The sequence below is a fragment of the Dipodomys spectabilis genome, unplaced genomic scaffold (genome assembly GCF_019054845.1).
Source record: "Dipodomys spectabilis isolate Male_0828 unplaced genomic scaffold, ASM1905484v1 ptg000227l, whole genome shotgun sequence".
In the NCBI taxonomy this organism is placed as follows: Eukaryota; Metazoa; Chordata; class Mammalia; order Rodentia; family Heteromyidae; genus Dipodomys; species Dipodomys spectabilis.
In genome coordinates this window covers 4,344,929-4,417,017 of record NW_024870904.1, presented here as the reverse complement: position 1 = coordinate 4,417,017, position 72,089 = coordinate 4,344,929, and the positions used below count along the sequence as shown (strand labels likewise).

At 39.4% G+C, this 72,089-nt stretch overlaps 1 long non-coding RNA gene and 1 pseudogene across 1 annotated transcript; both read left to right on the top strand.

Moving 5' to 3' along the window:
* Positions 1-327: 327 nt before the first annotated feature.
* On the top strand, positions 328-2,325 carry LOC122123247. Its single transcript, XR_006150358.1, has 3 exons — positions 328-418; positions 1,580-1,669; positions 2,301-2,325. It is a non-coding gene; the product is annotated as an uncharacterized LOC122123247 (long non-coding RNA).
* Positions 2,326-11,973: 9,648 nt separating this feature from the next.
* LOC122123334 lies at positions 11,974-40,304 on the top strand (annotated as a pseudogene).
* Positions 40,305-72,089: the final 31,785 nt, after the last annotated feature.

Here is a 72,089-nt window from a genome sequence, read left to right as displayed (position 1 = left end):
ACTTTTCTACCTGGGCTGGTCTTGAACCTTGATCCTCAGACCTCAGCCTCCTGAATAGCTAGGATTACAGGCATAAGCCACCAGTGCCCTGCCAATCTGTGTATTTTAATGACCAGGTTTATATATTGTCAAATATTTTTAATTTGCTATTTAATTCTTCTAGTGAATAGATAACACAGCAAGCTGCAAACATTTTATGTAAGATAAAAGCATACCTGCAGTATAATGAAATTCCAGATTGGAATTCTCATGACCCACGTCTGATTTCTTGATGGCAATGTGCCATTGCAGAAGCTGATGTCATTTGATGATGTGGCTGTGTACTTCACCTGGAAGGAGTGGCAGGATCTGGATCCTGGTCAGAGGACCCTTCACAGAGATGTAATGCTGGAGACCTATAGCAACCTCATGTCCTTTGGTGAGCAAAGATCACTTTTACATGGAAGTTCAAGTCCTTTTATTTTAGTAAACATTTGACTGTTTATGTTATTTAGGTACAAGATTCCAGTCCATTCCCAGGTAAAAAAAAACTGCTAGTATAAAAGCCAGCCAAATTCAGGTCTGGGAGCTTGGTGTTCTTTGCCTTTCACACTACTGCATGAGCCACAACTCCATTTTGGCTTTTGTTCTGGGGTATATTCTGGGTTTCAGTGCCCAGGTTGGTTTCAAGCCTGCCTCTTCTGATCTCATCTCCTCAATGAAGGGTTACAGGTGTAAGCCTTTGGACCATTACATTTTCTTTAAAAAAAAAAAGATTCTAGTACTAGGGAAGTGTCATTTTTTTTATAAGGGAAACTTCACATTTATTATATGTAACTCAAGAGCTAATTGTGTTCTCATTCTTTAAGAAGCCTAATCAGTAGTTGGATAAAAGTTCTAAACTATGATCCACTAATAGGAGACTGACTTCCCAACCTTGGGGTGATTATTATAGGTAGATCTACAGTCTAGATAGCATATACATTACTACTGCCAGTATGATCTGGAAATCAGTAGTTAAAAGTGTGTATTTGTAAGCCAAACTTGACAGGGTTTAGTGCTTCAAGCTTTGAATCCTAGAATCTCTGGAGGCAGAAATCTGAAGATTTTGGCTTGAAGCCAGAAACTGTAGAAAAATGACCATGAGGCTCTTATCTCTAATTAACCATTCAAAAACTAGAAATGTAGCCAGGACTCAAACTAGTAGAATGCTAGCTTTGAGCAAAAGAGCTGAGTTCAAGCCACACAACTGGCACAATAAACTCAATGCTGGGGGAAACTCCACCATTTAGCTATTAAGAATTGAGAGACCTGGGGCTGGTAAGGTGGCTCAGTGGTAGAGTGCTTGCCTTGCATGCCTGAGGCCCTGGGTTCGATTCCTCAGCACCACGTAAGCAAAAATTAAAAAGCCGGAAGTGGCGCTGTGGCTCAAGTGGTACAGCGTTAGCCTTGAGCTGAAGAGCTGAGGGACAGCGTCCAGGCCTCAGGACCGGACCCCCTCCCCCCAAAAAAGGAACAACCTTGTGAACAGGATGTCTGCGACCTTACGTTAATGATGACCCAGCAAGAGCAACTGTTCTCCACTCTTTCTTATTCACAGGGCACTGTGGTCCTAAACCTGAATTGATTGTGAAGCTGGAGCAAGGTGCAGAACCATGGATAAGAGAAGCCTCAGACAAGAATTTCACAGGTGAGTTAAAGCATCTACACTGGTCATAGTGGGTCCAGAGCCCAGTTGGTCTGTTTATCTTGAGCTGTACAGAGCGATAGTATTCCTAGTGCCCCTGAGTCATGTGTGGCAGAGAACTAGGTTATCCTTAGTCTCAAGAAATTGTCAATCCAGAACTCCCGTGGAAAAAAACTGAATTTGGTGCGCCAGTGCAGTTAATGTTAACAATTCTCTTTGTCTGTAGAGAAGTCATTCTTAAAGAGAAAAAGACAATAAGAAATGTGGAAGAGGAGATCTCATTTTCTTTTAAACTAATATTACGCAGGTAGGAGGAAAATAGGAGTATGCTAGGGCTGCTATCCTCTAATCGGGACAATTTCTTATCAGTGGTGCTCGGCAAAGAGGGCAATTCAGAATGGAAGCATTAAGAGTATGTAGATGAATAATTTGAGTAAATATTTCCTGTAGAAAAATACTAAATCAGAAATACAGAAAAACATTATTTTCCATTGTAAAATGTCAGTACTACTTTCTTAATTACTACATTGCTGCATAAAGCAATGCTTTGATATTTGAAAATCTAGTAACAGAATGTGAGGAAATATCGTTACAGTAAGGAATTTATGGATCTCATTTATGTTTTCCATTTTAGATGTCCCAGAATTGGAGGATGTGATTAGCACCTGTCAGGAAAGTCACAATAAATATCTCTCTGAAGTCACAGTCATGAATAATAACCAAGGGGAGGAAAAAGTGAGACTTATAAGAAGTTTTCATATGAGCTCCGTACAGAAGTCAGAACTGATTAAGAATAATAGGAACTCCTTAGGGATTAGGATAGAAAAGGTTACTGGGTGTCAGAACATGGGTGTTTTCAGTGAACCTGGTAAGATGTGTGCTGTATATAGTCCTCATCTGTCTTCTGTAGTTGAAGAATATAAACAATGTGAAAAGTCTTTCACTGAGAAGACACACCCTGTTGTCCCTCAGAGAACACACACAGGAGAGAAACCTTATGAATGTAACATGTGTCAAAAGTCTTTCACCCAGAAATCAATGCTAACTGTCCACCAGAGAACACACACAAAAGAGAAACCTTTTGAATGTAACATTTGTGGAAAATCTTTCATCTGCAAAGCATATCTTACTAGACACCAGAGAACACACGCAGGAGAGAAACCTCATGAATGTAACGTGTGTGAAAAGTCTTTCGCCAAAAAGACAAACCTTACTGCCCACCAGAGAACACATACTGGAGAGAAACCTTATGAATGTAACGTGTGGAAAATGTTTCACCCAGAAATCAAAGCTTACTGGCCACCAGAGAACGCACACAGGAGAGAAACCTCATGAATGTAACGTGTGTGGAAAGTCTTTCACCTGGAAGTCATGCCTTACTGGCCACCAGAGAACACACACAAGAGAGAAACCTTATGAATGTAACACAAGTGGAAAATGTTTCACCCAGAAATCAAAGCTTACTAGCCACCAGAAAATGCACACAGGAGAGAAACCTCATGAATGTAACATGTGTGGAAAGTCTTTCACCTGGAAGTCATGCCTTACTTGCCACCAGAGAACACACACAAGAGAGAAACCTTATGAATGTAACATGCGTGGAAAATCTTTCACCTGGAAGTCAAGCCTCACTGTCCATCAGAAAACACACAGGGAAGAAATCTTATGAATATCATATGTGTGGAAATAATTTTCATCCAGAAGCTACAACTTACTGTCCACAAGAGAGCACACACAGGAGAGAAATTTTATGAATGTAACCTATGTGGAAAATCTTTCACCCAGAACATACAACTTTCTGTCCATCAGAAAAAAACCCACCAGAGAGAAATGTTATGTATGTAGCAGGCATGGAAATTCTTTCACCTGGAAGGCACAGCTTAACATCCATCACAGAACACAAGGAGAGAAACCTTATGAATGCAACCAGTGTGGAAAGACCTGGAGGTCACAGCTTAACACACATAAGTTGATTCACACAAATGAAATAACTTAGGATTGTACCAAATGGGGAAAGTCTTTGATCTGTAAGAAAATTGAAATTGCAATACAGAACCAATACAGGAAGAGAAATCATATGTAGGAAAAATGGAAAGGTTTTCTAGAAAAGTCATAACTCAGTTTGCATCAGGGAACAGACACAGACGAGAAAATACAAATATCTCAAATGTGGAAAGTCCTTTACCAAGTATTCATGGATCCAAGTTCATAGAACACACAGCGGAGAAATCTTAAAAATATTACAAATGTGGAAAGCCTTTGATCTGAAAGGAATACCTCAGTGTTCATCAGAGAACTGACTCACATAGGAGAAATAAAGTAGTGAATAGAACATATTTGAAACGACTTTCAATCAGAAATGAGTCATCAGCATATGTGAGATCATACACAGGAGAGGAATTATGAGTATAGAAAACATTTTGTCAGAAGTTACATCTGTACAGGTATCAGAGACCTGGACACATGACAGAATCTCTGTAAATATAAACATGAGAGGAAGTCTTTCAACCATAAGGCAATCTTCAGCAATTATTAAAATATTCACCTGGGTTGGATTCCTCAGCACCACATAAGCAAAAAGAAAGAAGCCGGAAGTGGCACTGTGGCTCCAGTGGTAGAGCACTAGCCTTGAACTGAAGAGCTGAAGGACAGTGCCCAGGCCCAGAGTTCATGCTCCACGACCTTACCACCCCCTCAAAAAAAAATCACCCAGGAAAGAAACCCAATGTAGGAAAATCTTTGTCAGAAAACCTCTGTAAATTATACACAGAAATTCTTCATGGCATGGGTAAGTTAGGTGTGATTGGAAACCATTCTTCACTCTTCAGCTGTCTTTGAGCCAACATTTCTCATCCTCTCATAGTGTTGAGTCGGGGTGGTGTCGTTCAATATTATCCAAAGCATGTAGAAATAACCAGTCACGACAAGTAATTCAGAGATTGAAGTTATTAACTTGTGTCTTTTATACTAAGGAATGGTGTTTCAGGGTAATTTGATAAACTCTTCTTAGAAATATGAGTTCTGGGCCTTTGGGACTGGATTCAGATCATCTCCAACATGGTTATGGGAACAATAGATGAGTAAAGACTGTTATGATAGAAAGCAAGAACATGAGAACAACCGTTTTTCTACTGCTCCCTTAAGTCTCCCTCTGTATGTGTGATCCATGCCTTATAGTACAAATGACCTACTTATTCCAGTTCAGTTTTTGAATGGAAGATTTAATGGAAGATATTAGTCCTTATTGCAGTCCATACATAGCAATAAAGTCTTTATCGGAGGGGTAACAATGCTCAATAGGAAATGTATTCATTAGCTAACTCATATAATGGTATAACCAATCTTTACAGTATCTTTACAATAAAATATATATTTAAAAAAAATGATGGATAATAAAGACTAGAATTTCTGCATTTTGCCTTGGGGGAGAACCCCAAAGTGTCTTCAGTGCTTGCTCTTTTCTTTAATTAATCACTGGTGATGGGCAACTTATGATTGATTCACTCTTAGCCCATTTAGTTGTTCTGCTGTGTGAGCTATTACAAAAGACAAGTGTGGATGATGTGTCACACCTGTGTTATCTCATAGAGGGCCAAAGTGGATATGACATTAGCGGAAATAATCAAGCACACAAAAATATTAATCTCTTACAAAAATTGAAGTTAACAAAAAAATAAAACCATCTGCCACTTGAGCTACAGCATCACTTCTAGGACCTGAGAGGAAGGAAGGAAGGAAGGAAGGAGGGAAGTGAGAGTGGGAAAGAGGAAGGGAAAGAATGAGGAAGAAGGAAGAAATGAACTATTCAAAAGAAGAATGTTTAATTTTTGGTGAATGTGAGAATTATTCTTTCAGAGGTTGGGCTCAAGAAAAATGGCTTTTACAAAAAGCAATTTCTTGCTCTCTGCTCTTTTCTAGCTCTTTTCTAGCTCTTTTCTTTCTCTTTCCTCTCTCTTTCCCAGCTTTCTCTCTTTCCCAGGACTTTCCCACTATGTGTAGTGCCACCCTTGCCTGGTGCCAGCAGGTCTACTGAATAAACCTACCCCTTACCTGGGTACCATGTGTGTGAAGCTCTTACTCAGCTACCTCTTTTTAAAAACCTAACATAAATGATGCCATAACTTGGATAAAGGGCTTAAAGTCAGGATAGCTGGGATGCCTCTCTCTTTTTTTCCCTCGTTTTTCTTTTTCTGTTTGTTTTTCCCTTTGTCTTCTGAGGAAGACCCACAGTTCTGATGGCCTTTTGTGAACCCATCAGTCTGCTACAGACACAGCACATCGATACCATTGCTGGCCTTCACATCCACGTCCACACCACTTCTCTACTCTGGTGAGTGAAACTACTCTCTACTCTCTACTCTCTGTTGCTCAGTCTCTGTCCAGATGTGGCGCCATGCCAGAGAGAGCTAATACGGCCTTTAGCTGAAAGGCCAGTCACCTGTGAAGTCAAGGGCACTTGGTTTTGGGGGCTTGGCCATTTCTCTCTAGAGGGCTCTGGGGGAAGTCGGGACGCCGCTTCTGCCTGGTCATCTCTCCTTCACTCACCAGACTAACTCTCCTACTCATTTAATGGGGTGCTGCGAATCATGCCTGAGCCGTGAAACCCCTTTGAAATGCCTCCTGCACTCCCTGGAAAGCCAGAGTGCCTCATTTTTATGCCATTCTCTGATGTAGACAGTTTTTGCCACTGCAATTGTAAATGGTCAGAAGTCTGTTTACTTTCAGGCTCTCTTTGCTCTCTCTCTACCATTCATGTTCAACTTTCCCTATCTCTCCCTTTCTCTTTTCTACATTTTGCCTTGTGCCCTGAAGACTGGGTCCCGGGGACCCCCCTCTAGGTTCCCTCTCAAAGGCTAGCCAATGTAGGCTTCATCTATTTGTTCAGGGTTTCTTTGCATTTTTTTCAGAAATTCACCATCTTGAGTTCACCATCTTGGTCACATGGTGGGTTAAAGGTTTGGCCCCATCTGACCCTTAACCTTCCACCAAGCTTACTACTCCATCTATTCTAAGGTGCCTTGCTAACAAGTTGCTCTTTTCACAGGCCTTGGTAACTGAGGCCCAACCATCTGAAGTGCTTTGTTAGCAAAGATGTCTAAACGTTGTTGAAATTTTAGGTTTTGAGTTTTGCTTTTTTTGTTTTGTGTTGTGCATTCTGGTACTGACTACATGACTCTAAAATATTGGGCATATCTGTGCTAAGATTCTCACATCTAAGAAGTTTTGTCATTCCAGAATATTTGTCGGTCAATTCTTGATAAGAACCAGGTAAGCTATACTTATTCTACTTGATCTCCTTGTTGCTTTAATTGGAAATAATAAAGGGCTTTTGTGGCAAAGATTTCGGTTCAAAGCCAACCCGGGCTGAAAAATCCCTAAGACTCCATCTCCTAGCTAACCTACAAAGAGCCAGACTGGAAGCATGGCTCAAAACTCTTTATCTCTACCAGCCAAACTCTGCAAGTGGTACTATATCTCAAAGTGGTTCAGTGCTAGCCTTGAGCAGAAGTACTCAGGGACAGTGCCCAGGCCTTGAGTTGAAACCTCCTTGAATACCAACTGGGACAAGCCATCCCAGCAACAAGCACCTAGAGTCAGCCAGTCTGGGGAACAAGGGAACATGAAGAGGAGTAAGAGGAGATGATGTCACATCAGCCACTTTGCCTGCGCTTTCAAAATTAACCAGAGCCGGGAGGTCAGTGGAAGTAAGAAGCTTGCCCATCCAATGTCTATACCTGTCTACCTATTAACGGAACAGGAATTTATATTCTTGCCTTTGTCACCTGACTTCTCTACCTAGTCGCCAGATGTCAGAAGTAGCTAGGGACATTTCTACCAATATTTTCAGCCCCAAGTCCTTCCTCTTGCCATTTATTTGCTCTCTAGAATTTATTTTCTGGCCCCTCAATGCTCATGAGACTTCTCCAGGCTTTATCTAAGGACTCACACCACCAAGGGACAGCTGCTGCTCACTGCCTTCTCTGGCAGGAGACCAAATTCCAGCCTTTTACCTCTATGGTCCATGCCCCTTGTCAGCAGGAAGTAGCCAGAGAGAATCCCCGCCCTATTTCAGGATTATTAAAAGGCTGGAATGTAAGGTCTGCTCCTGGATGGCTAGCAGACTCCACTCTCCCCCAGCGAAGTCTCCACCCAGTACCTGCCTTACCTATGCAACTGGGACACCTGGAAGAGGGCACATCTGCATCCGCTGAGGTCACATCTGAATTTGATGTGGCCATACCTTTCTCCACCCATACCCTAGATAAGGCCTAGCCCGGACCCAGATGCACTCTCTCTGCTCTTTTCTAGCTCTTTTCTCTCTCTTTCCTCTCTATTTCCCAGCTCTCTCTCTTTCCCAGGCCTTTCCCAGCCATGTGGAGTGCCAACCTTGCCTGGTCCCAGCAGGTCTACTGAATAAACCTACCCCTTACCTGGAAAAAAAACCAAAAACATAAAGCAAATTCTTGAAGTGTTTACAAAATGATAAAGAGGCTGTAACATGTTATAAATTGATTTAATAATTCAGTAATATTAAGTAAGGAGGTCAGGTGTGGCTGGTTCCCTATTGGGCACATGGTGGATGGTGGAGTCTGGTATCTTTTTTTCATGCATGGGGAAGGAAATGCCCCCATCCATCACTTGCCACCCAACTGATGGGTATGGCTGGTTCCCTGGAAGGTAAGCATTTGGCTGATATGTTACTCAATCTGTTAGTCCAGTGCCTGGGACTGGAATTTCCTGTAGACCTGCCTCCTGCTTAGGCCCAATTTAGGCTGGACCAGCAGTGGCACTAGATGCCATGGTACATGTCTCTGTGATCATGTCCTGTGTCCTGTCTCCTGGCTTGTCTCTGGTCATCATAGTGTACCAATTCAGCATTCTCTTTGTGCTGATTGGTTTCTTGGTGTTGTATTTATTCTTTTTTTTCTTTCTGTCCTGTTTCCAAGCTGTCTAAGTGTATTTGTGGACTGCAAGTCTTTGTTACAACAGGCTGCTTGCAGACTGCTAGCTGTGCAATAAACACTGCAGTATTCCATCTTCCATAATGTGGCTTCCAACAAATATAGTGTCTTCTTTTACAGAAACACAAAGGTTGACCTAAATTTAGAATTTCTAGAGCCAAGATAGATGCCACTGTATAGTTTTGTAATTAAAGACATCCTGGAGGCATTTAGAAAAAATGTCTTTTACATCAGAAAGTGCTTAATTAGTAAACCAAGACCAAGACTCCAGATGCTATATAAGCCAGTCATTCTAGATATGTCCAGAGCTGCTTGGTTACATGAAGAGATTCAAAGTAGATTCTCTCATCTTGGCCTCCATAAAAGCTAGGAATCAAAGCATGAGCCCTGTGGGCTGTTCTGAAGAAATCTCTCTCTGTGAATAAGAGGTTTCATTCAGTGCTTCACTTCAGGCTTCCTGTGCCTTCAACAATTTCAGTATTTATTTTCATTGTTCAAAGAGAATCCTTAAATCCTGGCCAGGATTCCATCTACAAGATAAGAACAGTGGGCTTCACATTGCCAGATATAGCTAGGTTCCTAGCTTAACCCCTTCCCTCGCACTGTTCGCCCGCCCTTCTGTTTATCTACTGAGACCTAGTAAAGAAAAAAATAGGGGGATTAGGAGACCCTTGGCGTTCCTACTTGTACCCCCCACCACCCTGCACACACACTGGCCATTTGGATATAGCTCATTGTCCCATTTTTACAAACTGGATGCTTTCTGATAAAGGATGGTTCATGGACTGGAGTCCCTTCTACCTAGGCCTGTTGTATAGCTGAAATTAAAAGGCATGGACCAACATACCACATTCATTCAAAGTAGCCCTGATGATAACATTTTGTTTTTGATTTTATTATTTTTGTTATTATCATTTGGCCAACACTTTTGCTTGACCTCAAAAGTTAAGGGACTAATGCTCACTGAATTGGTAAAGTACCCTTTCCTTCTTTTAATTTAACCAGCAATTAAAAATGAGCAATTACACTCTCTCATATGTGGAATCTTAGCTACTCAGGAAGCTGAAATTAGAAAGGTAGTATTTGTAGGCCATCCCATGCAAAAGCTTCATGAAAATGGTATCTTAGCCAATAAAAGCATGGATCTGGTCATATGTGTGTATCTTGTTTGCTATTTGTGATATGTAATTATAAAATTAGTGTGTTGAAAGACCCAGACAAAGAAGCAAGACTCTAAGGTGAAAAATCAGTGACACAAAAGGTCATTTGGTATAGAAAGTAAAGGAAGCCTCACGAATTTTTGCCCCTGAATTCAACCTGAGGACCAATAATATGATCTGTGCAAAGAATGCATTCTTCCAAATATTTAGTGGAAGAATTTGGATGTGGTTTACAGAATGATAGGTAAATAGTCCTTTACTGAGATTACAAAAGGACTTTTGCATATGTCTATATGATGTTATGAATTTCCTCTTCTGTGGAAACCATGAGTCCTGCTTGGATCAAGTAGTTAAGATCTCCTGATCTAACAGGGTACTGGTGCTTCACATCAGAATTCTTAGTTGCTCAAGAGTATGAGGTTTAAAATCACAATTGAAAGGCCAACTAGGTAGTAAATGCTGTGAGACTGTTATCGCCAATTATCACGAAATTTCCCACAAGTACGTCTGTGAATCATGTTGATAGACTGTCATCACATTTGTTCCTTTATTACAAAATCTCAGGGACAGTACACAGGCCCTGAGTAGAAAGAACTACAAGGTCAAGGAAGATATTTTGTAAAAATGGGTTCTTTGGCCTTCGTGCAGAAAATTTTCCATTCCTGTAGAAACCTAAAATACGCCATAGGATATAGTCATTGTCCCTCAATTGAAGTTGATATTGAAATGTCTTATAAGCCTGGGTAATGACAATTGTCAGAAATAGTTTGGTATCTTTTGTCATGTGAATGCACATGAATATACCTTTATGTTTCTGACTAGTTCATAGGTCCTTGCAGAGGTTCAAGTTACTATGTAGGACAATGTGGTCCACATCTGTAAGGTGTGGAATTAGACATTCCAAGAGAGATCTCAACATATAAAATGTGGCCAAATATTTCAGTATACTTGAAACTATCATAAGGAGTCAAGTAGTGATCATTTAAGATCCCAGAATACCAATATATTTGAACGAGAAGACAATGGTCTTCTACTGTGTGCACACAAATGTAGGAGAAATACTCTTTTCAGTCTGTTCTGTCCAGATGTGCAGAAGCACTTTTGTTGTTCTTCCCTTATGGATTGCACTTTATTTCAAGGCCACTCCCAGGGGTGAATGACAGGATATTTAGTTTCAGCTCATTCTAAAAGCTCCTATGTCCTGAGAAGAGAAGTAGTGAACCATGACTTGGGTACATATCCACCCTAAACCTAACCACTAAGAGTGGGTTAAGTTATATAATTTTTCAGAATGTCAACGGTCCTACCACAAGGTTCATCCTGTAGCAATATCCAAAATTAGGCTTTAGAAGAGTTGTACCTTTGTTCAAATATTTCAACTCTAAATTAGATTATTTTCAATAGCCGTTCATTGGATGTTACTGGATAAAGTATACAAACATAGTCACATCTATGTTACAGAACATTGTGATATCATCAGCAGTGGCAGTTCATATGACTCAAAAGTCATGACCCTGAAGAGTCTGCTCTCCAGAGATCTAAGTATTTAACCAAAACTCTCCAGTTCCTAAGCAATCGTGACCCCAATGAGAGAGCAGGATGTTAGGTGAATCCTTGTTTCTTACTGAGGTTAACCTGGAATGAGGCATCTCAGAGTGACTGGAAGGGACAGAAGCTGGGATACTGAGCACAGTGGGTACTGAACAAGGCTATCATAGGATTTTCACTAGAACCTCAGGGACCACCCAAGGCCTCCTTCCATTACCTTGAACACTTATATCTTTATTGTTGTCCACCTCTAGGTCATTTTTCCTCCCATAATTAACATATTGTTAGGTGTACATTCTTCCTGCTCCTTTGAGAAACATCTTATCCTAACCTCTCTTTTCTGTTTCCTCAATAAATTGTGAAGTTCTTTTAAATTTTTTTTTGTTCAGGTTTCTGGATCACGAACATCCTTGTATGAAGTCCCTGTTATAGAGTTGTCAGTACTTTGAGAAGATCACTACCTGGGGCATCCACAGCTAACCCTCTTTACTTCACATGTCCAAGGGTCTTAGCAAAACCAAGCCAAATCTTTATATGTGCATTCTAATTTAAATGTTTGCTACCAAAAGTTTGATGTGGAGACTTCATCAGGCGTGTTGGAAGTTGGCTGGGCTCATAGTCTAGGCCAGAACGCAAAATGGAAGATACAGGAAAGAAAAGATTGGTGAGGAGCCAGCCGAGGAGAGGAGCGCAGTGCCAAAGTCTTCATGCAATATGCAAGCCTGGCAAGCCCCTTGGGATAAGAGTGAGGAGCCCAGAACAGGGCCTGTGCTATCCATCAGTACTCTATCAGCAGCACATGGCACCTCTAGCATGGGACATGGTGTGCCAGGTTTCAGGAAGTCTGACTGTTGACACACGGTCCTGTTAGTCAAGTTAAGCCAGTGGCCTAATGTAATTGCCTTTCTTATGTAGATGATACAATTGCTGTGGACAAGAAGAATTGGTAGTAAAACTATTGTCTGATGAACTAGTTAAAATTCTTCAGGATATTTGTGTGTGTGTGTTTGTGTGTGTGTGTACTAAGAAGATAACAAATTGAAAAGTAGTTCAGAGAGAACTCAAATGATAAGGGTGTCGGACTTAAGTCCTCAGCAAGATAGATCCATTACAATCACAACCAATAAGTGAAAAGGAAAGGTGTCCTTCACTTATTTTGACCTACCTTGATAAAGCCCATTGTGTTCAAAATAATAACAGAAATGTATGTGTTGATGCTTACTGCTGTACAACAGCTAGTTTACAAGTGACAGCAGAGGCATAGAGTCTCTTCTGTGTGCGGCCCCTGCACTCACTGGAAAGGAGGACAGTAGTATTGAAAGTGAACTAAAGTCACTTGTAAGTTTGTCTTTTAAATTGCAGGGGAAGCATTGACTAAATGAGCAGATGTTTTGTTTTGCTGGTCCTTAGACTTGACCTCAGAGGCCAGGTGCTGTCCCTGAGCTGCTTTTGCTAAAGGGTAGCATTCTACCACTTGAGCCACAGCACCACTTCCAGGTTTGTCTGTGCATGTGGACCTGAGGAATAAAACCCAGCTCCTCAGTCAGGCAATGCAAGCCCTGTACCACTTCACTACCTTGCTTGTCCTATAAGCAGACTTTTTATGTTAAAAGAAGAAAGAATAGGCTGGTATGTAGTATCCACCTTCCATGTGCAAGTCCCAAGGTTCAATCCCCCAAAGTGAAAGGAAGAAAGTAGAAAATGGAATGATATGAAGTATACAGTTACAAGAACAAAGAAAATAGAAGAACAAAGGCAATGAGCAAGTATTAGGTTTTTGTTTGTTCATGATTGTTTCTTTTTTCTTTTAATTGTTGGCTGTGGGGTTTAAACTCAGGAGGGCCTGGCATATTCCCTAGGCTTTTCACTAAAGGCTACCATGCTACCACTTCCAGCCAGAATGTCACTTCTAGTTTTCTGGCATTTAATTGGTGATAAGTCACAATGAATTTTCTGCTGATGTGGTGCTGAGAACTGGAACCCAGTGCCTCATGTAGCAAGGCAAGCACTCTATCACTGAGCCACACTCCCAGCCCTGCCTCCTTTCTTAAAACTGTGTGGTTGGGGCTGGCAATGTGGCTTAGTGATAAAGTGCTTGCCTAGCATGCATGGAGCACAGGTTTTGATTTCTCAGTACCGAACAAACAACAACTACCAAACACCCCTAGATGCCCTGGTGTTGTAGCTCAAGGGGTAGAGTGGTAGCCTTCAGCATAATGAAATTCAGGAACTGTTCTCACAACTTAAGTTCAAGCCCCAGGAATGTCAAACAACAACAACAACAAATGAGCAAATGAAAACAAAAAACCCAATGTCAGCAAGTTTCATTGATAAACACACCACACACACACACACACACACACACACACACACACACACACACACTTTTTAAAACCATATTCACCTCCTATACCATGTCTGCTTACCCTCCCTGCTCCAAATGCTACCTATATCCATAGAAGAATTTATTCTATGTTTCTGTTGCTTTTGCATTCTTCAAAAATTATTGTGAAGGTGATACATATACCTATGTATGTATAGATACATACATACATATGTCTATATATACACATGTGAGTTTATATATGTATATATACACATATACTCATATATGTATACATACACATGTGTATGCATACATATATACATATGGGTATTTATACATATATATGTATGTCAAAGTTCCATAAGCCAGGTATTCATTTCATTACTTGATTGATTACTCGGTTGATTTCATTACTTATTGAACAATATGCATTTTTGCACAATTCCACCCACTTTTTAAAAGTAGCATTTATTTCCATGTATCACAGTAAAACATACTAATATTTGGTATTGATCTCATTGTCTGAGTGCTGTCCCTGAACATTTTATCTTAAGGATTTATCACTTGAGCCATCTATCAATTTCTACTTCTGGATTTTCAGGCGATTAATTGTAGATAAGAGTTTCATTGACCTTTCTGAAAGGGCTAGATGAAATCTAAATCCTCAGGTCTCAGGTTTACCAACATGAGACACTTGTGTCCAGCACCTTTAAATATTATTATATGCACTATGTTATTTGTGGTATGTTTTTTTCTTTTCATCATTCACGTGGCTTGATCTCTGGGCCTGGGCTCTGTCCCTCAGCTCTTCAGCTCAAGGCTACTGCTCTACTACTGGACCCACAGCACCACTTCCAGATCCTTCTGTTATGTGATCCTGAGCAACCTAACCCAGGGCCTCATCCATGCAAGGCAAGCACTCTCCACTGAGCCACCTTTCTAGCACCTACAGTAGAATTTTCAAAGGAATATATTAGGTTTTACATATTTGTTTGTTGCACAGATTCAACAAACCATAGAACCAAAATACTTGAAAAAGTATGGCACCTATAGTAAACATGCAGCCTTTTAAAAAACTGGCATTATCCAATGAACAATGCGTTGTAACAACTCTTTAGTAGAATTTAAATTGTAATAGGTATCAGAGGTGATTTACAGTGTATAAAAGATTCCCTGGAGATTATATTAGAGGTGATTTGCACTGTATAGAAGGATGTGTGCAGGTTACATGAAAGCAAACTAAGAAATACATATCAGATGAGACATATATAATAAATAGCAAAGTAATCACTAAAATGAAGCCATGTTAATATTGTAATATAAAAATAGTAAATATATCAGGTAATGTCTGATTTGAACAGAAGAAAACATACTCAAAAAACTCAATAAGCCAAAGGGACATACATTAATTATGAAGAAATAAGAGTAAATCAATGTAAACATACCATAAGCAATAATCAATAATAAAAAATACAAGTAGTCATGATAGGAAAGGAAAAGGACCTCAGCACAAATTGTGTTTCCACAGATACAGAGCATTGATAATAACAGGCAAATTATAAATCTGTATGCTGAAAAGTTCTATGCTGAAAACCAAAGTCTACAAAGACATGATTAAAAGGCCAAAGAATGATAATTTCTTTAATCTATCATTATGATTTTAGAAGTAATATTCATTTTAATGACTGCCTAACTAGACAAACGGTCACTAGAAACACACACATGGATGGCATTATCTTTACTAAATGCTGCTTATAAAGAACTAAGCTGTTTTGTTTACCAAGACAGACACACTGAGAATAGATCTGAAGAGAAATTGTCTAGAAATCAGTATGACAAATATGACATAAATACAGGATAAAATCCAACAATATGTTTCTAATAATCTAACAGTAAAACAAACAGAAGGAAACTAGAATGGATATGTAAAAAAAATATGTCTGCTATCATTGGGATTTATTCAATATTAAAGGGAGCCATTTTCTTCACTTGGGAAATAAAAACAAATTGGTTTCAATTTTGTATGGTGTATTCACATGTATATCTTCTGGTGGGTGTGGCAGAGCCATAGAATGTGAGGGAAATAGGGTGATGAAAGTAAAATATACAACTCAAGAGTAGAGATAGGAGGGAGAATTTGGGAGAGAATGAAGGCATGGAAGACACTGTATGAAAAGAAGGGTATTTTTACCTCACTCATATCATTATATCTCTCTATACATCACCTCCACAATAACATTAAATTGCATTAATTATAAAACAATACCTTCAGCATAAGCGATTTGCTTAGTGAAGAAAATCTACCACAGTTAGAACAGTTACAATTGTTCAAAACACATTACAACACTTAATTTGAAAGATAAACTATTTCAGTTTAGGTTGCATATTAATTCTACATAAACCAGTAACAATAAACTGTTTCATTGTAGTATCCAATTAAGTGTTAATGTTAAATGTTGAGGTAAGAAAAATCAAGGCAAGTACTTCTGGCTCAAGACTGTCATTTTAGCCGAGCTAGTAAGGAGGAAACTGAGGTCTGGAAGCCAGCCTGGATAGACAACTCAAACTAAGCAGCTAATGAACAGGTTAGAGGTATGGCTCAAGTGATAGTGCCAACAGTGAGTGAGGAAGTTGACTGTCTGTGAGACCTGCAGTTCAAGCTCCAATAGTAGCTCAAGAAACCCATGAAGTATGTGTTTACATGTGTTTCTAAGTTAGAAACCTAATTGTAGTGATACTAGCAAGTCTTCGTCTCAGATATAAAGGGAAAAGAAGATGAGTGGAGAAGGTGGGGAAGGGAAGCAAAAGGTTAGGGAAAAGAAGGAAGAAGAGAGAACAAGACAGTAGTGGAGAGGAGGGGAACAGAGGGAAAGGGAAAAGAAGAGAAGAAGAGAGAAGGGGAAGAATACTTCATAGCATCAGATTTGACAGTAACTGGTCTGGGAAGATTGCTCAGTGGTAGAGTGCTTGCTTAGCATGCATGAGGCCCTGTGTTTGAATCCTCAGCACCACATAAGCAAAATGTTGGAAGTGTTCTTTTGCTTCAGTTTGAAATGTACTCTCCTTGAGCTGAAGAGCTGAGTGAAAGCACCCAGGCCCACAGTTCAGGACCCACGACTGAGGAAAAACAAATAAGAAAGCAAGATTTGACAGTAAGCCCATAAATAGAACTCCAAAAGTACATCATGGAAAAAACAAAGAAACAAACAAACAATGTGAGTCTCTGGTGGATCACACCTATAATCTTAGGTACTGAAAAGGTGAGATCTGAAGATCGGGTCTCAGAGTCAGCCTGGGCAGGTATAGCTGTGAAACTCTTACTTGCAGTAAATCACCAGAAAACTGGAAGTAGTGCTGTGGCCAAAGTGGTAGAGTGCTAGTCTTGAACCTAAGAGCTGAGGGACAGCATTCAAGCCCAGAGTTCAAGCCCCATGTCCTACAATAGATAAATAAGTAAATAAGTAAGTAAGTAAATAAATAAATAAATAAATGAGTAATAAATACAAACGAAAACCTTGTATGTTGAAAAACACTACCAATAAAGGAAAAAAAGCATGGTATGAGAGAAGTATTTGCATATATCTCTAAATGGATTTTTAACCCATATGAATTAGAAAATATAAGGATAATCATTCTAGAAACACCTACACAAAAAAATCTAATTTTAAAATGGGAAAAAAATTGAAGAGACTTTTCTAAAAATGACATACGCATGTAGTACATTAAAATATAAAAGTAGTTTAATGTCAGTAGTCATGAGAAAAATTCAAATCAAAATTCTGATAAAATAACTATTTTATACATGCTAGTATGGATATAGTTTTAAATAAAAACAACAAAAATACTCTCAAAGTCTAAAAAAAGCTAGGAAAGATGTGAAAAGAATGTGAACCTTGGTGCATTTTTCTTGGGTACATAAAACTATTAAAGATGAAGCCAGTCGCCCGTGGCTCACACCTGTAATCATAGCTACTCAGATAGCTGAGATTTGAGGATCACGGTTCAAAGCCTTTATTGGCAGGAAAATCCGTGAAATACTTTTTTTTTTTTTTTGGTCGGTCGTGGGGCTTGAACTCTGGGCCTGGGCGCTGTCCCTCAGCTCTTCAGCTCAATGCGAGTGCTCTCCCACTTGAGCTACAACACCACTTCCAGTTTTCTGATGTTTTTTTTGAGATAGGAGTCTCACGGTCTCTCTTACCCGGGCTGGCTTTGAACCGCGATCCTCAGATCTCAGCCTCCTGAGTAGCAAGGATTACAGGCGTGAGCCACCAGCGCCCAGCTCCTAATTTTTTTTTATCTCCAATAAAACCACCAGAAAACCAGGTAGCTCCAGTGGTAGAGCGCTAGCCTTGAGCTAAAGAGCTGAGGGAGTGCGCTCAGGCCCGGAGTTCAAGCACCTTGATCGAACAAACAAACAAACTATCAAAGATGGTAGGAAGAGTCCTAAAAAGAACTAAACATAGAATTATATAGGAATATGGTCCAGCATTTCTATGCTTGTGTGCAACAGTAGATAAAGCAGGGAGTACAACACATGCTTGGAGAATCACTTCTCAAACTCTACTCACAATAAGCAAAACATCGAAGCATGTAAAACAATAAATGTGTTCAAAGGAGAAAACTTTACTACATTTTATGGCAGGGATGGACTTTAAGTAAAATAAGCTAAATAAAAGACACCAGTCATAAAGGAACAGCCATGGTATAATTTCCCTTACTGAGCTTCCAAGGATCAACAAACTTGTGGAGCCCAAATATAGGATGATTCCAGAGACTGGGATAGAGAGGAACAGGAGCTGCCTATTAAATGATCAAATAGCTTCACAGATGGAAGATGAAAAGTGTTGTAGATGGATGGATGGAATGGCCTCACAACAGTGTGGCCCAGTGTTTTATCAATGAACTGTACACATAAGAATGGCTAATGTAGCCACACACAGTCTGAAACACAAGTATTCTCCCTGGACGTGGGAAACACAAGAAAGATTAGTTGCCAGCCTAGGCTACATAAGAAGATGAAGAGCTTGCTGGAGGTGGGTGGGGGAGCATAGTCGAGGAGATGGGGAGGCTGGGATGGTAGGGGAAAAACAAAGAGGAGGAGGCAACAATGCTTAATACGAAATGTACTCATTACCTTGCTCATGTAAGTGTAACCCCTCTGTATGGTATTTTCACAATAAATAAACTTATTTAACAAATAAGAGCTTGCTGCACTACATAGCAAGACCTGTCATCAAAAGGAACATGCAAAAATCAAGTTTTGGATTCATGGGTGACAAACATATCTATTTTACCTACTAAAATAACAAACAAACTGAAAGTGTTTGAGCACATGCTAAAACAGTGTTTAGTTGGAAATACACACTGCAAATAGCATAAATAACAAACACACATGGACAAAAAGTACAAATTATTATAATCTGTGTAGGTTTTGCAGATGATTTCACTGACTATTGCTCAAATGTGTCACATATTCCTGAACCATTTCTTCCACTAGATTCCAAAGGATACATCGTCAGACATGCTATTTAGTATTGAAGTTCCTGAGATTAAAGTTTACTGCATAGCAAATGTATGTCAGAATTTGCCATTAGTGATATTTCAAATATGAAAACCATAGTCACTATTGTTTATTTTCACAACCAGTTTCTATCTTATAATGTCAGTGAATACAAATATGCAAGCAGAACAAGAAGAAAAAGGAAAACTGCAGGAACCACATCAAATGAGGTTAAACCAGAGAAAGATAATAGAATCTGGGAAACTCAAATTATTTTATGTTTAGCAACAATTTTCCTGTATAATGAGTGAGAAAAATGTCAATTTTAAGAGCCATGTCACCAAAAGAACATTGATCAGTAAGAAAATCTAGTTCCCAGATAAACCATTTGAAGAAAAGAAAATTAAGAGGAAAATGGAGGAAAGAGAAGCAGAGAGAATGAAAGAGAAAAAGAGACAGAGAGAGAAATAGACAATGAGAGAAGAAAGAGAGAAATAAAACTAGTGAAGCCACATGGTGGTGGCTCATGCCTACAATCCTAGCTAGTCAGGTGGCTGAGATCTGCGCATAGAGGTTCAAAGCCAGCCCAGGCAGGACCATCTGTGAGACTCTTATCTCCAATTAACCACTAGAAAATTGGAAGTGGTGATGTGGCACCAGTGGTAGAATATTAGCCTTGAGCTGCAGAGTTTAAGTATAGCGACTAGGCCCAGAGTTCCAGAACCACGACTGAAAAAAAAAAGAAAGAAGGGATGGTAAAGGGAAACAAAGGAAGAGGCAACAATGTGTGATAAGAAATGTACTCACTATCTTGACCATGTAATTGTAACCTCTCTGTATGGTATTTTCACAATAAATAAATGTAATGCAAAAGAAAGAAAGCTAATAAACATGAAAAAAAGAATGAATTGGGAAAATAGGTAAGAGAACTCCTATGAGAGCACCATAGAGAAAAACAGAGATTTCTATAAATACCATCAAACTCAGCCTAAGTTTCAAGTAAAACAAAGACCACAAAGCAGTCCAAGAGTATTTACAGAGATTAATTGAAGTACTTAAAGCTCACTCAGTCCTGTAGAATACTTGAAGTTATGTTTGACCACACTATTTCAGCAAATCCAGTAAAATTTCATTAGGATAGTTTACTATTCCATATGAGGATGTGATGTCTGAGCAGTTGCTAGCCATCCTTCACCTTCTATGTGAAGTCATCTCCTAGGTGTCACTGAATCACATAACTAGTGGGACAACTTTCTCTCACACTAGAAAATGTAGAAACAAACAAGCATATCTGCACTTAACTTGGAATGTCAGATTTTATAATCTGCTAAATCTCCAAGCCATCTTTAGTTGTTTATTTTTTTGTCCATTGTGGGGCTTGAACTCTGGGCTTGGGTGCTGTCCCTGTGCTCTTCAGTTCAAGGTGAGCGCTCTACAGCTTGAGCCACAGCGCCACTTCCCTTTTTCTAGTAGTTTATAGGATAAAAGAATCTCAGATTTTCCTGCTCGGGCTGGCTCTGAACCCTGATCCTCAGCTCTCACCTCCTGAATAGCTTGGATTACAGGTGTGAGGCACCCGCACCTGGCTATATCTTTAGCATTTTTAGAAACATGTTCCTGAAGCTGAATCTTTTTTTTTTCTCTTCATCTATCTTGGACACCCTTAGGTTCATAATGGAATGTCAAACAAAGTGAAAAATAAAAGAAGCTCACTAGAGATCCTTTCATGCTTTCTTGCTGTTGACAATGAATAAAGATGCTGGAACCATGGCTTGGAGCGAAGGCAAATAAGGGAGTCAGAAAAGTACCTGTGTGATTTTATCCTAGATGTTCCTGTACAAAACATGATATGTGGGCTGGAAGAGCCTTGCTATGGGAGAAGAATCATTCCTGTCTTAAGAAGAGCATTAAAGTGTCCACTAAAGACATATGCATGGGGGCTCGGAAGGTGGCTCAGTGGTAGAGCACTTGCCTTGCATGCCTGAGGCCCTGGGTTCGATTCCTCAGCACCACATAAGAAAAAAGAAAAAAGCTGCAAGTGGCGCTGTGGCTCAAGTAGTAGAGCGCTAGCCTTGAGCTGAAGAGCTAAGGTACAGGGCCCAGGCCCAGAGTTCAGGCCCCAAGACCAGACCCTCCCCCAAAAAAAGAACAGAAAAAAAACCTAAAGCTCCTAAAAAGATTGTTGAAAAATTGAACCCAAAAAGGGAAAACATGTCACTTGTTCACTAAAAGTAATTATCACTGAAATACACCTAGGGATATATAAACTATTTTTCTATTAATATAAAGATATCATAGGAATCCATTGATTATTTGTACTCTACCTCATTTATTTACATATTCAAACACATGTATGTTATGAACATTATTTTCACACAAAGTTACAGAGATAAAATATATACAACACATATTTTTGTTTTATAATGTTTCAGTAATGGTTGTCATATGGCACATTTCCCTTTATGCAAATAATTACCATACCTTGTACAATGACTTGCAATTTGAGTTTGAACCTGCTTTGGCCAAAGGTACATCTGTAATAATGACATAAACACAGATTGAGAAGTCCCTCACTTTCCTAAGTAGTCATATTAAGCATCATGTCCATTCTGCTGGAGATACAGGGCCTAATAAAGATGCAAGATAAAATGCTGGTCAGAGGAGTGACAAAATCCCAGTCAACCATCCCCAGCCAAGGCACCAGTAGATTGAAGTCTTATGTGTTACTACACAATATTAAAAGAAAATACACCTCAAAATGGAGATCCATCAAAATTAAAACCAACAAATTATATCCCTATGTGCTTTTGCTTGTACTTATTGGTTGATTACACAGGATATTCTGTTATCGAGTAGTGATGTACTTTTTACAATTACTTAGAAAGGTAATTGTTAATATAAAATACATGACCTTTACAGTGACATATACAAAAAGTGAAAATCTATTCTGTATACATCATTGAGGTTGTTTTTGCTCAGAAAGACACTATGAATCCTTTAAAAGCAATACTTGCACATTACTACTGCGTTTTATTGTCACAAGAATGTTTTCTTACTTTGAAAAACTTAAAAGAATTTATTATAGACTAAGTGTTCACATTCACATTACTTAAGATCAGGAGTGTTACAGATTTCAAGGTGGGGACATTTTCTGTGTGTTTTGGGATTTGGACTGTCCTCATACACCTTAGTAACTGAACATCCTGCCTTGAAAATTTCAAGTTTTCTATTTCATATTATTGCATTAGAATATAATGTGAATTTTAAAAAGAGCATTGTAAGTGGGCTATCATGTTTAAGAGCTGTAATCTTAGGTATTCACAAGGCTGAGATCTGAGGAAAGTTAGTATTATCCTCACCTTTAGTCCTCAGCTCCACCCAGACCTGAGCACCTCCCAGACCTAGAGTTCCCTCCACACAGCTGGCCACTCCCTCTCTCATCTCAGACTCACCTGAGCATGTACTTAACTCACTTCCTGCCCCCCAGATCCTGTTGCAACCAGAAGAGGGACAAATGCTTGTGCTCCCTCTCCTGGGAAATATGGACCTTCTAATAAACCTTATACTAATCTTTCTCCTGTGCCTGCTTGTGGTCCCCTGGGAAGGACATGAAGGAACCCTACAAGGATCCCAGATTGAAGCCAGAGGGATATGGAAGTCTGAGAGACTTATCTCCAATAAACTACCAAAGTAGTGGGAAGTGCAAATGTGGCTTAAGTGGTAGAACATTATCATTGAACGGAATAATTTCAAGGTCAGTTTCCAGACCTTGAGTTCAAGAATCAGGACAGGCAGACACATATCAAGGGCATTTTATTGTATTCAAATTATATTTTAACAATTGTTTTTGGTATACATGTATAGGAAATCTCTCTCATTTTTTTTTGTCGGTGTGGGGCCTGAACTCTGAGCCTGGGCACTGTCCCTCTGACCTTCAGCTCAAAGCTAGCACTCTACTACTTGAGCCACAGTACACTGCTGGCTTTTTCTGCTTATTTGGTTCTGAGGAATCAAACCAGGGCTTCATTCACGCAAGGCAAGCACTCTACCACTGAACCACCTGCCCAGCCAGTCTTTCTCATTTTAAGTGATGTAAAATAGGCTAATTAAATTAGTAGAGAAATTGTAATTTGTCAGAACAGACACATCAATTGGAGTATATCTGTGCAAGCAGCATTTTGAAAGTTTCAAAAGCCATAGGAAATTCAGATGATGAAAAGAGGATCAGTATTTTTATATAAGACATTTTCAAGGAATGTTTACCATTCATTGGCTTCAATTCACAAAAAGCAAGTTAATAAAGTCACCTGGGTGAGTACCAGAATCTCTAGGTTCAGGAATATAAACGTACAACTCCTGACTCTCCTTGTCTGAAAATCAGAGGTTTGTGAGCCAATTTCTGGCACCTGGAGGAACAAGTGCTAATGGCAGCACAAACGTATGAGCCCTAAAATATCATCCACTCCAGCCTGGGGAAAAATGATAAGGGCACACTCTTGCTAGGAGCCTCAGATCCCTTCATGTTTCAGCTCTCAAGTTCCCCTGAAAAAGAGAATCTGGGCTTCTACCTCTTGGCTCTGACTATGGTGTGCAAAGCTGTACTTCAGAGCACCTCCAGCAGCAAGACAAAAGCAAAGTAACCCGAATTTGTAAACTAAAAACACAAACAGTGGACAAGGAGGCATTGGCACATCTGCCCCCCCATCCCCCTTCCCCCCACACACTTTCAAAGGATCTATGCCCCGATAGAAACTACAATTCCCAGAATGCAATGCACAATTCACCTAGAGGAAGTGGGCTTGTTACAGGGTTTTGACTTGCACAAGACACTTGGTCCTAAGTGTGCAAGGATGCATGGGAACCTTTCTCTCCCAGCTGAAGGAACTTAGGTGAGTTTCTTCTTGAAAATTCAGTTTACCAACATAAATATTGTGAGACCAATTAAAAACACAAATATATTAGAAGCATTGTATAATTTGGCTTTTTAATTCTTAGTTCTTTTAATATAATTGAGGTTATGAATCTACATAGATTTTATTTTTGTTTTTGTTCAAAAAGAACGTTCTGCTGAATGTAAATTATGTCTCTGTTTCTTCTTAAAGTTTTGAATATCTCCCCTCTCACTTTACAAAGGTATTTGCAGCTGGGTGCCAATGGCTCATGCCTGTAATGCTAGGTACTCAGGAAGCTGAGATATGAGGATCCCTGTTCAAAGCCAGCCTGAGCAGGAAATTTCATAAGCCTTATCTCCAACTAACCACCAAAAAATTGGAAGTGGCTTGTGGCTCAAGTGGTAGAGAGCTCACTTGAACTGAAAAACGCAGGGACAGTGCTCAGGCTGGTTTCAAGCCACAAGATCGACCAAAAAAAAAAAGTTCGTGCAGAGAGTAAAAAGAATGATTCTGGCATCATCTTCCCCTGTTCTAATATATATTCTGGAATGAAATAACAGAATTTAAAAACAGATATACTTTATAATCTTTGAATTAAATTGATTTGTCAAATTCTACTCATTACTTTCCCAGAAACTCCCAAATTCTATCTATGAAATTTTAAGGAGTGTTTGGTTATTTGTGTCTGAAATTTGCCTTTCCTTATAAAGAAAATCTCTCATTTTGTTGTTGGTCCTGTGGCTTGAACTCAGAACTTGGGCACTGTCTGTGAGCATTTGCTGTAATGTACTTGTCTTTCTTTTATTAATTGCTTCAGGGAAGTAGTGAAAAATTTCCTCTCAGGGGTTTCTTAGAAAATGGTACTCCTCCTCCAAGACTGTTAAAAAAAAAATGGTTGTCTGGGAAGATCAGGATGAATGTGGGAGGAGGTAGAGTTCAGGGCAGGTCAAGGTTCATGTGAACTTTCATTACTTGCTCCAATCCAGTCTGTTTTTACTTTTCTGTTTTGCATATCCTATTTTGTTTTGATTTTCTACCTCTTCTCTGACCCTAGAAGTTCCTGTCAGCAAGTCTAGGCCACATATCTAGGGGTCCTCAGACTTGTCTTCCCAGACTGTATCCATTACACTGTGGAATAAATCTTTTGCCTCCCTCCCTCATATCAGACATCCTAAGCTTGTCTCCTAAGGGTTTGTTGTGATTGTTGATGATCCTTTCCCCACATCATGACTGGGAAGGATTGTGTAGGAAATTTTCATGCCTGATATTCAGTCCTCCAGTGTAAGGGTTTTCCATCCCTCTTTTAGTGGACCTTAGCTATTCCTCATGAAAATGGAGATCCTGAGGCACATTTGGATGTATAGATGGCAACATTGGAGCACCTATAAAATATGAAGGAAAAAGAATTCTTTCTTTTTTTTTATGTGGCAAGTACATTTAATGGAAAGTTTTAAGAGACAAGCCTTTATTCATTGTTAAAGACAAAATGTTTTGAATTTATTAATATTTGTTACAGGAATTACTTCCCAAAAATGTTCATCACAGCTGGATTGAAAGAGTATTTGGGAAATGTGGCAACGTTGTTTACATAAGTATACCACATTATAAGTCTACTGGAGATCCAAAAGGATTTGCGTTTGTGGAGTTTGAAACAAAGGAGCAGGCAGCAAAAGCTATTGAGGTGGGTCCAAAGTGCAGTTCTCTTTTCAAAGGTAGAATTCTTTCTTTCTGTAAAAGTTAAAAGTAAGTTCCTGAGAGGCAAGGACATAAGGATCAGGTAAAAATGGGTGCTTCCTAGCCTAGCTGTGTCCCATAGTTGTCATTGTTCTTGGTTACATTTTTCAAACATTCATTTCTATGTATCATGTTTATTGTACTAATATAAATAGAATTTACTTACTACATTACGTTTGAATTGTTCATTGCTCACAGACGTAAGTCTCATTATTATACAAATATTATATCCTCTTACTTCATTGATCACAGTTATTGACTATTGCAGATCCTGAGGTAGAAGGTAAAAATATGTAAGGTATTCAGGGATAGATTATGGGTCTGACTTCCTTTGAAAGAAAAGGTGAAACAATGGAAAAAGATGGAGCTTAAGCATAACACTTGCAAAAATTCTTTGGCAGGAGATGTGGTGCATCCCTCTTGGGTTCCACTATGCCCAGCGATTCCCATGGTTGTGATGATCCATCGTCCTGGAGGGCCTGTGGATTTCACATCTTGTCCACTGGTCTGGTGGTAGGAGTCTCCCAGTATGTAAGGTAGGACTGGTCTCAGAGGAGTGACATGATCAGTGGTACCTTGCTGGCTCCCATGTTTGTCAGTTTGTGTGGACAAGCTCACCCTGACAACTTGAGCCTGACTGCTGCCATGAGGCCTATTTGAACTAATGCCTCTCACCATCCCATACCTCTGTTTCAGAGACCTGTCCTGTTTCATGGTTTTGTATCATTTACTGTGCAAGCTTGTGTTATGTATCCATACATGCTAGTAGTTGGGCTGGGTATGGTTTTCAAGGGTGGGGTGGTGTTTAATGCCTTTTGCAGGAAAAATTATGTTCTCACTAACTGCATGAGTAATCCTAGCTTACTGTGCAATCCCCTTAACTTACATTGCATGTTCAGTTGATAGAACCATGCTATAATAAGTTTGGGTCTCTGTTTGCTATTGAGGTTTAGAGGACTCTTAGCCATTGCTGCAGATTTTGGGGAATATTGGTTGCCCTCATTATTGCTACCCTGACTCTTCTTGCTAGTGCTCCTGCTTCTATCATCCTTGCAGAAACAATATATACAGCACAACATGTTAATACTTTAGTTTGAAACATTTCTGGTACCTTGGGATGCATATAGGAATGGACAAAATGATTGTGGTATGTTTTATGATTTAGAAACAGCAATGATGTATGTTGATAATCACATAGACCTGCTAAAGACCCAGTTAAAATGATGTGTCATGCTAATTGTCAGTACATCTGTGTTATCCCTCTTGAATATGATGGAAATATGATTTGGACCAATATCCAGTGACATATTTGAGGAATCTGGCCCTCTGATAATTTGAACTTAGACATTACGCAGCTTCAGGGTCAGATATCTGGTATTGGTCACTCCACCACGCAGGCTTAGCTGTATCACTTCTCCATTACCTGAAGGGATTCACCTTGGGAAATAGCACTCTTTTTGCTATTTCTTTTTTTTTTTAATTTTATTATATTTTATTTGAGAACATACTGTACAGAGGGGTTACAATTATATGGGCAGGATAATGCATACATTTCTTACCAAGCATTGCAGCCTCCTCCTTTGTTTACCCTTCACCTCCCTTCCCAGCCTCCCCCCTCCCCCCACCCAATCATACCCCCTCTCACCCCCCCCACACCGACATTGTAAAGCTGGTTTTGACATGACATTTTGTACTTCTCATTGTTGCATCAGGTCCACCTGAATCCTTAAACGACTTGTTTGTCCCCATCTCCTCCACATGTTATACTGACATCAAATATAGTGAAAGCGGGGGTTACACTGTGGGGGAGGGTTTGCTATTTCTTAGGCATTTTCCTGTTTCTTGTTTTGGTATATCTTTTTTCTTCCATTCTGCTGCTTTTTCCAGGTTCAGGCTGATAGACACTTGCTCAATTTACAAAATGAAAAAGGGGGAAATGGTGCAGACCCTGAGGTGCCAGGAGTTGGCAAGGGGTGAGCAAAAGATCCACAACCACGGACTCCAACCTTCAGTGCTATATGTACTTCACTTTTTGTCTGGGCCGGGGGGCTTACCTCTAGGAGTTTGGTGGACAAAGGTTGAACTAGAATGAGGAAAGATGCATATGGTATGCACTTGTTGACTCAGTGAGTCCTAGAGCAATGTGATGCAAGCACTGGACAGATCTAGAAAGTGTCTATAGCTAAGGTTATTGCTGGAATAAAGAGAGATTCATCATTGGCCTTCTCTCAGTCTGTTCCATTATCATCCCATTGCCCTTCCAGAGCACTGTTTGTGTTGTGGCTGTCCCGCAACAGTGGTAGAGTGCTTACCTAACATGCATGAAGCCCTGGTTCAAGTCCTCAGTACCACATACATAGAAAAAGCTGAATGTGGAATTGTTGCTCCAGTACTAGGGTGCTAATGTGGAGCAAAAACTTTGGGACAGTGTCCATGCACTGAGTTCAAGCCCCAAGGCTGGGACATAAAAGAGAAGAAATGCAAGCTGGGTGCTGGTACCTCATGTCTTTAATCCTAGCGATTCCAAAGGCTGAAACTTGAGGATTGCAGTCCAAAGTCAGCCTGGCCAGCATTGTCTGTGAGACACTTATCTCCAATAAAAACCAGAAAACCAGAATTGGTGCTTTAGCTCTAAATGTAGAGCACTTGACTTGAGATGAAGGGCTGAGAGATGGTTCCTAGGCTCACAGTTCAAGTGGCATGACCAAAAACCAAACCAAACAAAACAAAAGGATAAAGGAATAAAGAAATTCATCACAAATGTAGGCTTGAACAATGAAAACTATATTTCAGGGATGGGATGGTGGTTCAGTGGTTGAGTGCTTGCCTTGCATGCATGAGGCCCTGGTTTTGATTCCTCAGCACCACATGATAAAAAAAAAGCTGGAAGTGGCGCTGTGGCTCAAGTGGTGGAGCGCCAGCCTTGAGCTGAAGAGCTGAGGCACAGCACCCAGGTCCAGAGTTCAGGCCCCATGACTGGACCCCCGCACCCCAAAAAAAAGAAAAAGAAAAGAAAACTGCATTTCACAGGTATTCTAGGGAGTGCCCCAGTTTTTTCCTGATCCTTATCTCTTTGTGTCTCAGGAATTTAGTTTTAGGGAGGATTTTTTTTTTTTTTTGGTCCTGGGGCTTGAACTCTGGGCCTGAGCACTTGTCTGTCAGCTCTTCAGCTCAAGGAGAGCGATCTACTACTTGAGCCACAGTGCCACTTCCCAGGAATTTAGTTTTAAAGAATGAAATTATTTTTTCTTTATATTGTTAGAGGTGCTTTTAAGTTGAAGTCTATACATTCAAATATGCTCTTTGATTCTCATTTTCATGAGGAATATTTCTGGTCCACAATAGAGACATGGAGAACCCATACATTGGAGAACTAAAATTCATATGTGAAAGTTTCCAATCCAGTCTTTCCCAATTATTTTTTATGGAAGGGATTACAAAAAAATCACAATAAACATGTAAGAGACAAGGGTAGGTTCTCTAATAAGAGAGAGGGAGACTGTTGCAGACCCTGGGGTGCCTGCCAGGAGTAGACAAAATGTGAGCAAAGGCTCCAGGGCCATTGTCTCCCACCCTCAGGACTGCAAGTCCTTGCCCTTTCTTGGTTTGAGGATGTGTGTGTTCTAGTTTTTTGGCCTGGGGCTTTAACTGACAGGAGGCTTGGGTGGAAAAGATGTATTGAAATAGAATGAGGAAAGATGTGTGCTGTTTACATTTTTGGGCACAGTGGGTCTAGGCCAATATTACACAAGCATTGGGACTTATAGCAGAATTGTGCCATCAGCCATCTCTCTGTCTCCTTAATTATCATCCCACTGGCTCTCAGAGCCTTGCTTGTGCTCTGATGGGATTGTGGCAGGAGACAAAGATTTACTGCATACTTTAATGGTTAAGGTCTGAGAAGACAAGTCTGAGGTCCCCTAGATATGTAGCCTAAAGCTACTGAGAGGAACTGTTAGGATCAGAGAAGAGGTAAGAATTCTAAAGAGATTTTCACATGCAAAATGGAAAGACAAAAGCATACTGGTTTGCAAATGATTAAGCTTCACATCAACATAGCCTAGCATAAACTTCACTCTTCTATCTCTCCTGCATTCATCCTGACCCCCCTAACCACTATCTCTTTGAAGGGGAATGGAGGTGATGTGCCTTGTTCATAAGAATCCCTGTTTGGGAAATTTTCACTAGTAACCTGAAGAAATTCTTAAAGGAAATGCAAATAGAGCATAACAAATGCTCACAGACAGTGCCCAAGCTCTGAGTTCAAGCCATAGGACCAACAACAAAACAAAACATAAAATCCTTAAATGAAATGCAAAATTATAAAAAAAAACAAAAACTCATTTGATTTAATAGATAGAATTGGGGAGTTTCTGGAAAATTAATTGTTAGATTTTGTGAAATCCAAATCACCAGAAGTATTATGCTGCATATTTACATAACAATCTCACTATTTTATGCCACTGTATATATTACAGCAATGGGAAATGACCAAGGTATAAGTTTAGTGGTTGTGAATACCTTTGTAAAGTAAGAGGAGATGTATTAAAAAAATTTAAGACAAAACAGAGATATAATTTACATTCAGTAGAAGGCAGGCATTGAATAAACAGAAAGGTATAAGCAACGCCGTCTCATAACCTTAATTTCATTATTAGAATTAAGAATCGAAAAGCCAATGTAGCCAATTCTCCCCATATATATCCATTTTCTGGTTGGTCTTATGTATTTCAAGAGGAAACAGTGGTTTTCAAGAAACTGAGCTTAACTTCCACAACAGGGAGAGAAAAGTCCTAATGCACACAAGCACACTTGTTCCCAGGTATGTAGGAGGGTGGCACCGAGCATTGTGGGAATTGTAGTCTCCCGGAGGCTATTTTCTTTGAAAGTCCTGGGTTGTTTTTGTTTTTTGGAGGGTGGAGGTGGGGCAGAAGATGCTTTTGCGCATGCGTCTCCCCGCCCACCACCTGCGTTTTAGTCTGCGTCTTCCGGATTCTTTTCCTTTGCCTGGCTGCTGGAAGTGCGCAGAAATACAGTTTGGCCTTCCACAGGTGGGAGCCAGGAGGCTGGCGCCCAGCTCTGTGCAGTGGAGCTTGGGAGCTGTAACTTGAAGGAATCTCAGGCTTTGGAACTGATGTCAGGTAGGAATTGTGTGATTGCTGTGGGAGTCTCCCCTCCACAGGTTTCTGTTTGTTTTTCTGTTTCTGTTTGTTTGGTGGGGGGTGAACTCTGGGCCTGCAAGCAGCATTCCTGAGCTCCTCAGCTCAGAGGGAGAGCTTGATACTTGAACCAAAGCGCCTACTTCCCTCTCCATGCTTTTCTCCAGTATGGAGTTGATAATTTGCTTGAGGTTCAAATGTCTGAGAGCAAGCTGGGTGATTGTCCAGACCAGGAGAGCCCAAGAATTGTGCATTTGTACTCCAAGACCAAGGGATTCTTCTATTAACCCATATGACTTTATTTGCTTTGCCTAGGTGTAAGAGGAGTACAGGAAGAATTCTAGTGAAATTGTGAGGTGTGTGCCTGCCTTGAGTTCTCTTACATTGAAGTTGTATTTTGGCTTCTGTGATTTTTCTCCTAGAGATATTTTAATCTATTTGGCTTGAGTTTTTAATCTCCTGGCTTGAGTTCACAAGTGTTTGTATTCGACACTGTTTCTAGAGACAGTTGTACACTGGATATTGGAGTATTGAGTGCTGGTCCTGTATTTTTAGGAATGAAGCCTAGCAATGTTTGAAGCAGAGCACCCTATGAATAGGAATCTCTATCCTAAATGAACAGACCTTGTCAATTCTGAGAAGCCCTAAAGGGAAGAAGCAGAAAAGCAAGGAAGGGGAAGATGTTGCTAGCTTCCTTTGCCTTAGGCAAAAATAGTTGCTACTTCCCTGAGCACCAGATTCACGTGGAACTCTTTCCTACACCACTCTCAATCACTTTGTGTTGTTGCAAGATTAAACTAATTTCTAGGAGGCATGATGAGCTGGATTGAGGAATAAGCCAGAGCATAGTTATGAGAGGGTACCTGAGGCTGTGCTTTGGGATGGTGGGGTAATTGTTATGACTGAAAGTATCTATTCATGTAGTAATCCCTAACCCTGTTTTTGCTAATTTATTCAGCCTGTTAACACTGTGATTTTTAGTATGTAATCATGCAAACTTACATTAAATGTGCCATCTATGGATTTGCTAATGCTAGCTCTAATTGGTTGGTTGTGCTTGGTTGTACAGAAAGTGTTGGTCTGGGACATGTGGCCTAAAAAGAAAATTCACAGAAGAAAACTTGAGGTAATATGTCTTATGCAAGTTTGTATGCTCTGTAGGTGTTACTTATCTTCAGGTGTGTCACGCCTATATCGATTATTTTATGTTGTATCTTTAGGATGGCCAAGGTTCTTCGCATGACTGTTTAGGGAAATGAACGTTAGGGACTTTTCAAACCTGGGTTTACCTCATCTTTACTCATGTCCCTTTGGACAAAGCATTTTAAATGGCAAATTGCTAATCATTGCATATGTGTGCAATGGGTAGAGTGAAATGTGCCATTTGACATCCATTATTGAAGTAGTATAACATAAGAAATATATTCTATATACATTTTTCTCTCTAACTTTGGGGGGAAATTACTGAGTTACATCATACATGTTATCCACGGTGTTTAAATATGTAAATGAATAAGGTAGAACACAAATTACAATGGATTCCTATGATACTTTTGTATTAAAAAAGCAGTTCATGGGCTTGAAAAGTGGCTCAGTGGTAGAGTGCTTGCCTTGTATGTATGAGGTCCTGGGTTCGATTCCTCAGCACCACATAAGCAGAAACCGCTGGAAGTGGTGCTGTGGCTCAAGTGGTAGAGCACTAGCCTTGAGGTAAAGAGCTGAGGGACAGAGCCCAGGCCCAGAGTTGAGGCACCTTGAATGGCAAAAAAAAAAAAAAAGGAAAATAAAGTACTTCATACATCCCTAAGTATATTCAGTAATAATAACTTTTAGTGGAAATATGTGTTTTTGCTTTCAATTATTCAATAATTCCAGTGGGGCCATTCATTTCTTTGAATTTAGTGTGTACATAAACATAGAAATTAGTTGCTTTAATAATATCTATCTAACAGGAAATTGACTGGATTTGTTTATTGGACACTTTAATGCTCTGCCTGAGACATTAAAGATTCTTTGCTTATAAGAAGGCTTTACTTTTTCAGGTAAAAATAAATAAAAATTTTAAAAAAAGTTTACGGTTTTGCATCCCATGTATCATGTTTGCAAGAGGAAATTCTGGGCCCAAAATCTCACATATTCATTTCTGAATGCATCATTTCCCTTATATCCCAGCCATGTTTCCAGAATCTTCTGCTCGTTGTCAGCAGCAAGACAAAATGAATGGATCTCTGGTAAGTAGTTTTATTATTTTTCATTTGTTTTCCATTCCATTATATGAACCTAAAGATGTCCAAGAATTAAAAACAATACCAACCACACAGATTCAGCCTCAGTACCATTTTCATAAATCAGATAAAGAAGGCTTGTAAATTAGCAGATAAGGATTGCTTGTAGGTTTAGCAGATCAAATGGTTATATTCTAAGTTGAATTCAGATTAGCTTCAGAATGTCTAGGTTTCATCTTGTCATAAAATGTAGTCCTACCTGTTATGTGATGTAATGACACCAAGCAGGTTACTTCTCATGGAAAGTGAAGGATAGATTGCCACCAGATCACTTCCTCATGAGTAACATTAAACTATCTCAATGAAATTTTCTTGGAATTGCTGAAATAGTGTGGTCATACATACCTTCATGTGTTCTTAAGGAATGATTAACCTAAATGTACTTACATTACTCTGCATATATAGTTCTTGGACTGCTTCATGGTCTTGGTCTTACTTGAAACTTCGCCTGTATTTGTTGCTAAGCTTTATGGTCTTTCTACAAATTCCTGTTTGTTTTCTAAAGTATTCTGAAAAGATTTCTTTCCTCTATTTTCTCTCTCTATTTTTTATTTTCTTTTTTTTGTTGTTTTTTTTGTCGGTCGTGGGGCTTGAACTCTGGGCCTGGGTGCTGTCCCTCAGCTCTTCAGCTCAAGGCGAGCGCTCTACCACTTGAGCTACAGTGCAACTTCTGGTTTTCTGGTGGTTTATTGGAGATAGGAGTCTCACGGTCTCTCCTGCCCGGGCTGGCTTTGAACCGCGATCCTCAGAACTCTATTTTTGATTTTCTACTCGCTAGTGTTGGTTATTTTTCTCTTTCTTTCTCTTTGTATCTAGCTTTCTATCATTTTTTTCTTTTTTTGTTCCCTCTTTCCTCCATATGTGTCTCAGTTGTTTCTTTTCTTCAAATGATCTATCTGGAACAAGATTTTCGTAGTGATCAGCTTTAAGTTGCTGACATGCCTCTTAGGATTGACATTTTTCTTACCAGTAGTATAGGAAAATTATTGCCTAGAGAGTTCTACAGGATTCCAGAAACAAAGAAAAGTAGAGACACACAAAAACACAAACAGATAGACGTACGGGAAACCAGGGTTCCAAAGGCTCTCTGGCACTTTGTCCCTGGGCGCCAGAAAGCTCCTATAGTTCCTTGAGTGCACACTGGGAAGATTACCTTTGATAACATGCAAAAATGAAGTATCTGCCAGGTGTTGGTGGCTCACGCCTGTAATCCTAGCTACTCAGGAGGCTGAGATCTGAGAATCGCGGTTCAAAGCCAGCCCGGGCAGGAGAGACTGTGAGACTCCTATCTCCAAATAATCACCAGAAAACTGGAAGTGGCGCTGTGGCTCAAGTGGTAGAGCACTCGCCTTTAAGAGCTAAGGGACAGCGCCCAGGCCCAGAGTTCAAGCCCCACGGCCGACAAAAAAAAAAAAAAAAAAGAAGTATCTATATTAATAGTACAATCAGAGCCATAACAGGTTGTGAGGAAAACATGTTTCCTTATTCTCCTGAGACAGAAGACTGTCGCCCAGAGAAAATGCAGACATGGAGGTCACCTTACCTAGCCTTCAAGGTCAACAGCACCTCAGTTTCAGATGCTATCTTTCCAACAGTAAGGAAAAGGCCTGCACTCCAGTCTCTTAACCCTCTCCAGAATTCTCTTTTAAGCCTTCTGCAGCCAGCTCTCACTTCTCTCAGTGCTGTCAGGCTGGAATTCCAACTTCTCAAACCTTTTTCCCTTCAGCCAACTTCAGAGTTCCCTACAGAAAAGTACTTCCTTCTACCAATTGATACACTACAAGAAAATCTGTTTTCTCCTGATTTTGTGTTGGTCTAACTTCATTTGATGTGGTATTTAATTTTGTTTTTCCATCCCACTACTGTTGAATATTTTAATTCACTGCCAGTATAAGATTGGAACTAGTGTTGAAAAAAAAAATAATACAGTGACAAGATGTTCTCAATTAGAAATATCACTTGCCGCAAAATCTCACAGATGTTTGCTCACTAATTGATTTTGATCTCTGAGGTATTTCACTATTAACTAACACAAGTGAAAATATATCCTTAGAGATACTCTGGAGAAAGGATTCAAGAATATGTGATGCGTTTGAGCATTTGGTCATATTTATCATTTTTGTCATCTTGAGTGTCCCTTGAGCCTCTCTATATTTGCCTTCACCTTCCATGAAGGCCTATTAAAATGAAAACCTTGTCAAGGAACATTTTTTTCCCTCCCACCTATATTTTGTATTGTAGAATGTAGGCAAAGTTCACAAAATTTCATGGTAGCAGTTCTTTTCTACATAAGAAGGAAATATCAGGGTATCTATGACCACATTTCAATATTTAGCATTTAAACCAAACATGGTAAACCACGGATATTTTTATGTGGGAACTCAATTAAATCTTATAAGGGCCTAATCAATCATTAGTTACTTTCTGGAGTACTGTTACTGTTTTTTGAACATTCATGTGGACACTGCTTTTCATAGATCTAGCAATGCTCTATGTTCTGTATTCCATGTGATATTCTGAATGTGTGCTGCTTGCTTTTGAGAGTACTTGTTAATAGAAGGTCTAAATAGGATTTATGGTGAAGCAGTATGTGTAAATGCAGGAAAAATATTGGTTTAATTCATTTTTACCCTGGTATGTACTGAAATTTTATCAAAAATGATAATATAATTTTTCAGACACCTCCTTAGACTTAATGTTATCATGCCAGATTATTGTCTCCTTAGAGTTTTTATCTTGTCTCTTCTGCTAGCAGCAGAAATGTGATTGCATGCATTATGGAAACTGTAATTTTTTATTGGTCTTGGGGCTTGAATTCTGGGTCTGGTTGTTTTCCCTCAGCTCTTCAAGTCAAGGTGAGTGCTACCACTTGAGTGACAGTGCTACTTTCATTTTCTGGTGGTTTATTGGAGATAAGTGTCTCATGGACTTTCCTGCCTGGACTGGCCTTGAACCTTGATCCTCAGACCTCAGCCTCCTGAATAGCTAGGATTGCAGGTATAAGCCACCAGCGCCCCACAAATCTGAGTATTTTAATGACCAGGTTTATGTATTGTCAAATATTTCTAGTTTGGTATTTAATTCTCCCAATGAATAGATAACAAAGGTAGCTGCAAACATTTTATGTAAGACAAAAGTATACATGCAGCATAATGAAATTCCAGGTTGGAATTCTCATAACCCAGGTCTAATTTCTTGATGGAAATGTGCCATTACAGAAGCTGGTGTCATTTGATGATGTGGCTGTGGACTTCACCTGGAAGGAGTGGCAGGATCTGGATCCTGGTCTGAGGACCCTTCATAGAGATGTAATGCTGGAGACCTATAGCAACCTCATGTTCTTGGGTGAGCAAAGGTTATTTTTACTTGGAAGATCAAGTGCTTTTATTTTATTTATTTTTATTTTTTATTTTTTGGGTCCGGTCGTGGGGCCTGAACTCTGGGCCTGGGCACTGTCCCTCAGCTCTTCAGCTCAAGGCTAGCGCTTTACCACTTGAGCCACAGTGCCACTTCCGGATTTTTTCTTTTTGCTTATGTGGTGCTGAGGAATCGAACCCAGGGCCTCATGCATGCAAGGCAAGCGCTCTACCACTGAGCCACCTTCCCAGCCCCGAGTGCTTTTATTTTAGTAGACATTAGACTATGTTACTTAGGGAGAAGATTCCAGTCCATTCCCAGGTAAAAAACTGCTGGTATAAAAGCCAGTCAAATTTGAGTCTGAGAGCTTGGTGTTGTTTGTCTTTCACACTAGTGCTTGAGCCACAATTCTATTTTCACTTTTGTTTTGGGGTATATTCTGTGTTTCCGTGCCCAAGTTGGTTTCAAACCTGCCTCTTCTGATCTCACCTCCTAAATATAGGATTACAGGTGTAAGCCTTTGGACCATTACATTTTCAAAAAAAAGATTGCAGGCCATGGGAAGTGTCATTTTTTTCTAAGGGAAACTTCAACTTCATTATATGTAACACAAGAGCTAATTTTATTCTCGTTTTTTAAGAAGGCAAATCAGTATTTGGACAATAGTTCTAAGCTATGATCTACTAATAGGAGACTGACTTCCTAGACTTGGGTAATTGTTATAGGTGGATCTAGAGTCCAGAATAGAACATACATTACTACTGACAGTATGCTCTGGAAATCAGTAGGTGAAAGTGTGTATTTGTAAACCAAACCTGATACAGGGTTTAGTGGTTCAAGCTACAAATCCTAGATACTCCGGAGGCTGACATCTGAAGGTTTCAGTTTGAAACCAGCAGCTGTAAAAAATTGACCATGAGACTATCTCCAATTAACCATTCAAAAACTAGAAACGTAGTGAAGACTCAAACTAGTAGAATGCTAGCTTTTAGCAAAAGAGCTGAGTTCAAGCCATGCAGTTGGCAAAATAAACCCAAAGGTGGATTCTACTCCACAATGGAGCAGTTAAGAATTGAGAAACCATGGGTTTGGAAGTTGGCTCAGTGGTAGAGGAATTGCCTTCCATGCATGAGTCCCTGTGTTCAATTCTTCAGCAGCACATAAGCAGAAAATAAAAGCCGGAATTGGCATTATGGCTCATGTGATACAGTGTTAGTCTTGAGCTGAAGATCTGCCGGACAGTGCCCAGGACCAGAGTTCAGGTCCCACAACAAGACTGCCCCCACAACAACAATTGAGGAACCACATTTAGGAGCAACCTTGTGAACAGGATGTCTGCGACCTTATGTTAATGATGACCCAGCACGACAAATTGTTCTCCACTGTTTCTTATTCATAGGGCTCTGTGTACCTAAACCAGAATTGATTGTGAGGCTGGAGCAAGGTTCAGAACCATGGATAAGAGAAGCCTCAGACAAGAATTTCACAGGTGAGTTAAAGCATCTACAATGCTAATGATGGGTCCAGAGCCCAGTTGATCTGTTTATCTTGAGCTGTACAGAGCAATAGTATTCTTGTCAATCCAGAATTCACTGGGGACAAACTGAATTTGGTGTGCCATTGTAGTTAATATTAGCAACTCTCCTTGTCTGTAGAGAAGTCATTGTTTAAGAGAAAAAGACAATAGGACATGTACAAAAGGAGATCTCATTTTCTTTTAAACTAGTATTATGCAGGTAGGAGGAAAATAGGAGAATGGTAGTGCTGCTATTCTCTCATCAGGACAATAGCTTATGAGTTGTGCTGGGCATAGAGTGACATTCAGAATGGAAGCATTAAGAGTATGTAGATGAACAATTTGAGTAAATATTTCCTAGAAAAAAATAGAAAAATCTGAAATACAGAAAAACATTATTTTCCATTGTAAAATGTCAGTACTACATTCATAGTTAGTATGTTGCAGAGAAAAGTTTATATTCTGCAGAAAACAATGCTTTGATATTTGAAAATCTTGTAACACTTAAAATGTGAGAAAATACCTTTACAGTAAGGAATTTATGGACTTCATTTATGTTTTTGTCTATTTTTCTGTTATGCATTTTAGATGTCCCACAAATGGAGGATGTGATTAGCACCTGTCAGGAAAGTCACAATAAATATCTCTCTGAAGTAGCAGTCATGAATAGTAACCCAGGGGAGGAAAAAGTGAGACTTATAAGAAGTTTTAATTTGAGCTCAAAACAGAAGTCAGAACTGATTAAGAATAATGTGAACTCCTTAGGAATGAGCACAGAAAAGGTCACTGGGAATCAGAACATGAGTGTTTTCAGTGAACCTGGTAAGATGTGTGCTGTATATAGTCCTCATTTGTCTTCTATAGTTGAAGAATATAAACAATATAAAAGGTCTTTCACCGAGAAGACACACCCTATTGTCCCTCAGAGAACATACACAGGAAAGAAACCATATGAAAGTAAAATGTGTGGAAAGATTTTCACCAGTAAGGCATATCTTACTGTCCATGAGAGAAGACACCAAAATGAGAATCTTTTTGAATGTAACATGTGTGAAATGTCTTTTACCTTGAAGTCAAACCTAACTCTCCACCAGAGAACGCACACAAGAAAGAATCCTTATGAATGTAACATTTGTGGAAAGTCTTTCACCTGGAAGTCAAACCTCACTATCCATGAGAGAACACACACAGAAGAGAAAACTTGAATGTAACATGTGTGGAAAGTCTTTCGCCAAAAAGGCATGCCTTACTAACCACCAGAGAACACATACTAGAGAGAAACGTTTTGAATGTAACATCTGTGGTAAGTCTTTCACCCAGAAATCAAAGCTTACTGTCCACCAGAGAACACACACAAGAGAAAAACCTTTTGAATGTAACATGTGTGTTAAGTCTTTCACCCAGAAGTCAACTCTCACTGTCCATCAGAGAATACACACAGGAAAGAAACCTTATGAATGTAACATGTGTGGAAAGTCTTTCATCCAGAAGTCAGAGCTTACTGTCCACCAGAAAAGACACACAGGCGAGAAACCTTTTGAATGTAACATGTGTAAAATGTCTTTTGCCTGGAAATCAAGCCTTACTGTCCACCAGAGAACACACACAGGAAAGAAACCTTATGAATGTAACCTGTGTGGAAAGTCTTTCACCCAGAAGTCACACCTTATTGTCCACCAGAGAACACACACTGGAAAGAAACCTTATGAATGTAACATGTGTGGAAATTCTTTCACCAAGAAGCCAAACCTTACTGTCCACCAGAGAACACACACAGGAAAGAAACCTTATGAATGTAACGTGTGTGGAAAGTCTTTCACCCAGAAGGCACACCTTACTGTCCACCAGAGAACACACACTGGAAAGAAACCTTATGAATGTAACGTGTGTGGAAATTCTTTCACCAAGAAGTCAAACCTTACTGTCCACTAGAGAACACACACAGGAAAGAAACCTTATGAATGTAACGTGTGTGGAAAGTCTTTCACCCAGAAGGCACACCTTACTGTCCACCAGAGAACACACACTGGAAAGAAACCTTATGAATGTAACGTGTGTGGAAAGTCTTTCACCCAGAAGGCACACCTTACTGTCCACCAGAGAACACACACAGGAAAGAAACCTTATGAATGTAACATGTGTGAAAGGTCTTTTACCTGGAAGTCAAACCTTACTGTCCACCAGAGAACACACACAGGAAAGAAACCTTATGAATATAACGTGTGTGGAAAGTCTTTCACCCAGAAGCTACACTTTACTGTCCACCAGAGAACACACACGAGAGAAACCTTATGAATGTAACGTGTGGAAAGTCTTTCACCAAGAAGTCAAACCTTACTGTCCAACAGAGAACACACACAGGAAAGAAACCTTATCATGTAACGTGTATGGAAAGTCTTTCACCCAGAAGGTACACATTACTGTCCATTAGAGAACACATACAGGAGAGAAACATTATGAATGTAACATGTGTGGAAAGTCTTTCACCAAGAAATCAAACCTTACTGTCCATCAGAAAACAAACACAGGAACGAAACCTTATGAATGTCATATGTGTGGAAAATATTTCAGCCAAGAGCTCCAAGTTACTGTCCATCAGGGAGCACACACAAGAGAGAAATTTTATGAATGTAAGCTATGTGGAAAGTCTTTCACCCAAAACATACACCTTTCTGTCCATCAGAAAAAACCCCACCAGAGAGAAATGTTATGTATATAGCAGGCATGGAAATTCTTTCACCTGGAAGGCACACCATAACATCCATCACAGAACACAAGGAGAGAAACCTTATGAATGCAACCAGTGTGGAAAGACCTGGAGGTCATAGCTTAACACACATAAGTTGATTCACACAAATGAAATAACTTAGGATTGTACCAAATGGGAAAGTCTTTGATCTGTAAGAAAATTAAAATTGCAATACAGAACCTATACAGGATAGAGACCTTATGATATAGCACATGTGGAGTCCTCTAACTACAAGATACAACTCAGGGTTCATCATAGAACACACAAAACACACAGACACACACACACACAAACACACAACCTCACACTCAAAGAGGAGAGAAATCCTATGTAGCAAAAATTAATGGAAAGGTTTTCAAGAAACAGTCCTAACTCAGTTTGCATCAGAGAACAGACACAGGTGAGAAAATACAAATGTAACAATTGTGGAAAGTCCTTTACCAAGTATTCATGGATCCAAGTTCATAGGACACACAGCAGAGTAATCTTAAAAATATTACAAATGTGGAAATCCTTTGATCAGAAAGGAATACCTCATGTTCATCAGAGAACTGACTCACATAGGAGAAAAGAAAGTAGTGCATAGATCATACGTGAAATGACTTTCAATCAGAACTGAGTCCTCAGCATATGTGAGAGCATAGACAGGTAAGAAATTATGAGTATAGAAAACATTTTGCCAGGAGTCAAATCTGAACAGGTATTAGAGACCTGGACACATGACAGAATCTCTGTAAATATAAACATGAGAGGAAGTCTTTCAACCAGAAGACAACCCTCAGCAAGTATTAGAACATTCACCCAGGAAAGAAACCCATTGTAGGAAAATCTTTGTCAGAAAACCTGTGTAAATTATACAGAGAAATCCTTCATCGCAGAGATCAGCTAGGTGTGATGGAAAACCATTCTTCACTCTTCAACTCTTTTTGAGCCAACATTTCTCACATTTTCATCGTGTTGAGTGGGGATGGTGTCATTCAATATTATCCAAACATGTGGAAATGACCAGTTATAACAAGTAATTCAGAGATTGAAGTTATTAACTTGCATCTTTTATAATAAGGAATGGTATATTAGGGTAATTTGATAATCTCTTCTAAGAAATATGAGGTCTTTCCCTTTGGGACTGGATTCAGATCATCTCCAACATGGTTAGGGGAACAATAGTTGAGTGAAGACTGTTATGATTGGAGGCAAGAACATGAGAGCAACTTTTTTTCTATTGCTCCCTTAAGTCCTCCTCTATTTGTGTGATCCAGTATTACTGTACAAATGACTAACATTCAGTTATTGAATGGAATATCTGCTGGAAGATATTAGTCCTTATTGCAGTACATACATAGTAGTAAATTTTTTCTCGGAGGGGTAACAATGCTCGATAGGAAATGTATTCATGACCTAATTCATATAATTGTATAACCAATTTGTACAGTATCTTGACAATAAAATATATATTATAAAAATATGGTGGATTTATAAAGACAAGAGTCTCAGCATTTTGACTTGGGGGAAAACTTCAAAATATCTTCAGTGCTTGCTGTTTTATTTAATTAATCACTGGTGATGAACAATCACTGGTGATTGATTCACTCTTAGCCCATTTAGTTGTTCTGCTGAGTGAGCTATAATAAAACACCAGTGTGAATGGTGTGTCGCAACTGTGTTATCTCATAGATGGCCAATGTAAGATATGACATTAGTGGAAATAATCAAGCACACAAAGATATTAATCTCACAAAAATTGAAATAAATACTATCTGCCACTTGAGCTACAGCACCACTTCTAGGCCCTGAGAGGAAGGAAAGAAGGAAGGAGAGAAGTGAGAAAGGGAAAGAGGAAGGGAAAGAATGAGGAAGAAGTAAGAAATAAACTATTCAAAAGAAGAATGTTTAATTTTTGGTGAATGGGAGAATTATTCTTTCAGAGGTGTGGCTCAAGAAAAATGGCTTTTACAAAAAGCAAATTCTTGAATTGTTTACAAAACGATAAAGAGGATGTATCATTTTATAAATTGATTTAATATTCAGTAATATTAAGTAAGGAGGTCAGGTGTGGCTGGTGCCTTATTGGCCACATGGTGGACAGTGAGGTCTGGCATCTTGTCTTCATGCAGGGGGAAGGAAATGCCCCATCCATCACTTGCCTCCCAAATGATGGGTGTGGCTGGATCCCTGGAAGCAGGCATGGACATTTGTCTGATATGTTACTCAATCTGTTAGTTCAGTTTGTGGAACTGGGAATTTCCTGTAGCCCTGCCTCCTGCTTAGGCCCTATTTAGGCTGGAGCAGCAGTGACACTAGATGCCATGCCACATGTCTCTGTGATCATGTCCTGTGTCCTGTCTCCTGGCTTGTCTCTGGTCATCCTAGTGTCCCAATTCATCACTCTCTTGGTGCTGATTGGTTTCTTGGTGTAGTTATTATTCTTTTTTTTCCTTTCTGTTCTGTTTCCAAGCTGTCTAAGTGTATTTGTGGACTGCAAGTCTTTGTTACAACAGGCTGCTTGCAGACTGTTAGCTGTGTAATAGACTCCAGTATTCCATCTTCCATAATGTGGCTTCCAACAAATATACTGTCTTCTTTTACAGAAACACAAAAGTTGACCTAACATTAGAATTTCTGGAGCCAAGATAGATGCCATTGTATAGTTATGCAATTAAAGATATCTTGGAAGCATTTAGAAAAAATGTCTGTTACATCAGAAAGTGCTTAATTAGTAAACCAAGACCAAGACTCCAGATCCTATATAAGCCAATCATTCTACATATGTCCAGAGCTGTTTGGTTACATGAAGAGCTCTACTTTCACACTTTCATGAAGGAATTTTTTTTGTTCCAATATCAGGTGTTGAACTCAGGAACTGAGTTGAAGCCAGCGGGAGCTGGCTTCAATGGAGATTCTCTCATCTTGGCCTCCATAAAAGCTAGGAATCAAAGCATGAGCCCTGTGGGCTGTCCTGAAGAAATCTCCCTCTGGGAACAGGAGGCTTGTGGCTTCAACAATTTCAGTATTTCAATTGTTCAAAAATAAAACTCCTCTTTACAGTATTTTCACAATAAAAAAAGAATCCTTAAATCTTGCCTATGATTCCATTTACAAGATAAGGACAGTGGACTTCACATTGTAAGATTTAGCTAGTTGCTCCCTTAACCTCTTCCCTCACACTATTTACCCTTCTGCTTTTTTTTTTTTGAGGGGGTGGGGTGGGGAGGTCCAGTCTTGTGGCCTGAACTCTGGGCATGGGTGCTGTCCCTCAGCTCTTCAGCTCAAGGCTAGCACTCTACCACTTGAGCCACAGGGCCACTTCCAGCTTTCTTTTTCTTTTTGTTTTTGTGGTGCTGGCGAATTGATCCCTGGACCTCATGCATGAAAGGCAAGTGCTCTAACATTGAACCAACTTCCCAGCCCAACACTTCTACTTATCTACAGAGGCCTAGTAAAAATAAATAGGGGGATTGGGAGGCACCTGTGTGTGCCTTTGGCCTTCCTACTTGTACCACACACACACACACACACACACACACACACACACCATCAATTTGGAAATCGCTCATTCTCTCATGTTTACAAACTATGCTTTCTGAGAAGGGATGGTTCACAGACTGGAGTCCTACCTAGGCCTGTTATATAGCTCAAATTATGAACCAACATACCACATTCATTTAAAGTATGCCTGATGATAATATTAATGTTTTGTATTATTTTTGTTATTATCATTTGGCCAACACTTTGTTTGAACTCAGAATTTAAGGGACTTAATACTCACTGAATGGGTAAAATACACTTCCTTCTTTTAATTTAAGACCAGTAATTAAAAATGAGCAATTAAACTCCCTCATGTGTGGAATCCTAGCTACTCAGGAAGCTGAAATTAATAGTATTAGTAGGCTATCCCATGCAAAATCTTCATGAAAATGGTATGTTAGCCAATAAAAGCATGGCTCTGGTCATATGTGCCTATCTTTTTTTTACTACCTATGAAAGGTAATTATAAAATTAGTGTGTGGAAAGGACCAGGCAGAGAAGCAAGACCCTAAGGTGAAAAATCAGTGATACAAAAGGGCATCTGGTATAGAAGGTAAAGGAAGCCTCACAAATTTTGGCCCCTGAATTCAACCTGAGGACCAATAATATGATCTGTGTAAACAATACATTCTTCCAAATATTTAGTGGAAGAATTTGGATATGGTTTACAGAATGATAAGTAAACAATCCTTTACCAAGTGATTGCAAAAGGACCTGCATCCTGTAGTGTGGACACCATGAGTCCTGCTTGGATCAAGTAATTAAGATCTCCTGATCTAACAGGGCACTGGTGCTTCACATCAGAATTCTTACTTGCTAAAGAGTATGAAGTTTAAAGATCACAATTGAAAGGCAAACGAGGTAGGATTTGCTGTGAGAGTGTTATGGCCCATTATCATCAAATTTCTTACAAGTAGTGCCGTGAATCAAGTTGATAGACTGTCAACAATTTTGTCCCTTTATTACCGAAGACCAGGGACAGTACCCAGGCCCTGAGTACAAAGCACTCCAAGGCCAGGGAAGATATTTTGTAAAATGGATTTTTGGCCCTCGTGCAGAAAAGTTACCATTCTTGTATAAGCCTAAAGTCCTCCATAGGGTATAGTCATTGTGCTCAATTGAAGTTGATTTTCAAATGTCTTATAAGCCAGGGTAATGATAGAATGTCAGGAATAGTTTTGTATCTTTTGTCATGTGAATTCACATACACTTACCTTTATGTTTCTGACTAGTTCATAGGTCCTTGCAGAGGTTCAAGTTACTATGCAGGAAATGTGGTCTACGTCTGTATAGTGCGGAATGAGACCTTCAAAGAAAGAACTCAACATATAAAATGTGGTCAAATATTTCCGTATACTTGAAACAGTATCATATGAAAAGAAGGAATCAAGTAGTGGTGATTTAAGGTCCCAGAATATCATTATATTTGAACGAGAAGACTGTGGTCTCGTGCTGTGTGTCCATAGATGTAGGAGAAAAACTCTTTTCAGTCTGAGCTGTTCAGATGTGTTTAAGCATTTTTGTTGTTTTACCCTTTCTGATTGCACTTTATTTCAAGGCCACTCACAGGGGTGAATGACAGGTTATTCAGTTTCAGCTCATTCTAAAAGCTATGTCCTCAGAAGAGAAGTGGTCAGCCATGATGGGTACATATTCACCCTAGACATAATCAATAAGAGTGGGTTAAGTTACACAAGTTTTCAGAATGTCAAGAGTCCTACCACACAGTTCATCCTGTAGCCCTTTTCAAAATTAGGCTTTTTAAGAGTTCTGCCTTTGTATGAAGATTTCAGCTCTAAATTATATTATTTTCAATAGCCATTCAGTGAATGTTGCTGGATAAAGTATACAAATAAAGTCATATTTATTTTAGAGAAAATTCTGATATCATCAGCAGGGGCAGTTAATATGACTCAAAGTCAGGACCCAGAAGAGTCTGTTCTCCAGAGATCTAAATAGTTAACCAAGAACCTCCAATTCCCAAGCAATCTCCATGCTAATGAGAGAACAAGTTGTTAGGCGAACCCTTGTTTCTTCTTCAGGTTAACCTGGAATGATGCACCTCAGAGTGACTGCAAGGGAAAGAAGCAGGGATACTGAGCATAGTGGGTACTGAACAAGGCTATCATAGGATTTTCACTAGATCCTCAGGCACCACCCAAGGCCCCCTTGCTTTACCTTGAGCACTTATATCTTCATGTTTGTCCAGCTCTAGGTCATCATTCCTCCAATAATTAGCTTAACATTAAGTGTACATATTTTTCTGTTTGCTCAATGAATTGAGAAGTTCTTTTAAAATTCTCTTTCATTTTTCTGGATCACTTACACCCTTGTATGAAGTCCCTGTTGTAGAGGTCTCAGTACTTTGAGTAGATGACTACCTGGAGCATCCAAAGCCAACCATCTTTTGGCTCACTTGATTATGAAGTCTGAGCAAAACCCAGCCAAAACTTTATATGTGCATTCTAACTTAAATGTTTGTTACCAAAAGTTTGATGTGCAGACTTCATCTGATGCGGTGGAAGTTGGTTAGGCTCATGGTCTAGGCCAGAACTCAAAATGGAAGGCACAGGAAAAAAAAGTTTGGTAAGGAGCCAGCTGAGGAGAGGAGGGCAGTGCCAAAATCTTCATGCAATAGGCAAACCTGGCAAGCCCCTTGGGACAGGAGTGAGAAGCCCAGAGCAGGGTATGTGCTACCCATCAGTCCACCACCAGCACAGCATGGCACCTGCAGCGTGGGCCAAGGTGCACACGTGTTTCCTGTAGTGCTGACTGTTGACACACGGACCTATCAGAGAAGTCAGTGGCCTAATGTAATAGTCTTGTCCTATGTAGATGATACAATTACTTGTGGACTAGGAGAATTGGTAGTAAAACATTGTTAGATGAACTAGTAAAAATTCTTCAGGATGTGTATGAATGTGTGTGCCCTAAGAAGAAAAGAAATTGAAAATAGTTCAGAGAGAACTTCAATGACAAGTGTGTGACTTGAGTGTACAGGAAAATAGATCCATTACAATCACAACTAATAGGTAAAAAAGAAGGGTTTTCTTCACTTATTTTTACCAACCCTTACAAATCCCATTGTGTTCAAAATAATAACAGAAATGTATGTGTTGATGCTTAATGTTGTACAACAGCTAGTTTATAAATGACAGCAGAGTTCTGTGTGCGGTCCATGAACTCTCTGGAAAGGAGGACAATACTATTCAAAGTGAACTTATGTCACTTGTAAGTTTGTCTTTTAAATTCCAGAGGAAGCATTGATTAATTTAAATGAGCAGACTTTTTGTTTTGCTGGTCTTTAAGCTTGAACCCAGGGGTCAGGTGCTGTCCCTGAGCTGCATTTGCTCAAGGGTAGAACTCTACCACTTGAGCCACAGCACCACTTCTGGCTTTTTCTGTGTATGAGAACCTGAGGAATAGAACCCAGCTCCTCTTTCCTGCGATACAAGCACTGTACCACTTAGCTAACTTCCCTGTCCTATAAACAGACTTTTTATGTTAAAAGAAGAAAGAATAGGTTGGTATGTAGTATCCACTTTCCATGTCCAAGTCTGAAGGTTCAACCCCTCAAGTGAAAGGAAGACAGTAGAAAATGGAATGACAGGAAGTATACAGTTACAACTACAAAAAAAAGTAGAAGAACAAAAGCAATGAGACATTAATTAGGTTTTTGTTTGGGATTGTTTCTTTTTTCTTTCAATTGTTAGCTGTGGGGTTTAAACTCAGGGAGGGCCTGGTATATTCCCTATGCTTTTCACTGAAGGCTGGCATGCTACCACTTCCAGCCAGAATGTCACTTCTAGTTTTCTGGCATTTCATTGGTGATAAGTCACAATGAATTTTCTGCTGATGTGGTGCTGAGGAATGGAACCCAGTGCCTCATGTATGCAAGGCAAGCACTCTACCATTGAGCCACACTCGCAGCCGTGTCTCCTTAAAACAGTGTGGTTGGGGCTGGCAATGTGGATTAGTGATAAAGTGCTTGCGTAGCATGCATGGAGCACTAAGTTTGATATCTCAGTACCTAATAAACAACAACAGCACCCAAATACCTCTAGAAGCACTGGTGCTGTAGCTGAAATGGTAGAGTGGTAGCCTTCAGCATAATGAATTTCAGAAACAGTTTTCAAGCCCTGAATTCTAGCCCTAGGAATGTCAAACAAGAGCAACAAAAACAAGATGAAATGAGCAAATGAAAACAAAAAAAACCCAAAGTCAGCAAGTTTCATTGATAAACACAACACACAACCACACACATAGACACACATACACAAATACACTTTTATCAAACCATATTCCTCTCCTTTACCATGTCTGCTCACCCTCCCTGCACTAACTGCTACCTACATCCACTGGAGAACTTACTCTGTGTTTCTCTTGTTTTTGCATTCTTAAAATAATTTATTGTGAAGATTAAAATATAAAAGTAGTATCAATAGTCATGAGAAAAGTTCCAATCAAAAGTACAATAAAATAACCATTTTATACATGTTAGTGTGGCCATAGTTTTAAACAAAACAACAAAAATCCTTCCAAAGTCTAACAAAATCTAGGAAAGATGTGACAACAATGTGAACTTGGTGCATTTCTCTCAGGTATGTAAAACTATCAAAGATGGGACAAAAAGTCCTAAAAAGAACTGAATATAGAATTACACAGAAATATTGTCCAGTACTTCTACACTTGTACATAACTTAGGGAAAAACAAAGATTTCTATAAATACCATCAAATATGGACTAAGTTTCAAGAAAGACAAATACCACAAAGAAGTCCAAGAGTATTAACAGAGATTAATTGAACTACTTATAACACACTCAGTCCTGTACAGCAGTCAAAATTATGTTTGACCACACTTTTTCAGCAAATCCATTAAAACTTCATTAGGATAGTCTAATGTTATTTTTGTGGATGTGATGTCTGACAAGATTCTAGGCAACCTTTACCATCCATGAGAACTTACCTCCTAGGTGTCATTGAATCCCAAAAAAGTGAGGCAACATTGTGGTCAAATTAAAAAATGAGAAGCAAACTAAAGCAAATCTGCACTTAACTTAGAAGGCAAGATTTGATCATCTGCTAAATCTACAAGCCATCTTTAGCTTTTTTAGAAACATGTTCCTAAAGCTGAATCTTTTTTTTTTTTCTGTTTTTCAGTCTTGGACATAATTAGGTTCATAACATGGAATGTCAAACAGAGTGAGAAATAAAAGAATCTCATCAGAGATCCTTTAATTCTTTCTTGCTTTAGACAACAAGTAAAGATTCTGGAACCATGGCTCGGAGAGAAGCCAGATGAGAGAGTCAGAAAAGAAACTGTGTGATTTTACCCTAGAAGTTTCTGGTCAGAACATGATAGGTGGGCTGGAAAAGCATAAAGCCTTCTTATGGGAGAAGAAACATTCCTGAATCAAGTAGAGCATTAAAGTCTCCACTAAAGACAAATCCACAGAAGAGTGAAGTCTTATGTATTACTAAACAATATTAACAGAAAATACACTCCAAAATGTAGATCCATAAAATGTAAAAGAACTTATATAGGTATGTGCTTTTGCTTATACTTGTTGGTTGATTACACAGGAAATTCTTTGATCCAGGATTCTGGTTTTTCTTACACTTACCCACAATGGTAATTGTTAATATAAAATGCATGAACTTTGCAGTGACATTCACAAAAAGAGAAAATCAATTCTGTTTACTTCAGTAAGGTGTTTTTGATAGGAACGACGATATGAATCCTTTAAAAGCAGTGTTTGCACATTAGTACTGGGTTTTTCTAATTCACAAGAATGTTTTCTTACTTTGAGAAAATTAAAGAGAATTTATTATAGGCTAAGTGTTCACATTCACAATATTTAAGATGAGGAGTGTTACAACTTTCAAGGTTGGGTATTTTCTGTTTATTCTGGGATTTGAACTGTCCATATCCATATTAGCGACTGAATATCTTGCCTTAAAATTTTCAAGTTTTCTATTTCATATTATTTTTTAGGATATAATCTGAATTTCAAAGAGGACATTGTAACTGGGCTCTCATGTCTAATGGCTGTAATCTTAGCTACTTAGTAGGCTGAGATCTGAGGAAAGTTAGTATTATCCCCTCTTTTGCTCCTCAGCTCCACCCAGACCTGAGCTCTTCCCAGACCTAGATTTTTCCTCCATACTGCTGACCACCCCTCTCTCTACCCACACCTACCTGAGCATGCACCTACCTAACTTCCTGCTCCCCAGCTCCTCTGGCTACCTGAAGAAAGACAGATGCATGTGCTCTGTCTCCTGGGAAATATACTCCTTCTAGTAAACTCTATAATAATCTTTGTCCTGTGCCTGCTTGTGGTCCCTGGGATACACATGAAGGATCCCTACAAGGATCACAAAATAAATCCATGGGTAAACGGATGTCTGAGACACTTATCTCCAATAAAGTACCCAAAGTAGCTGGATGTCGAGATGTGGCTTACGTGTACAACATTATCATTGAACCAAATAATTTCATGGTCATTTTCCAGACCTTGAGTTCAAGAATCAGGACAAGCACACACATATCTAGGGCATTGTATTGTATTCAAATTCTATTTTATCAATTGATTAGGAACACATACACAGGAAGTCTCTCTTTTTTTTTTTTTGGTCGGACATAGGGCCTGAACTCTGAGTCTGGGAACTGTTCTTCAGCTCCTAAACTCAGAGCTAGCACTCTACAAGTTGAGCCACAGTGCACTGCAAGCTTTTTTTTACTTATGTGGTTCTGAGGAATCAAACCTGGGACTTATTCATGCAGGCAAGCACTCTACTACTGAATCACTTGCCCCGACAGTCTCACTTATTTTAAGCGATGGAGAATAGGCTAATTATATCAGTGGAAAAATTGTAATGTGTCAGAACAGACATGTAAAGTATATCTGTGGGAGCAACATTTTGAAAGTTTCAAAAGCCATAGGAAGTGCAGAGGGTTAAAAGAGGATGAATATGTTTATATAAGACATTTTCAAGGAATGTTTAAGATTCATTGGCTCCAATTCACAAAAAGCAAGTTTATAAAGTCACATGGGTATGTACCAGAATCTGTAGGTTCAGGAGTATAAGCGCACAACTCCTGACTCTCCTTGTCTAGAGGACCAGAGGTTTGTCAGCCAGTTTCTGGTTCCTGGAGGAACAAGTGCTAATGGCAGCACAAACCTATGAGCCCATAAGATATCATCAAACCCAGACTGGGGAAAGACTCTCCCTAGGATCCTCAGATGGCTTCAAGTTACACCTCCCAAGAAGACAAGCTGGGCTTCTACCTCTTGGCTCTGACCATGGAATGCAAAACTGTACTTAAGAGCAAGTCCAGCAGCAAGGCAAAAGGAAAGAAACCCGAATTTGCAAACTAAAAACACCAACAGTGAGCAAGGAGGCATTGGCCTCTTTTCTTCCCTTTCCTGCAAACACACTTTCAAATGATCTGTGTCCTGATAGAAACTACAATTCCCATAATGGGATGCATTCACCTAGAGGAAGTGGGCCTGCTACAGGGTTTTCACTGGCTCCAGACACTTGGTCCTAAATGTGCATGGATGCATGGGGAACTCTCTCTCCCATCTACGGGAACTAAGGTGAGTTTCTCCTTGAAAAATCAGTTTACCTCCTGAAACTTTGTAAGATCAACCAAAAGAAAGAAATGTATTAGGAGTATTAGATATTTTGGACTTTTAATTCTTAGTTCTATTAATGTAATTGAAGTTATGAGACCCCATGGTTTTGTTTTTATTATTGTTAAAAATGTGTGATATGGTACATATAAATTATGTCCCTTTTGCCTTAAAATTTTGAATATCTCCCTTCTCACATTAAAAGCGTATTTGTACCTATGTGCCAGTGGCTCATGCCTGTAATCCTAGGGACTCAGGAGGTTGAGATCTAAGGATGCTGGTCCAAAGCCAGCTCGAGCAGGAAAGTTCATGAGCTTTCTCTCCATTAAACCACCAGAAAAATGGAAGTGGCCTTGTTGCTCAATTGGTGTAGAGCTCACCTTGATCTGAAGGGATCAGGGATAGTGTTCAGGCCAAGGGTTCAAGTCACACAATCAGATATTTACAGCCATTTAACCGATTGATTCTGGGATCATTTCCCCCTGCTCTAATATATATATATATATATATATATATATATATATATATATATATACTGAAATAAGATAGCAGGATTTTAAAGTAGACATACTTTATAATCTTTGAATTAAATTGATTTGTCAAACTCTCCTCATTACTTTCCCAGAAACTCCCAAATTCCATCTATGAAATTTCAAGGAGTTTTTGGTTATTTGTGTCTGAAGTTTTCCTTTCCTTAAAAAGTTTTTTTCCCTGGTTTTGTTGTTGGTCCTGTGGCTTGAACTCAGAGCATGGGCACTGTCTGTGAGCATTTGCTATGCTCTACTTGCCTTTCTTTTATCAATTGCTTCAGTGAACTAGTGAAAAGTTTCCTCCCAGGGTTTCTTAGAAAATGGTACTCCTTCCCAAGACTTCAAAAAATGGTTGTCTACGAAGATTAGGTTGAATTTGGGTGGAGGTATAGTTTAGGGTAGGTCTATATTCATGTGAAGCTTGATCACTTGCTCCAAACCAGTCTGTTTTTACTTTTCTGTTTTGCATACCCCATTTTGTTTTGATTTTCTACCTCTTCTCTGATCCTAGAAGTTTCTGGAAGCAACTGTAGGCTACATATCTAGGGGTCCTCAGACTTGTCTTCCCAGACTATGTCCATTACACTGTGGAATAAACCTTTTGCCTCTCTCTCTCATATCAGACATCCTAAGCTGTCTCTGAATGATTTGTTGTGATTGTTGATGATCCTTTCCCCACATCATGACTGGGAATGATTGTGTAGGAAATATTCATGCCTGATATTCAGTCCTCCAGTGCATAGGTTCTCCATGCCTCTTTTAGTGGACCTGAGTTATTCCTCATGAAAATGGAGATAATGAGGCACATTTGGATGTATAGACGGCAACATTGGAGCACCTATAAAATATGAAGCAAAAAGAATTCTTTCTTTCTGTAAAAGTTAAAAGTAAGTTCCTGAGAGGCAAGGAGATAAGGATCAGGTAAAAATGGCTGCTTCCTAAACTAACTGTGTCACATAGTTTTCATTGTTCAAGGTTACATTTTTCAAACACTCATTTCTAAGTATTATGTTTATTGTACTAGTATAAATAGAATTTACTTCCTACATTATTTTTGAATTGTTCATTGCTCAAAGACTTGTCTCACTATTTGTTATACAAATATTATGTCCTCTTCTTGCATTGATCTCAATTATTGAGTGTTGTAGATCCTGAGGTAGAAGGTACAAGTATGGAAAGGTATTCAGGGATAGATTATGGCTCTGACTTCCTCTGGAAGAAAAGGTGAATGAATGGAAATATGTGAGCTTATGCATAGCACTTGTAGAATTCATTTGTCAGGAGATGTGGTGCTTCCCACTTGGGTTCCAGTATTCCTAGAGATTCCTTTGTTGGTAATGATCCACCACCATGGAGGGCCTGTGGATTTCACTTCTTGTCCACTGTTCTGGTGTTAGGAGCATCCCAATATTCACTGCAGGACTGCTTTCAGAGGAGTGACGTGATCAGTGGTAACTTACTGGACCTCATGTTTGTCAGCCTGTGTGGACAAGCTCACCCTGACATTGTAGACTGGATGCTGCCTTGAGGCCTATTTGCATGAATACCTGTCTTGATTCCATACCTCTGCTTCAGAGACCTGTTTTGTTTCATGATTCCTTGATCACTTACAGTGCAAGCTTGTGTTATGTATCTGTACAGGCTGGTAGTTGAGCTGCGTATTATTTTCAAGGATGGGCTGTTGTTTCATGCCTCTTGAAGGAACAATTGTAGTTTCACTAACCTTATAAATCCTCTGAGATTACTATTCAATTACCTTAACTTATGTTGCCTGTTTAGTTGATAGAACAATGATGGTAGATTAAGTTTGGGTCTCTGTTTGCTATTGAGCTTTAGAGGCCTCTTAGCCATTGCTGCCAATTTTTGGGAATATTGGTTGCCAACCTTTTTGTACCCCAACTCTTCTTGCTAGTGCTACTACTTCTGCTGTGAACCTTATGCAAACCATATATACAGCACAACATGTTAATTCTTTAGCTTGATAAATTTCTGGTGCCCTGGGATGCAGGTGGAGTAGATAAAAAGATTGTGATATGTTTTATGATTTGGAAACAGCAATGATATATGTTGATAATCAGGTGGACCTGCTAACGATGTGGTTAAAAATGATGTGTCAGGCTAAAGGTCAGTACATCTGTGTTGTTCTTCTTAAATATGATGGAAATATGACTTGGACCACTATCCAGTGACATATTTGAGGAATCTGGTCCGTTGATAATTTAAGCTTAGACATTATGCAGCTTCAGGGTCAGATATCTGATATTGGTCACTCCACCCTATAGGTAGCACACCCCCAGAATTAGCTGCATCACTTCTCCATTACCTGCAGGGATTCAACCTGGATAATAACACACCTTTTGCTATATCTTAGGTATTTTGCTCTTTCTTCTTTTCATATGCCTTTTTCTTCCATTCTTCCTGAGATATGTGATCTGCTGCTTTTTCAAGGTTCAGGCTGATAGACACTTGCTCAATTTACAAAATGATAAAGGAGAGACATTGGAGACCCAGAGGTGCCAGGAGCTGGCAAGGTGTGAGCAAAATCTCCACAACCACTGCCCTATTCATAGGAGGAAGTTTTCCTATTACTTCTGGCCCTGCGGGCTTACCTGTAGAAATTTGGTGGACAAAGGTTGAACGAGAATGAGGAAGGATGCATATGATCTGCACTTGCTGGCACATTGGGTCCTAGAAAAATGTGATGCAAGCATTGTGCACATAGAGAAAATGTCTATAGCTAAGGTCATTGCTAGAATAAAGAGAAATTCTTCATTGGTCTTGTCTCTGTCTCTTCCATTATCATCCCCTTGTTCTTCTGGAGCACTGCTGGAGTTGTGGCTGGCCCCAGCAGTGGTAGTATGCTTACCTAGCACGCATGAAGCCCTGGGTTCAAGTCCTCAGTACCACATACAGAGAAAAAGCAGAATGTGGAAATGTGGCTCAGGTAGTAGGGTGCTAGTCTTGAGCAAAAGAAGTTCAGTGACAGTGTCCATGCACTGAGTTCAAGCCCAGGGTTGGGACATAAAACACAAGAAATGTGTGTGCTGGGTGCTGGAGCCTCATGTCTGTAATCCTCACTTTTCAATAGGCTGAAACTGAGGATCCCAGTTCAAAGTCAGACTGGCCAGCAACATGTGTGAGACACTTATCTCCAGTGACCACTAAAAATCCGGAAGTGTGTTGTGGCTCACATGGTAGAGCACTTGAGCTCAGTGATGGTTCCCAGGCTCAGAGTACAAGTGCCATGACCAAACAACAAACAAAAAAAGGATAAAAGTATAAATAAATGCATCAGAAATATAGGCTTGAAAAGTGAAAACTACACTTCACAGATAGTCTTGGAAACACTCCAGTGTTTTCTGATCCTTTTCTCCTTGCCTCTTAGGAATTAACTTTTACAGAATGAAATTAGGTTTTCTTTATATTATTAGAGGTTCTTTTAAGTTGAAGTCTATAATCCAAATATGGCCTTTGATTCCCATTTTTCATGAGGAATAGTTCAGCTCCACAAAATGGACATGCAAAACCCATACACTGGAGAAATAAAATCAGGTAAGAAAGTTTCCAATCCAATCCATCCCAATTATGTTGTTTGTAAAGGATCACCAAAAATCACAATAAACTTTAGGAGACAAGTATAAGATCTCAGATTATGAGAGAAAGAGAGAGAGAGAGAGAGAGAGAGAGAGAGAGAGACTTCCAGACCCTGGGGTGCCTGCAGGAGCAGGCAAAATGTGAGCAAAAGCTTCAGGGCCATTGACTCCCACCTTCAGGACTGCAAGTCCTTGCCCTTTATGGTTTGAGGAAGTGTGTGTTCTAGCTGATTGGCCTTGGGCTTTAAGTGAAGGGAAGCTTTGGTTGAAAACATAGATTGAAATAGAATGAGGAAAGAAGTGTGCTGTTTGCCCTTATTGACAGAGTGGGCTTAGACCAATATTACACAAGCATTTGAGAGACATAGCAGAATTGTGCCATCAGCCCACTCTCTGTCTCCTTAATTATCATCCCATTGGCCCACAGAAGTCTTGCTTGTGCTCTGATGAGACTGGGGCAGGAGACAAAAGATTTATTCCACAGCTTAATGGATAAGATTTGAGAAGACAAGTCTGAGGTCCCCTAGATATGTAGCCTAAAGCTACTGAGAGGAACTTTAAGTTTCAGAGAGGAGGTAAGAATATTAAAGAGATTTTCACATGCAAATATGAAAAGACAAAATCAGAGTGGTTTGCAAGTGATTAAGCTTTACATCAACATAGACCTACCCTAAACTTCACTCTTCTACACACCTGCATTCATTCTGACCCCCAAATCACTCTCTTTGTAGGAAAATCAGGGTAATGTGCCATGTACTTAAGAATCCCTGTGAGGAAACTTTTCACTACTTACCTGAAGAAATTATTAAAGGACATGCAAATAGAGCACAGCAAATGCTCACAGGTAGTGCACAAGCTCTGAGTTCAAGCCACAGGACCAATAGTAAAAACAATCATAACACCCTTAGATGGAAAGCAAACTTCAGAAACAATCTCAAAGTCCTTTTGATTTAATAGATAGAATTGGGGATTTTCTGGAAAATTAATTGTTAGATTTTTACGAAATCCAAATCAACAGAAGGATTATGCTGCATATCCACTTAACCATCTTCCTATTCTAAGCCCTTGTGTACAGTACAGCAATGGGAATTGACCTGGTATAAGTTCAGTGTCTGTGAGTACCTTTGTAAGATGAGAGGGGAGGTATTAAACAAGTTAAGGCAAAACAGAGATATAATTTACATTCAGCAGAACACAGGAATGGAACAAGAAGAAATGTGTGAGCAACACAGTCACATAAACTCAATTTCATTATTAGAACTAAGAACCAAACAGTCAATGCATGCACTTTTCCCCATGTATTTATCTTTTTGGCGGGTTTCAGGAAGGAAATAGTGTTTTTCAAGTAAAATTCAGCTTAGCTCCTACAGCAGGGAGAGAAAAGTCCCATTGCATTCAAGCACTCTTGTGACCAGGGTGGTGCTGGGCATTGTGGGAATTGTAGTCTCCAAGAAGGACATTTTCTTTGAAAGTCCTGGGTTGTTTTGGTTGTTTTGGAGGGCAGAGGTGGGGCAGAAGATCGTTTTGCACTTGCATCTCCCCGCCCACGCGTCTCCCCGCCCACCACGGGCATTTTAAGTCGGCTTCTTCTGGGTTCTTTCCCTTTGCCTTGCTGCTGGAAGTGCCCTGAAGTAAAGTTTGGACTTCCATAGGTAGCAGCCACGAGGCCGGCACTCAGCTATGGGCAGTGTAGCTTGGGAGCTGTAACTTGAAGGAATCTCAGGCTTTGGAACTGATGTCAGGTAGGTACTGTGCGATTGCTGCGGGAGTCTCCCCTCCACGGGTTTCTTTTTCTTTTTCTGTTTCTGTTTGGTCATTGGTGTGGCTTAAACTCTGGGCCTGCAAGCACCATTCCTGAGCTCGTCAGCTCAAAGCGAGAGCATTATGCTTCAGTTAAAGCTCCTACTGCCCCCTCCACACTTTTCTCCAGTGTGGAGTTGGTAATTTGCTTGAGGTTCAGGAGTTTGTGCTGTCATTAGGCTCTGGGCCCTGAGGTGCAAGAACCTGGTTCCCAAATATCTGAGAGCAAGCTGGGTGATTCTGCAGATGAGGAGAGCCCAAGAGTTGTGCATTTGTCCTCCAAGACCAAGGGATTCTTCTATTAACCCATATGACTTTATTTGCTTTGCCTAGGTGTAAGAGGAGTACAGGGAGAATTCTAGTGAAATTGTGAGTTGTGTGACTGCCTTGAGTCTTCTTACATTGAAGTTGAATTTATTGCTTTTGTGTTGTTTCTCCTAGAGATATTTTAGTCTGTTTGGCTTGAGTTTTTAATCTCCTGGCTTGATTTCACACCTGTTTGTATTTGACTCTGTTTCTAGAGACAGTTGTACATGGGATATTGGATATTGGTCCTGTATTTTTAGGAATGAAGCCTAGCAATGTTTGAAGCAGAGCACCCTATGAATAGGAATCTCCATCATAAATGGATAGACCCTGTCAATTCTGAGAAGCCCTAAAGAGAAAAACAGAAAAGCACAGGAAGGGGAAGATGTTGCTAGCTTCCTTTGCTTTATGCAAAAATTGTTGCTACTTCCCTGAGCACCAGACTCACGTGGTACTCTTTCCTACACCACTCTCAATCACTTTGTGTTGTTGCAAGATTTAAACTAATTTCGAGAGTCATGATGAGCTGGATTGAGGAATAAGCCAGAGCATAGTTATCAAAGGATATCTGAGGCTGTGGTTTGGGATGTTGGAATAATTGTTATGACTGAAAGTATCTATTCATGTAGTAACCCCTAACCCTCTTCTTGCTAATTTATTCAGCCTGTTAAGAATTATTTTTAGTATGTCATCATGCAAATTTACATTAAGTGTGCAATCTATGGATTTGCTAATGCTAGCTCTAATCAGTTGGTTGTGCCTGGTAGTATGGAAAGTGTTGGTCTGGGACATGAGGCCTAAAAAGAAAATTCACAGAAGAAAACTTGAGGTAATATGTCTTACTTAAGATTGTATGCTTTGTAGGTGCCACTTATCTTCAGGTGTGTCATGCCTATATCGATTATTTTATGTTGTATCTTTAGGATGGCCAAGGATCTTCCCATGACTGTGTCGGGAAATGAACGTTAGGGACTTCTCAAACCTGGGTTTACCTCATCTTTACTCATGTCCCTTTGGACAAAGCATTTTAAATGGCAAATTGCTAATCATTGCATATGTGTGCAATGGTTAGAGTGAAATGTGCCATTTGACACCCACTATTGAAATAGTATAACATAAGAAATATATTCTATATACATTTTTTATGTAACTTTGGGGGAAAATTAGTGAGTTACATCATACATGCTTTCCATGGTGTTTAAATATGTAAATGAATGAGGTAGAACACAAAATCCAATGGATTCCTAGGATGCTTTTGCATTAAAAAAGCAGTTAATGGGCTGGAAAGGTGGCTCAGTGGTAGAGTGCTTGCCTTGCATGCATGAGGGCCTGGGCTCGATTCCTCAGCACCACATAAGCAGAAAAGGCTGGAAGTGGTGCTGTGGCTCAAGTGGTAGAGCTCTAGCCTTGAGCTGAAGAGCTGAGGGACAGCACCCAGGCCCAGAGTTCAGGCACCAGGACTGGCAAAAAAAAAAAGAAAAAAAAGCAGGTCATACATCCTGAAGTATATTCAGTAATAACGAATGACTTTTAGTGGAAATATATGTTTTTGCTTTCAATTATTCAATAATTTCAGTGGGAACATTCATTTTTTCCCATTTAGTGTGTACATAAATATATAAATTAGTAGGTTTAATAATATCTATCTATCAGGAAATGGGCTGGATTTGTGTTTATTGGACACTTTAATGCTCTGTCTAAGACATTAAAAATTCTTCGCTTATAGGAAGGCTTTACGTTTTCACAATAAAAAATAAATAAAAATTAAAAAAAGAAGGCTTTGCAGTTTTCCAGTCCATGTATCATGTTTGCAAGAGGAAATTCTGGGCCCAAAATCTCACAGATTCATTTCTGAATGCATCATTTCCCTTAAATCCCAGCCATGCTTCCAGAATCTTCTGCTCATTGTCAGCAGCAAGACAGAATGAATGGATGTCTGGTGAGTTGATTTTTTTAATTTTTCATTTGTTTTCCATTCCACTGTATCAACCTAAAGATGTCCAAGAATTAAAAACAATACCAACCACACAGATTCAGCCTCAGGAATATATTCATAAATCAGATAAAGAAGGCTTGTAAATTAGCAGATAAAGATTGCTTGTAGGTTTAGCAGATTGAATGGTTATATTCTAAGTTGAATTCAGATTGGCTTCAGAATGTCTAGGTTTCATCTTGTCATAAAATGTAGTCATACCTGTTATGTGATGTAATGACACCAAGCAGGTTACTTCTCATGGAAGGTGAAGGATAGATTGCCACCAGATCACTTCCTCATGAGTAACATTCAACTATCTCAATGAAATTTTCCTGGAATTACTGAAATAGTGTGGTCATGCACACCTTCATGTGTTCTTAAGGCTTGATTAACCTATATGTACTTAAATTACTCTCCATATATAGTTCTTGCACTGCTTCATGGTCTTGGTCTTACTTGAAACTTAGCCTGTATTTGTTGCTAAGCTTTATGGTCTTTCTACACATTCCTGTTTGTTTTCTAAAGTATTCTCACAAGATTTCTTTCCTCTATTTTCTCTCTCCATTTTTGATTTTCTACTCACTAGTGTTGGTTATTTTTCTTACTCTCTCTTTGTATCTATCTTTTATCATGTTTTTCTTTTTTCAATCCCTCTTTCCTCCATATGTGTCTCAGTTGTTTCTTTTCTTCAAATGATCTATCTGGAACAAGATTTTCTTAGTGATCAGCTTTATGTTGCTGACATGGCTCTTAGGATTGACATTTTTCTTACCCATAATATAGGAACATTGTTGCCTAGAGAGTTCTAAAGGATTCCAGAAACAAAGAAAATTAGAGAAACACAAAAACATAAACAGATAGACTTAGGGGAAACAGGGTTCCGAAGGCTCTCTGGCACTTTGTCCCTGGGTGCCAGCAAGCTAGCATAGTTCCTTGAGTTCACACAGGGAAGATTACCATTGATTATATGCAAAAATGAAGTATCTATAGTAATAGTACGATCAGAGCCAAAACAGGTTGTGAGGAAAGCATATGTCCTTATTCTCCTGAGACAGAAGACTGTCGCCCAGAGAAAATGCAGACATGGAGTTCACTTTACCTAGCCTTCAAGGTCAACAGCACCTCCGTTTCAGATGCTATCTTTCCTACAGTATGGAAAAGGCCTGTACTCCAGTCTCTTAACACTCTCCAGAATTCTCTTTTAAGCCTTTTGCGGGCACCTCTCAGTTCTCTCTGTGCTGTCAGGCTGGAATTCCAACCTCTCAAACCTTTTCCCCTTCAGCTCAACTTCAGAGTTCCCTACAGAAAAGTACTTCCTTCTACCAATTGATACACTACAAGAAAATCTGTTTTCTCCTGATTTTGTGTTGGTCTAACTTCATTTGATGTGCTATTCAGTTTTGTTTTTCCTTCCCACTACTTTTGAATATTTTAATTCACTGCCAGTATAAGATTGGAACGAGTGTTGAAAAAAAAATAATACAGTGACGAGATGTTCTCTATTAGAAATATCACTGTCACAACATCTCACAGATGTTTGCTCACTAATTGATTTTGATCTCTGAGGTATTTCACTATTAAGTAACACAAGTGAAAATATAAGCTTAGAGATCTACTGGAGAAAGGACTCAGGAATATGTAACGCATATGAGCATTTGGTCATATTTATCATTTTTGTCATCTTGAGTGTTCCTTGAGCCTCTCTATATTTGCCTTCACCTTCCATGAAGGGCTATTAAAATGAAAACCTTGTAAGGAACATTTTTTCCCTCCACCTTTATTTTGTATTGTAGAATGTAGGCAAAGTTTACAAATTTTCATGGTAGCAGTTCTTTTTTACATGGGAAGGAAATATCAGGGTATCTATGACCATATTTCAATATTTAGCATTTAAACCAAACATGATAAACCACGGATATTTTTATGTGGGAACTCAATTAAATCTTATAAGGGCCTAATCAAGTATTAGTTACTTTCTGGAGTACAGTTACTGTTTTTTTTTTTTTTTTAATATTCATGTGGACACTGCTTTTCATAGATCTAGCAATGTTCTATGTTCTGTATTCCATGTGATATCCTGAATGTGTGCTGCTTGCTTTTGAGAGAAGGTCTAAATAGAATTTATGGTGAAGCAGTATGTGTCAAACAGGAAAAATATTGATTTAATTCATTTTTACCCTGGTGTGTACTGAAATTTTATCAAAAATGATAATATAATTTTTCAGACACCTCCTTAGACTTAATGTTATCATGCCAGATTATTGTCTCCTTAGAGTTTTTATCTTCTCTCTACTGCTAGCAGCAGAAATATGTTTGTGTGCATTATGGAAACTGTAATTTTTTATTGGTCTTGGGGCTTGAATTCTGGGTCTGGTTGTTTTCCCTCAGCTCTTCAGGTTTAGGTAAGTGCTACCACTTGAGTGACAGTGCTACTTTCATTTTCTGGTAGTTTATTGGAGATAAGTGTCTCCTGGACTTTCCTGCCTGGGCTGGCCTTGAACCTTGATCCTCAGACCTCAGCCTCCTGAATAGCTAGGATTACAGGCATAAGCCACCAGTGCGCTGCAAATCTGTGTATTTCAATGACCAGGTTTATGTATTGTCAAATGTTTCTAAATTGCTATTTAATTTTCCCAGTGAATAGTTAACAAAGCTAGCTGCAAACATTTTATGTAAAACAAAAGCATACCTGCAACATAATGAAATTCCAGGTTGGAATTCTCAAAACCCAGTCTAATTTCTTGATGGAAATGTGCCATTACAGAAGCTGATGTCATTTGATGATGTGGCTGTGAACTTCACCTGGAAGGAGTGGCAGGATCTGGATTCTGGTCAGAGGACCCTTCATAGAGATGTAATGCTGGAGACCTATAGCAACCTCATGTCCTTGGGTGAGCAAAGGTTATTTTTACTTGGAAGATCAAGTGCTTTTATTTTAGTAGACATTAGACTATGTTATTTAGGGAGATGATTCCAGTCCATTCCCAGGTAAAAAACTGCTAGTATATAAGCCAGTCAAATTTGAGTCTGAGAGCTTGGTGTTGTTTGTCTTTCACACTAGTGCTTGAGCCACAATTCTATTTTCACATTTGTTTTTGGGCATATTCTGAGTTTCCATGCCCAGGTTGGTTTCAAGCCTGCCTCTTCTGATTTCACCTCCTAATTGTAGGATTACAGGTGTAAGCATTTGGACCATTACAATTTCTAAAAAAAAAAGATTCCAGGCCATGGGAATTTTTATTTTTTCCTAAGGGAAACTTCAACTTCATTATATGTAACACAAGAGTTAATTTTATTCTCGTTATTTAGGAAGGCAAATCAATAGTTGGACAAAAGTTCTAAGCTATGATCCACTAATAGGAGACTTACTTCCCAGAGTTGGGTAATTATTATAGGTGGATCTACGGTCTAGAATAGAACATAGATTACTACTGACAGTATGCTCTGGAAATCAATAAGTAAAAGTGTGTATTTGTAAGCCAAACCTGCTACAGGGTTTAGTGCTTCAAGCTACCAATCCTAGATACTCTGGAGGCTAACATCTGAAGATTTCAGTTTGAAACCAGCAGTGTAGAAAAATGACCATGACTCTTATCTCCAATTAACAATTCAAAAACTAGAAATGTAGAGAAGACTCAAACTAGTAGAATGCTATCTTTTAGCAAAAGAGCTGAGTTCAAGCCACACAGTTAGTAAAATAAACCAAAGCTGTATGCTACTCCACCATGGAGCTGTTAAGAATTGAGAAACTGGGCTGGGAACGTGGCTCAGTGGTAGAGTGCTTGCCTTGCATGCTCAAGGCCCTGGGATCGATTCCTCAGCACCACATAAGCAAAAAGAAAAAAGCCAGAAATGGCGCTGTGGCTCAAGTGGTAGAGCTCTAGCCTTGAACTGAAGAGCTGAGGGACAGCAAGCGCCCAGGCCCAGAGTTCAGGCCCCACGACTGGACCAAAAAAAAAAAAAGAAAAAGAATTGAGAAACCATGGGCTGGGAAGGTGGCTCAGTGGCAGAGGAATTGCCTTCCATACATGAGGCCCTGTGTTGGATTCCCCAGCACCACATAAGCAGAAAAAAAAAAAGCCAGATTTGGCTATGTGGCTCATGTGATACAGTGCTAGCCTTGAGCTGAAGATCTGCCAGACAGTGCCCAGAACCAGAGTTTAGGCCCCAGAACTGGACCCCCAACCCCCCAAAAACAATTGAGGAATCAGAATTAGGAGCAACCTTGTGAACAGGATGTCTGCGACCTTTCGTTATTGATGACCTAGCAAGAGCAATAATTCTCCACTATTTCTTAATCATAGGACACGGTGTTCCTAAACCTAAATTGATTGTGATGCTGGAACAAGGTGCAGATCCTTGGATAAGAGAAGCCTCAGACAAGAATTTCACAGGTCAGTTAAAGCATCTTGAATGGTGATGATGGGTCCAGAGCCCAGTTGGTCTGTTTACCTTGAGCTGTACAGAGCAATAGTATTCCTAGTGCCCCTGAGTCATGTGTGGCAGAGAACTAGGTGATCCTTTGTCTCAAGGAATTGTCAATCCAGAATTTACATGGAGGCAAGCTGAATTTGGTGTGCCAGTGTATTTAATGTTAGGAATTCTTAGTCTGTAGAGAAGTCATTCTTTTTTTTTTTTTTTTTTTTGTTGGTCGTGGGACTTGAACTCTGGGCCTGGGTGCTGTCCCTCAGCTCTTCAGCTCAAGGCAAGCGCTCTACCACTTGAGCTACAGCGCCACTTCCAGTTTTCTGGTGGTTTATTGGAGATAGGAGTCTCACGGTCTCTCCTGCCCGGGCTGGCTTTGAACCGCGATCCTCAGAACTCAGCCTCCTGAGCAGCTAGGATTACAGGCGTGAGCCACCAGCGCCCGGCAGAAGTCATTCTTTAAGAGAAAAAGACAATAAGAAATGTACAAAAGGAGATCCCATTTTCTTTTAAACTAGTATTATGCAGGTAGGAGGAAAATAGGAGAATGGTAGTGCTGCTATTCTCTGATCAGGACAATAGCTTATGAGTTGTGCTGGGCATAGAGTGACATTCAGAATGGAAGCATTAAGAGTATGTTGATGAATAATTTCAGTAAATATTTCCTAGAAAAAAAATAGAAAAATCTGAAATACAGAAAAACATTATTTTCCATTTTAAAATGTCAGTACTACATTCATAGTTAGTACGTTGCAGAGAAAAGTTTATATTCTGCATAAAACAATGCTTTGATATTTGAAAATCTTGTCACAGTTAAAATGTGAGAAAATACCTTTACAGTAAGGAATGTGTGGATCTCATTTATGTTTTTGCCTATTTTTCTGTTATGCATTTTAGATGTCCCACAAATGGAGGATGTGATTAGCACCTGTCAGGAAAGTCACAATAAATATCTCTCTGAAGTAGCAGTCAGGAATAATAACCCAGAAGAGGAAAAATGAGACTTATAAGAAGTTTTAATTTGAGCTCAAAACAGAAGTCAGAACTGATTAAGAATAATGGGAACTCCTTAGGGATGAGGACAGAAAAGGTCACTGGGTGTCAGAACATGGATGTTTTCAGTGAACCTGGTAAGATGTGTGCTGTACATAGTCCCCAGGTGTCTTCTGTAGTTGAAGAATATAAACAATGTAAAAGGTCTTTCACTGAGAAGACACACCCTATTGTCCCTCAGAGAACACATACAGGAGAGAAACCATATGAAAGTAAAATGTGTGGAAAGATTTTCACCAGTAAGGCATACCTTACTGTCCACCAGAGAACACACACAGAAGAGAAACCTTTTGAATGTAACATTTGTGGAAAGTCTTTCACCTGCAAGACATATCTTACTGACCACCAGAGAACATACACAGGAGAGAAACCTTATGAATGTAACATGTGTGGAAAGTCTTTCACCAAGAAGTCAAACCTTACTGTACACCAGAGAACACACACAGGAGAGAAACCTTATGAATGTAATATGTGTGGGAAGTCTTTCACCAAGAAGTCACCTCTCACTGTCCATCAGAGAATACACACAGGAAAGAAACCTTATGAATGTAACATGTGTGGAAAGTCTTTTACCCAGAAGTCACACCTCACTGTCCACCAGAGGATACACATAGGAAAGAAACCTTATGAATGTAATGTGTGTGGAAAGTCTTTCACCCAGAAGACAACTCTCACTGTCCACCAGAGAAGACACACAGGCGAGAAACCTTATGAATGTAACATGTGTGAAAAGTCTTTCACCAAGAAGTCAAACCTTACTGACCACCAGAGAACACACACAGGAGAGAAACCTTATGAATGTAATATGTGTGGAAAGTCTTTCACACATAAGTCGCCCCTTAATGTTCACCAGAGAAAACACATAGGAAACAAATCTTATGAATGTAATGTATGTGAAAAGTCTTTCAGCCAGAAGCTGCACTTTACTGTCCACCAGGGAACACACACAGGAGATAAACCTTATGAATGCAACATGTGTGGAAAGTCTTTCACCCAGAAGCTACACTTTATTGTCCACCAGGGAACACACACAGGAAAGAAACCTTATGAATGTAACGTGTGTGGAAAGTCTTTCACCCAGAAGATACACTTTACTGTCCACGAGAGAACACACACAGGAGAGAAACCTTATGAATGTAACGTGTGTGGAAAGTCTTTCACCAAGAAGTCATACCTTACTGCCCATCAGAAAACACACAGGAAAGAAACCTTATGAATGTCATATGTGTTGAAAGTTTATCAGCCAAGATATATATGTTACTGTCAACCAGAGAGCACACACAGGAGAGAAATTTTATGAATGTAAGCTATGTGGAAAGGCTTTCACCCAGAACATACACCTTTCTCTCCATCAGAAAAAAACCCACCAGAGAGAAATGTTATGTATGTAGCAGGCACGGAAATTCTTTCACCTGGAAGGCACAACTTAACATCCATCACAGAACACAAGGAGAGAAACCTTATGAATGCAACCAGTGTGGAAAGACCTGGAGATCACAGCTTAACACACATAAGTTGATTCACACAAATGAAATAACTTAGGATTGTACCAAATGGGAAAGTCTTTGACTTGTAAGACACAGCTCAGGGTTCATCATAAAACACACAAAACACAGAGACACACAGACACACACACACCCTCGCACACAAAGAGGAGATAAATCCTATGTAGGAAAAATAAATGGAAAGTTTTTCAAGAAAAAGTCCTAACTCAGTTTGCATCAGAGAACAGACACAGGCGAGAAAATAAAAATGTAACAATTGTGGAAAGTCCTTTACCAAGTATTCATGGATCCAAGTTCATAGGACACACACAGCAGAGTAATCTTAAAAATATGACAAATGTGAATAAGGGAAACCATGGGACCTATTATTTGCAATATCAAGTATATGTATGAGTCAAGCAGAAAAGGTCAGATAATGTGGTGTTAGGAAAATGAACCCTTAGCTATGTATTTAAATGTTGTTTTTTTCTTTCATGGATTTCTTTCTAATGCATTTATAAGATTATTTCTTTGTTGCTTTGTATGTCCCTCCCCCACAGTATAATCCCTGCTTTCACTATATTTGATGTCAGTATAATTTCTGGAGGAGAAGGGGAAAAACAAGTCATTTAAGCATACAGGTGGACCTGTTGCAACAATGAGAAGTACAAGTTGTCATGTCGAACATGAACTTTACAACTTTGGTGGGGGGAGGAGAATAGGGTGGTGGGGCAGGGGGAGGCTGGGAAGGGATGTGAAGGGTAAACAAAGGAGGAGGCTGCAATGCTTGATAAGAAATGTACTCATTATCTTGCCCATGTAATTGTAACCCCTCTGTAAGTATGTTCACAAAAAAATAAAATAAAATGAAAAATATCACAAATGTGGAAATCCTTTGATCAGAAAGAAATACCTCATGTTTATCAGAGAACTGACTCACATAGGAGAAAAGAAAGTAGTGCATAGAACATATGTGAAATGACTTTCAATCAGAACTGAGTATTCAGCATATGTGAGACCAGAGACAGGAAAGAAATTATGAGTATAGAAAACATTTTGCCCGAAGTCCCATCTGTACAGGTATCAGAGACCTGGACACATGACAGAATCTCTGTAAATATAAACATGAGAGGAAGTCTTTCAACCAGAAGCCAACCTTCAGCAAGTATTAGAACATTCACCCAGGAAAGAAGCCCAATGTAGGAAAATCTTTGTCAGAAAACCTCTGTAAATTATACAGAGAAATCCTTCATGGCAGAGGTAAGCTGGGTGTGAAGGGAAACCATTCTTCACTCTTCAGCTTTCTTTGAGCCAACATTTCTCATCCTCTCATCGTGTTGAGTGGGGATGGTGTCATTCAATATTATCATTTGGCAAATACTTTTGCTTGAGCTCAAAATGTAAGGGACTTACTGCTCACTGAGTTGGTAAAGTACCCTTTCTTTCTTTTAATTTAAAACCTGCAATTAAAATGAGCAATGACATTCCCTCATGTGTGGAATCTTAGCTACTCAGGAGGCTGAAATTAGAAAGGTAGTATTTGTAGGCCATCCAATGCAAAAGCTTCATGAATATGGTTTCTTAGCCAATAAAAGGATGGATCTGGTCATATGTGCCTATCTTGTTTGCTACTTGTGATATGTAAGTATAAAATTAGTGTGTTGAAAGGCCCAGACAAAGAAGCAAGTCTCTAAGGTGAAAAATCAGTGATACAAAAAGGCATCTGGTACAGAAGGTGAAGGAAGCCTCACAAATTTAGTCCCTGAATTCAACCTGAGGACCGCTAATATGATCTGTGCAAACAATGCATTCTTCCAATTATTTAGTGGAAGAATTTGGATGTGGTTTACAGAATGTTAGGTAAACAGACCTTTACTGAGATTGCAAAAGGACCTTTGCATATGACTATATGAATTTTTTATCCTATTCTGTGGAAACCATGAGTCCTGCTTGGATCAAGTAGTTAAGATCTCCTGATCTAACAGGGCACTGGTGGTTCACATTGGAATTCTTAATTACTCAAGAGTATGAGTTTTAAAATCACAATTGAAAGGCCAACTAGGTAGGAAATGCTCTGAAACTGTTTTCACCTAATTTCCCACAAGTAATGCTGTGAATCATGTTGATAGACTGTCATCACTTTTGTTCCTTTATTACAAAATCTCAGGGACAGTACCCAGGCCCTGAGTAGAAAGAACTTCAAGGCCGGGGAAGATATTTTTTAAAATGGGTTCTTTGGCTTTCATGCAGGAAAGTTTCCACTCCTATAGGAATCTGAAATATTCCATAGGGTATAGTCATTGTCCGTCAATTGAAGTTGATATTGAAATGTCTTAAAGCCTGGGTAATGATAAATTGTCACACATAGTTTGGTATCTTTTGTCATGTGAATAGACATGCCTATACCTTTATATTTCTGACTAGTTCATACGTCCTTGCAGAGGTTCAAGTTACTATGTAGGACAATGTGGTCCACATCTGTAGGAATTAGACATTCCAAGAGAGATCTCAACATATAAAATGTGGCCAAATTTTTCAATATACTTGAAACAGTATCATAAGAAAAGAAGGAGTCAATAGTGATCATTTAAGATCCCAGAATACCAATATATTTGAATGAGAAAACAATGGTCTTCTAATGTGTGCACACAGATGTAGGAGAAAGAATCTTTTCAGTCTATTCTGTCCAGATGTGTAGAAGCAATTTTGTTGTTCTTCCCTTATGGATTGCACTTTATTTCACGGCCACTTCCAGGGGTGAATGACAGGATGTTTAGTTTCAGCTCATTCTAAAAACTCCTATGTCCTGAGAAGAAAAGTGGTGAACCATGATTTGGGTACATATCCACCCTAGACCTAACCACTAAGAGTGGGTTAAGTTATGTAATTTTTCAGAACGTCAATGGTCCTACCACAAGGTTCATCCTGTAGCAATATCCAAAGTTAGGCTTTAGAAGAGGTCTGCCTTTGTTCAAAGATTTCAACTCTAAATTAGATTATTTTCAATAGCCATTCATTGAATGTTACTGGATAAAGTATACAAACATAGTCACTTCTATGTTACAGAACGTTGTGATATCATCAGCAGGGGAAGTTCATATGACCCAAAGTCATGACCCTGAAGAGTCTGCTCTCCAGAGATCTAAGTATTTAACCCAAAATCTCCAGTTCCCAAGCAATCTTGATCCCAATGATAGAGCAGGATTTTAGGTGAATCCTTGTTTCTTCCTGAGGTTAACCTGGAATGATGCATCTCACCGTGACTGGAAGGGACAGAACCTGGGATACTGAGCACAGTGGGTACTGAACAAGGCTCTCATAGAATTTTCACTAGAACCTCAGGTCCCACCCAAGGCCTCCTTCCATTACCTTGAGCACTTATATCTTTAGTGTTGTCCACCTCTAGGTCATTTTCCTCCCATAATTAGCAGAGTATTAAGTGTACATTTTTCCTGCTCCTTTGAGAAACATCTTACCCTAACCTCTCTTTTCTGTTTCCTCAATGAATTCTGAGGTTCTTTTAAATTTTTTTTGTTCATGTTTCTGGATCAGAAACATCCTTGTATGAAGTCCCTGTTATAAAGTTGTCAGTACTTTGAGAAAATCACTACTTGGAGCATCCACAGCTAACCATCTTTTCTTCACTTGTCCATGGGGTCTGAGCAAAACCAAGCCAAATCTTTATATGTGCATTCTAACTTAAATGTTTGTTACCAAAAGTTTGATGTAGAGACTTCATCAGGTGTGTTGGAAGTTGTTTGGGCTCATAATGCAAGGTACAGGAAAGAAAAGATTGGTGAGGAGACAGCCAAGGAAAGGAGCACAGTGCCAAAGTCTTCATGCAATATGCAAGCCTGGCAAGCCCCTTGGGACAGGAGTGAGGAGCCCAGAAGAGGGCCTGTGCTACCCATCAGTACACCACCAGCACCACATGGCACCTCCAGCATGGGACATGGTGTGCCCAGGTTTCAGGAGGGCTGACTGTTCACACAGGGACCTGTTAGTCAAGTTAAGCCAGTGGCCTAATGTAATTGTCTTGTCTTATGTAGATGATACAATTGCTGTGGACAAGAAGAATTGGTAGTAAAACTGTTGTCTGATGAGCTAGTTAAAATTCTTCAGGATATTTGTGTGTGTGTGTGTGTGTGTGTATGTGTGTGTGTGTGTCCTAAAAAGAAATTGAAAAGTAGTTCAGAGAGAACTCAAATGACAAGAGTGTCAGACTTAATTCCTCAGCAAGATGGATCCTTTACAATCACAACCAATAAGTGAAAAGGAAAGGTTTCCTTCACTTATTTTTACCTACCTTCACAAAGACCATTGTGTTCAAGATAATAAGAACAGAAATGTATGTGTTGATGCTTACTGTTGTACAACAGCTAGTTTACAAGTGACAGCAGAGGCATAAGTCTCTTCTGTGTGCGGCCCTGCACTCACTGGAAAGGAGGACAGTAGTATTGAAAGTGAAATAAAGTCACTTGTAAGTTTGTCTTTTGAATTGCAGGGAAGCATTGACTAATTTAAATGAGCAGACTTTTTGTTTTGCTGGTCCTTAGGCTTGACCTCAGAGGCCAGGTGCTGTCCCTGAGCTGCTTTTGCTAAAGTGTAGCATTCTACCACTTGAGCCACAGCACCACTTCCAGGTTTTTCTGTGCATGTGGACTTGAGGAATAGAACCCAGGTCCTCATTCATGCGATGCAAGCACTATACCACTTTGCTACCTTGCTTGTACTATAAGTAGACTTTTTATGTTAAAAGAAGAAAGAATACGTTGGTATGGAGTATCCACCTTCCATGTGCAATTCCCAAGGTTCAATCCCCCAAAGTGAAAGGAAGAAAGTAGAAAATGGAATGATATGAAGTGTACAGATACAAGAACAAAGAAAAATAGAAGAACAAAGGCAA